The following is a 72,089-nucleotide window of genomic DNA, read 5'->3' as shown; positions in this document are numbered from 1 at the left end:
AAAGAATTATTCGTATTTGAGTTATGTGATAAGAAATTTTCTTAAAGGTAAAAAGATGTGAGGATATGTTAGTAGAACTCTTATGAAAGCTAGGAATATTGATGAGGGTTATGCTGCTTTAATAGATGTCTAGGAAGCAAACAATGCAAATATTATTACTTGAATGAACAATTATATTAAGCATTTCATAGGTACACAATTGATGAAGTATGAGATAACAAATGAGGTTTGAGATCATCTGCAAAAGTTATTTTTCTCCTTTTAAAAAGTTGTATGGGTATGCCCTCGATTATTCCTTCTTTAAAGTTTTAAGTTGTACTTGTTTTATTCTTTATTCTTATATAAAACACTATAATTTGTCCTTTTGATATGCTATTTGTGTCTTTTTTTTGTTACGGTAAAGGTAAAAAGGGGTATTGTTTTTTTGACCCAATAACTCAGAAACTTTATGTGTCTCGTCATATTGTTTTTCTCAAGCATATAATTTTATTTTCTATTTCATCCACTACTCATACTAGATCTGATCTTATTCATATAGATCTTTTTTTTTTTTCCTGACGATTCTGATAATTTATCATCCTAGGTTCCTAGTACTTCAAATACATCTTCTCATGTTTGACCAATTTGTAGTAATCATTCTGCATGTATTGACATTTTACTCTCCAGTACACTTGAAGCTCCCTTTTTTTTTTCTATAGTCCCTCAATCTCTTTTCGAGATTGTGAATCCACCTTTACATCAATCCATATTCATTTGTAAGTCCACAAAGTTACAAAATCTTTCCTATTCTTGTTATTCTTTATCTTTTACTTCCTTTTTAGTTTTTATTCATTGTCTCTTAGGGTCTTCTTTCTTTAAAAAGATAATTCTTGATCCTCTTTGACAACAAGATATAAATGAGGAACTTTCTGTTTTGTATAAAACAGACAGATACTTGAGATTTGGTTCATCTACCTCCTGGTAAGAGTGTTGTTGTTTGTTGTTAGTGTATAAGATCAAGACTAATTCTGATAGATCTATTGAGTAATACAAAGTTAGGTTGATTGTAAAAGGATACTTTCAATAGTATGATATGAATTATGATGAGATATTTACTCTTGTTGCAAAAATGAATACTATTCATACTTTTATTACAGTGGCTTCAATTCTTCGATGGCATATCTCTTAAGTTGATGTTAAAAATACCTTCTTGAATGGAGATCTTTAAGAAGAATTTTATATGGCACCCCATCTTGGTGTTTCACATTACTTTATGTATGTTTACAAGTTCAAGAAAGCGTTGAATGGTTTCAAATAAGCACCTCGTGCTTGATTTGAGAAATTTTATATTGTGATATCTACTATTGGATTTGTTTATAGTAGTCAATAATTCTTCTCTTTTTGTTAAATGCACTAATGCAGGTCGTATCATTATGTCTTTATATGTTGATGACATGATCATCACCAGTGATGTCATTGATATTATTTTATTTTTGAAGACAAAGTTAGATATATAGTTTGAAATAAAGGATTTGGGTTCTCTACAATATTTCTTAAGTATTAAGGTAACCTTCTCATTTAGAGGTTATCTTCTTTCTCAGTTGAAATATGTTGCAGATATTCTTGAGTGGGCTAGACTTACTGATAATAAGACTATAGATACCCCCATTGAGGTTAACACAAAGTATTTTTTTCTGATAGTTTACCTTTGTTTGATCCTACTTTGTACCGTACTATTATTAGGAGCTTGGTATATCTCACTATTACTCGTTCAGATATTGCATATGTTGTTCATGCTTCTCCTACTACTGTTTATTGGGCAGCTGTTCTTTGTATTTTACGATATCTTTAGGGAACAGTCTTTCAGAGTCCTTTTCTTCCATCCACCTCTTTTCTAGAGCTACGTGCATACTTTGATACTGATCATAACAGCGATTTCACAAATTGCAAGTCTGTTACTAGTTTCTATATCTTTTTAGGTAATTTTCTTATTTCTTAGAAGAGCAAGAAACAATTTATTGTTTCTCAATCTTCAACCAAAGAAAAATATTGTGCTTTGACATCTACTACCAAATAGATAGTTTGGTTACGTTAGTTACTTGTAGATATGAGAGTTTTCTTTTTTCATCACACTCTTATGTATTATGACAACCGAAATTCTATTCAGATTGCTCACAACTTAGTTTTTCATAAACGAACTAAAATTGTCATTTTACTCGTCATCATCTCAAGCATGACATTATTATTTTTCCTTTTGTTTCTTCTTCTTTGCATATTGTAAATTTCTTTACTAAGTCGCATTATATTTTTTATTTTTATTTTCTAGTTGGCAAACTCTCGATGCTTATAGCTGTCGCACCGTGAGTTTAAGGGGAGATGTTAAAGAAATATATGGTTATTTTGTTTTATTTATTAAGGGTAGAATAATATTTTTATTTTCTTTTCAGTTTAGCCTATATCTAATCTCTTTGTATTTAGATTAAACCTATTTTCCTTTAAATTATTGCAATTTGATTATGCAGTAACAATGAAACCCTAGCTTTCTCCTCTTTTATTTTTGTATTTCTCTTTATGTCTATAGATTGTTTAACATGTATGATACATAGGGCGAGAGTATTGCAACTACTTTTCATCATCTTTTAATTTTTATACATAATAGAATGGACAAAGTAAACGAGGAACATCTCGACTAGAATTTGAATGAAAAATTTAGAATAATCCAAGATTGTAAATGAAATAAAATTTGTTTTACTTTGTTTTATTTTTTAAAAATAATACGGTATATACTGGTTATTTTTGGTCAAAATATGACAAAATTAACAATCTTGGTTTCAACTACACCACTTTTACTACTAAAGAAAAAAAAACAAAAACAAGCCCACGGGCACTAGGGAGAGTGTAGGTTACAAAATATACTAGAAAATTTACATGAATGATATTGAAGATTAAAGCTATATTTATGATTGTGGTGTAAATTGTTTTTTTTTTTTAATTATTTTTTATTTTTTTAATTTTATTTTTAATATTAGTATTTCAAAATAATTTAATGATATAAAAAATTAATTTAAAACAAAACAAAACTTTAAAAACATCATTCAATTATTTCCAATACGGAATTAGAACCATCATCATCTCTTTGCTTTTTAACTTGGTGATCACAATAAATATAGTAAATTCAGGTTCTTTTGATGTGCAACCACATTACACAATATTATTCGTGCTTAGAATCTTGAAGAGCGTAGCTCAACTGGTCAAGTCACAGGTTTGCTCCTTAAAGGTCACCAGTTCGAGTTTCACAAATCTCAAGGGTCACTAAAGGTTTATATGGTTATTAATTTAAGGGCCCGTGAGATTAGTCGAGGTGCGTGCAAACTGACCCGGACACCAACATTACTAAAATTCATATATATATATATATATATATATAGCTTTATTCCCTAAAGGTCACCAGTTCGAGTCTTACAAACCTCAGGGCCATTGAAGACTTATATGGTCATTAACTTCAGGATTTATGAGAAACACATGTAAACTGGCTCGGACACAAACATTACTAATATATATACACACACATGCACGCGCACTTCTATCTCAGTTTTTTTTTTTCTATTCATCATGTTCTTTAAAAAAAAAATCAAGAGGAGAGAGGATGTGGAAAAAAGGAAATTGATTTGACATGCTTGTTTTTTTGGATAATTTGTTCACATTCAAGAAGAAAAATATTCATGAAATAAGATAAAAATGGACCAGCAGTTTTTGAATTTCCAAGTACATGTATCTTACGTCCATTGTTTCGCATTGAAAATCTGTCACCTTGCTTTTGTTTTGTCTGGGCCCCGTTTCCTTGTTTTCTATTCGGTACTACCAAATAAGATTTCTTTTCATTTAATTATATTGCACATTTGTATTTGTGCTCTTCTTTTTCCATGTAGCCCTCTGTTCAATATTGTGTTTTGTATGAGTTCGGTTAAATTTTAATTTTTTTATATTTTTAAATTATTATTATAAAATAATTTTAAAAAATAAAAAATATATTATTTAATATATTTTTAAATAAAAAATACTTTTAAAAAAAACAACTACTATATTTTTAAATATTCTAGTAGAAAAAATTCAAAACACAAAATCTTATTTGCATATGTTAGAAAATGGGCAAGACTTAATATATTTATATAAGCTTTTTTTTTTCTTTTGATAAAAAAGCAATTATTTTCACATTTTAGTATCACAATTCACATAGTTTCTTTTAAAGTCTGCAATATCAAAATATAAATGAATTGGAGTAAATTAACTACGCGATCGGGTATAAATTGATTTTTAAAATATTTTTTATATAAAAATATATAAAAATAATATTTTTTTTATGTTTTAAAATTAATTTTTAATATTACTACATCAAAACAATTTAAAAAACACAAAAAAATTAAATTAAAGCAAAAAAAAATAATCGAATTTTAATAATAATAAAAAAAACATGTTAAAACTCAATGAGCCACTAAACTCGAAACTAAATTCACTCTCACGCAATGATAAATGAAAAATTAAACCCCATGAAATTTGACTTGTACCAGAAAAAAGGAAAATTCACATCTTTTTCTTTCTTCCCTTTCTTTTTTCTTCTCAAGTTGGCGGTGAAGCACCTCTCTTTTTTTTTTCTTTTTTATTTATACGTGCAAAGCGAACGAGTCAACTCATATAATATGCTTTATTCCCACACATGCTCCCCTCTTACAGGCGTAAGTTTCTTGTGGTCCTAATCCACTTTAACTTTATTGTGCCTATATTTACAAGACATGTGCCAAGCCAAAAAGCAAAATCAATGACTAAAGTAATGCTCGAATTAATTCGGACGTATCAAGGTTAAATTTATCTATCTGATTTATTTTATTTTTTATTAAAAGTTTAGTTACATATATTTTTTAAAATATTTTTCACTTAAAAATATATTAAAATAATATTTTTTTTATTTTTTAAAAACCAACGTATTAAAAATGATCTAAAAACACAAAAAAATATTAATTTGAAGTAAAGAAAAAATTAAATAAAATTTAATTTTTTAAAAAAAATACTTTTAAAACGTAAAAACAAACAATACCTTAAAAATAAACCATATATTCTCATAATCTAATTTTAACCTCATTTAAAAGAAAAATGAGGCTAAAATTAGAAATTACAAGGGCATGAACTGATATTGGTCAAGGATGTGGCTTATGAACATTTGGAAAATTAGAGACTACAGTGCATGTTTCTCTTCTTGATATTCAATTAAAATAAATTTCAAGATATATTCAATCAATCCCTTTTAAATATTGATTTCAATTTAAAAGGGATGAATAAGTTTGTTTTTTGCAACGTATAAAACAGTGTCTCCACCTTTATTGTTTTCTAGATTTTTTGCTGGTCATTTTTCTGTAATTTTCTGCGAAGGTTAATTTCAAAACCCAATATATTAATTTATTGTGTGGATGGTTTGTAAATGTGAATGCTTTGATGTTTGTTTGATTAATATTGATATATATGGTAATTATAATTTATCGAGAGTTAGGTTTTTTATTTAAGCATGTTCTTTATGAGTGACTTGTACACACAGATTGATTGATTGATTGTTACACATGAGGGAATCACAAATTAATTATAATATGTGAATAATGTTTTGACAGATATGGTTAGATTCATGAACTGCCAATTTTTTATGAATATATTCTTTTTATTTGTGTTTGATTCTTAAAACAAAAATATGGTAGGAAAGTTTTTGATTTAGTGTTTGTGCATGTAAATGTTTATTTCTAATCCTTAATTAAAAAAAAAAAAAAAAAAAGCTAAGAATTCATGAGTTGATGGATGCCTATATCTTTACTTACTTTTTCCTATCAAATAGTGACCAATTATCCTAAAATTTGGAATCACCTTAAGATGATAATATTTTTTTAAAATTTAAAATAAAAGACAAACAAATATTATTATTATTATTATTATTATTATTATTATTATTATTATTATTATTTATGTTTTTATTTATTTTGATGATAATGCATGCTAGAATTGTTTTTAAATTTCAGAACATTTTCTTTTGTATCATATCAAGAGTTGATTTGGACTGGGTCAATATAACCCAAAAAAAATCTATTAAGAGCGAGTGATGGCCTTAGAGTCTAATTTTAGACATAAAAGAAAACGAACTCAAAAGTCCAATTCAATATTCACCATCTTTACGGGTCTAATGCTCATGATCCAAGAAGTGAGATTTGAACCTTTAGACTAGGCCCTGGTTCTAAATCATTTTCATGACAACCCATGTGAGTTTAGGTAAACAGTTAAGAAATGTTCAATAAATATATTATTATAATTTTAAAACATAAAAAACATTTTACTTTAGGTAAAATATTTTAGGGTAATGTGTGTTTCCCTTTAGCATAACTAGTTTCTTATCTAAGAATATCTGAAAACCAATTAAAATTTTTAGTTACCATAAATTAGGTGGTGACTCCTTTTCTAATTTTTTTTTTTTCTAATTTCATTATGATGTCAGATGCGATGAAATGACAACTCCATTGGTGATGATCTTGACTATTAAAGCTAAACTTCCTGTGTTTAATTTATTGGTGCATGTATCTTGCCTAATTTTATTTGTTTATTCTTTTGTGCTTAAATTTTGCCTTAGTTTTTTTTTTTTTTTACTCCCTTGTTCTTTATGTGCATGCATGCATGTTTTTATTTTATCTTATTTGAATTAATTTGTAGTGGATATGGACTTATGCTAGTGCATACTTTACACAACACTTTTATTTTGCACACATATTGCTTAAGGCTAAGATTGGAGAATTAGTAGTGTCCTGATGATCGTTAACCTAGACAACACTCGTGAAATAACTAGACTCTCATGGAGAGTCTACTTTGTCGAGATTAGCAAACTGATGGCTTTGCCATGATCAATTCTTTTTTGTTTTATAGGTCTCAGTTCATCCTATCAAGGCCTATTAATCGAGCAACAAGAGATCATTTTGAGACTAATTAGATAGTAAACTTACTCATTGATTAGTACTTAAAAGTGCATATTTATCAAGGTTTTATATCATCATTTTGCACTTAAAATATCAACAACTCCTTAACTAAAGCATGTTTTATAATAACAAGTCTAATACTATAAAATGCCTTAATATATGGTAAATGTTCATCTTAAATGCAGGCCTATCATATAAATCAAAGGATTGATTGATGAGTTCAAGTATGGAAATTGAAAGGACAAAGAGAGGGCCAAACTTAGAAAAGAGATGTTGGTGCAGTCCAAACTGGAACACTGTTCGGTAATTGGGTCATATCTCGAGTTCTAGATGTCAAAATGATCTTAAATTTTTACAAACATTCAGTAATACATAGGCCTACAACTTTCATGTTTTCATCAAGATCTAAGAAGGTCGTTTGCAAGTCCAAATTATAGCAACAACGGAGAAGTCCGAATCTGTCCTATAGCCCGAACACTGTTCAGTGTTTGGCCCATATCTAGAGTTCTAGAAGTCAAAATGACCTCTATTTTTTTTTTCTTGGAAAGCTGAGTCAATTTCCTACAATTTTCATGTTTTCTAGTGAACCCAGTTCGGATGGTAGCATTTTTGTTTTATTCAGACAAGAAGATAAGGATTTTCACCAAGTTAAAAGTTGGTCACCCACTCAACAATTAGTCATCGAATCAATTTGTCATCCCAGGTTCCTAGTACTTCAAATACATCTTCTCATGTTTGACCAATTTGTAGTAATCATTCTGCATGTATTGACATTTTACTCTCCAGTACACCTGAAGCTCCCTATTTTTCTATAGTCCCTCAATCTCTTTTCGAGATTGTGGATCCACCTTTACATCAATCCATATTCATTTGTAAGTCCACAAAGTTACAAAATCTTGCCTATTCTTGTTATTCTTTATCTTTTCTTTCCTTTTTAGTTTTTATTCATTGTCTCTTAGGGTCTTCTTTTTTAAAAAAGACAATTCTTGATCCTCTTTGGCAGCAAGATATGAATGAGGAACTTCTTGTTTTGTATAAAACAGACAGATACTTGAGATTTGGTTCATCTACCTCCTGGTAAGAATGTTGTTGTTTGTTGTTGAGTGTATAAGATCAAGACTAATTCTAATAGATCTATTGAGTAATACAAAGTTAGGTTGATTGCAAAAGGATACTTTTAATAGTATGGTATGAATTATGATGAGATATTTACTCTTGTTGCAAAAATGAATACTATTCATACTTTTATTGCAGTGGCTTCGATTCTTCGGTGGCATATCTCTTAAGTTGATGTTAAAAATACCTTCTTGAATGGAGATCTTTAAGAAGAATTTTATATGGGACCCCATCTTGGTGTTTCACATTACTTTATGTATATTTACAAGTTCAAGAAAGCGTTATATGGTCTCAAATAAGCACATCGTGCTTGATTTGAGAAATTTTCTATTGTGATATCTACTATTGGATTTGTTTATAGTAGTCAATAATTCTTTTCTTTTCGTTAAATGCACTGTCGTATCATTATGTCTTTATATGTTGATGACATGATCATCACCGGTGATGTCATTGATATTATTTTATTTTTGAAGACAAAGTTAGATAGATAATTTGAAATAAAGGATTTGGGTTCTCTATGATATTTCTTAAGTATTAAGGTAACCTTCTCATTTAGAGGTTATCTTCTTTCTCAGTTGAAATATGTTCCGATATTTTTAAGTGGGTTAGACTTACTGATAATAAGACTATAGATACTCCCATTGAGGTTAACACAAAGTATTTTTTTCTAATAGTTTACCTTTGTTTGATCCTACTTTGTACCGTACTATTATTAGAAGCTTGGTATATCTCATTATTACTCGTTCAGATATTGCATATGTTGTTCATGCTTCTCCTACTACTGTTCATTGGGCAACTGTTCTTTGTATTTTACGATATCTTTAGGGAACAGTCTTTCAGAGTCCTTTTCTTCCATCCACCTCTTTCCTAGAGCTACGTGCATACTCTGATACTGATCATAGCAGCGATTTCACAGATTGCAAGTCTATTACTAGTTTCTATATCTTTTTAAGTTATTTTCTTATTTCTTAGAAGAGCAAGAAACAATTTATTATTTCTCAATCTTCAACCAAAGAAGAATACTGTGCTTTGACATCTATTACCAAATAGATTGTTTGGTTACGTTAGTTACTTGTAGATATGAGAGTTTCCTTTTTTTCATCACACTCTTATGTATTATGATAACCGAAGTTCTATTCAGATTGCTCACAACTTAGTTTTTCATAAACGAACTAAAATTATCATTTTACTCGTCATCATCTCAAGCATGACATGATTATTTTTCCTTTTGTTTCTTCTTCTTTGCATATTGTAAATTTCTTTACTAAGAGGGTGTTTGAGAGTGTGGTTGTTATTGCTTTTCAAAATGTTTTTCACTTAGAAAAGCATGCCAATAATTTTTTTTATTTTTTAAAAATTATTTTTGAGATCAGCACATCAAAATGATTTGAAAACATCAAAAACATATTAATTTAAAGCAAAAAAAAAATTTTCAAATTTTTTCAGAAGTGCTTTTGAAAAGCACTCCCAAACAGGCAATAAGTCGTATTATATTTTTTATTTTTATTTTTTAGTTGGCAAACTCTCGATGCTTATAGCTGCCGCATCGTGAGTTTAAGGGAAGATGTTAAAGAAATATAGGGTTATTTTGTTTTATTTATTAAGGGTAGAATAATATTTTTATTTTCTTTTCAGTTTAGCCTATATATAATCTCTTTGTATTTAGATTAAACCTATTTTCCTTTAAATTATTGCGATTTGATTATGCAGTTACAATGAAACCCTAGTTTTCTCCTCTTTTATTTTTGTATTTCTCTTTATGTCTATAGATTGTTTAACATGTATGATACATAGGGCGAGAGTATTGCAACTACTTTTCATCATTTTTTAATTTTTATACATTATAGAATGGACAAAGTAAACGAGGAACATCTCGACTAGAATTTGAATGAAAAATTTAGAATAGTCCAAGATTGTAAATGAAATAAAATTTGTTTTTATTTTTTAAAAATAATACTGTATATACTGGTCATTTTGGTCAAAATATGACAGAATTAACAATCTTGGTTTCAACTACACCACTTTTACAACTAAAGAAAAAAGAAAGAAAAAAGAAAAGAAAACAAGCCCACGGGCACCAGGGAGAGTGTAGGTTACAAAATATACTAGAAAATTTACATGAATGATATTGAAGATTAAAGCTTATTTATGATTGTGGTGTAAATTGTTTTTTTTTTTAATTATTTTTTATTTTTTAAAATTTATTTTTAATATTAGTATTTCAAAATAATTTAATGATATAAAAAATTAATTTAAAACAAAACAAAATTTTAAAAACATCATTCAATTATTTCCAATACGGAATCAGAACCACCATCATCTCTCTACTTTTTAACTTGGTGATCACAATAAATATAGTAAATTCAGGTCCTTTTGATGTGCAACCACATTACACAATATTATTCGTGCTTAGAATCTTGAAGAGCGTAGCTCAACTGGTCAAGTCACAGGTTTGCTTCCTAAAAGTCACCAATTCGAGTTTCACAAATCTCAAGGGTCACTGGAGGCTTATATGGTTATTAACTTTAAGGCCCGTGAGATTAGTCGAGGTTCGTGCAAATTGACCCGGACACCAACATTACTAAAATTCATATATATATATATATATAGGTTTGTTCCCTAAAGGTCACCAGTTCGAGTCTTACAAACCTCAGGGCCACTGGAGACTTATATGGCCATTAACTTCAGGATCCATGAGAAACACATGTAAACTGGCTCAGACACAAACATTATATATAAACACACACGCAGCGCGCACTTCTATCTCAGTTTTTTGTTTTTCTATTCATCATGTTCTTTAAAAATAAAATTAAGAGGAGAGAGGATGTGGAAAAAAGGAAATTGATTTGACATGCTTGTTTTTTTGGTTAATTTGTTCACATTCAAGAAGAAAATATTCATGAAATAAGATAAAAATGGACCAGCAGTTTTTGAATTTCCAAGTACATGTATCTTACGTCCATTGTTTCGCATTGAAAATCTGTCACCTTGCTTTTGTTTTGTCTGGGCCCCGTTTCCTTGTTTTCTATTCGGTACTACCAAATAAGATTTCTTTTCATTTAATTATATTGCACATTTGTATTTGTGCTCTTCTTTTTCCATGTAGCCCTCTGTTCGATATTGTGTTTTGTATGAGGTCGGTTAAAATTTAATTTTTTTATATTTTTAAATTATTATTATAAAATAATTTTAAAAAATAAAAAATATATATTATTTTAATATATTTTTAAATAAAAAATACTTTAAAAAACAACAACTACTATATTTTTAAATATTCTAGTAGAAAAATTCAAAACACAAATCTTATTTCCATATGTTAGAAAATGGGCAAGACTTCATATATTTATATAAGCTTTTTTTTTTCTTTTGATAAAAAAGCAATTATTTTCACATTTTAGTATCACAATTCACATAGTTTCTTTTAAAGTCTGCAATATCAAAATATAAATGAATTGGAGTAAATTATCTACGACCTGGTATAAATTGATTTTTAAAATATTTTTTATGTTTTAAAATTAATTTTTAATATTACTACATCAAAACAATTTAAAAACACAAAAAAATTAAATTAAAGCAAAAAAAATAATCGAATTTTAATAATAATAAAAAAAAACATGTTAAAACTCAATGAGCCACTAAACTCGAAACTAAATTCACTCTCACGCAATGATAAATGAAAATTAAACCCCATGAAATTTGACTTGTACCAGAAAAAAGGAAAATTCACATCTTTTTCTTTCTTCCCTTTCTTTTTTCTTCTCAAGTTGGCGGTGAAGCACCTCTCTTTTTTTTTTTCTTTTTTATTTATACGTGCAAAGCGAACGAGTCAACTCATATAATATGCTTTATTCCCACACATGCTCCCCTCTTACAGGCGTAAGTTTCTTGTGGTCCTAATCCACTTTAACTTTATTGTGCCTATATTTACAAGACATGTGCCAAGCCAAAAAGCAAAATCAATGACTAAAGTAATGCTCGAATTAATTCGGACGTATCAAGGTTAAATTTATCTATCTGATTTATTTATTTTTTATTAAAAGTTTAGTTACATATATTTTTTAAAATATTTTTCACTTAAAAATATATTAAAATAATATTTTTTTATTTTTTAAAACCAACGTATTAAAATGATCTAAAAACACAAAAAAATATTAATTTGAAGTAAAGAAAAAATTAAATAAAATTTAATTTTTTTTAAAAATACTTTTAAAACGTAAAAATAAACAGTACCTTCAAAATAAACCATATTCTACATGCTGATTCTCATAATCTAATTTTAACCTTATTTAAAAAAAAAATGAGGCTAAAATTAGAAATTACAAGGGCATGAACTGATATTGGTCAAGGATGTGGCTTATAAATATTTGGAAAATTAGAGACTAAAGTGCATGTTTCTCTTCTTGATATTCAATTAAAATAAATTTCCAAGACATATTCAATCAATCCGTTTTAAACATTGATTTCAATTTAAAAGGGTTGAATAAGTTTGTTTTTTGCAATGTATAAAGCAGTGCCTCCACCTTTATTGTTTTCTAGATTTTTTGCTGATCATTTTTCTGTAATTTTCTGCGAAGGTTAATTTCAAAACCCAATATATTAATTTATTGTGTGGATGGTTTGTAAATGTGAATGCTTTGATGTTTGTTTGATTAATATTGATATATATGGTAATTATAATTTATCGAGAGTTAGGTTTTTTATTTAAGCATGTTCTTTATGAGTGACTTGTACACACAGATTGATTGATTGATTGTTACACATGAGGGAATCACAAATTAATTATAATATGTGAATAATGTTTTGACAGATATGGTTAGATTCATGAACTGCCAATTTTTTTATGAATATATTCTTTTTATTTGTGTTTGATTCTTAAAAGAAAAATATGGTAGGAAAGTTTTTGTTAAAAAAAGTTTTTGATTTCGTATTTGTGCATGTAACTGTTTATTTCTAATCCTTAATTAAAAAAAAAAACTGAGAATTCATGAGTTGATTGATACCTATATCTTTACTTACTTTTTCCTTTTTCCTATCAAATAGTGACCAATTATCCTAAAATTTGGAATCACTTTAAGATAATATTTTTTTAAAATTAAAATAAAAGACAAACAAATATGTAGCTTGTCCTTGTATTTTATATCCTATTATTATTATTATTATTATTATTATTATTATTATTATTATTATTATTTATGCTTTTATTTATTTTGATGATAATGCATGCTAGAATTGTTTTTAAGTTTCAGAACATTTTCTTTTGTATCATATCAAGAGTTGATTTGGACTGGATCAATATAACCCCAAAAAATCTATTAAGAGCGAGTGATGGCTTTAGAGTCTAATTTTAGACATAAAAGAAAAGGAGCTCAAAAGTCCAATTCAATATTCACCATCTTTACGGGTCTAATGCTCATGATCCAAGAAGTGAGATTTGAACCTTTAGACTAGGCCCTGGTTCTAAATCATTTTCATGACAGCCCATGTGAGTTTAGGTAAACAATTAAGAAATGTTCAATAAATATATTATCATAATTTTAAAACATAAAAAACATTTTACTTTAGGTAAAATATTTTAGGGTAATGTGTTTTTTCCTTTAGCATAACTAGTTTCTTATCTAAGAATATCTGAAAACCAATTAAAATTTTTAGTTACCATAAATTAGATGGTGACTCATTTTCTAATTTTTTTTATAATTTCATTATGATGTCAGATGCAATGAAATGACGACTCCATTGGTGATGATCTTGAATATTAAAGCTAAACTTCCTGTGTTTAATTTATTGGTGCATGTATCTTGCCTAGTTTTATTTGTTTATTCTTTTGTGCTTAAAATTTTGCCTTAGTTTTTTTTTTTTTTTTTAACTCCCTTGTTCTTTATGTGCATGCATGCATGTTTTTATTTTATCTTATTTGAATTAATTTGTAGTGGATATGGACTTATGCTAGTGCACACTCTACACAACACTTTTATTTTGCACACATATTGCTTAAGGCTAAGATTGGAGAATTAGTAGTGTCTTGATGATCGTTAACCTAGACAACACTCGTGAAATAACTAGACTCTCATGGAGAGTCTACTTTGTCGAGATTAGCAAACTGATGGCTTTGCCATGATCAATTCTTTTTTGTTTTATAGGTCTCAATTCATCCTATCAATGCCTGTTAATCGAGCAACAAGAGATCATTTTAAGACTAATTAGATAGTAAACTTACTCATTGATTAGTACTTAAAAGTGCATATTTATCAAGGTTTTATATTATCATTTTGCACTTAAAGTATCAATAACTCCTTAACTAAAGCATGTTTTATAATAACAAGTCTAATACTATAAAATGCCTTAATATATGGTAAATATTCATCTTAAATGCATGCCTATCATATAAATCAAAGGATTGATTGATGAGTTCAAGTATGGAAATTGAAAGGACAAAGAGAGGGCCAAACTTAGAAAAGAGATGTTGGTGCAGTCCAAACTGGAACACTGTTCGGTAATTGGGTCATATCTCGAGTTCTAGATGTCAAAATGATCTCAAATTTATACAAAAATTCAGTAAGACATAGGCCTACAACTTTCATGTTTTCATCAAGATCTAAGAAGGTCGTTTGCAAGTTCAAATTATAGCAACAACGGAGAAGTTCGAATCTGTCCTATAACCCGAACACTGTTCAGTGTTTGGCCCATATCTGGAGTTCTAGAAGTCCAAATGACCTCTATTTTTTTTTCTTGGAAAGATGAGTCAATTTCCTACAATTTTCATGTTTTCTAGTGGACCGATTTTGGATGGTAGCATTTTTGTTTTATTCAGACAAGAAGATAAGGATTTTCACCAAGTCAAAAGTTGGTCACCCACTCAACAATTAGTCATCAAATCAATAATTCTGAATTTTGGCCTATAAAAGGAGGCATTTGCCATGTATTTAGGGGCTTGGTTGTTCAGATCAAGTTCATGCTCTTTATTTCTCTCTTTATATTTTTTTTGTAATTCTTAAGTTTTGCTTTCATTAATATCTTGTTTATGCTTTTCATTTCCTTTCATTTCCTTAGTTAACTTGTATCTTATTTATGCTCTTATTTTATTTATTTATGTTTCTCTTCTTCATTATGTCAAGCTAAGTTTATAATGTCAAGCTAAGTTTATTATGTCAAGGTGAAAAGGTTACACTAATGGTGTAAGAACAAGTATGGTGTAAACTCAATATGGACCTTAGTGTTTAATATTAACATGTCTTATCTTTTTATCTTACTAATTCTTAATACCTTGCTTGTTAAATGGTTAATCTAGATTTGTATTGTATAATACTTGGTACAACAAATGATTGGCACTCTCATAGCCCAACCGTATGGTATTACCTATACCTGGGCTATGAAAGGAACTTGATTTGTTGTTAACATCATGAATTCCTAACAATATTTAAAATTTTAGTGTTATGTAAATAAGATAATTAATATGATCATGTTAATAATTTATAATGAGCTATTAATGAGAAATCATCCGATTGGAACCTCCTTTGTGTGTGGTTTCCAGTTGAATAATAAGAGTTTATACTATACTTGTTTGAAATACCATTGGTGGATCCTCTAACCTTGACATTTGTTTTTATCATTGTTTAATCCTTACATTAATCTTTCATCTCAAAGTTCTCATTAATTTCTTCATCTTCTTTTTTTACTACTACCACCACTACTACCACCACTACTACCACCACTACTACTACTACCACTACTACTACTACTACTACTACTATGTTTATATTATATAATATATCTCTTTGATCTTTTCATAAACTCAGTATATATGCTGAAAACCTGTGACCCAATCTTTTAGATCATTCTCAGGTATAACAACGCCACGTACTGAGTATTAATATTATTATTACTATTACTATTATTGTTGTTGTTGTTGTTGTTGTTGTCATCTTATTATTTATAATTTATACAATGAACCTCTCTGTGGTTCAACCCCGGTCTTGCCGGGTTATTTATTACTTCGACACTCCTGCACTTGGGAGAAGACATCAATCTTTTGGTCATGTCACTCATACATGTAATGGTTAAAATCTTTTCCTAGGTTGTCACCTTGTAATATCACAATGGACATGCCTTGCAAAAATGAAATCTTAACTCAAAATTATGAAATTTTCAAGAGGAAATGGATGACAAGTTGATAACATATACCCCATAATAATTTCAACAAGAGTTTGAAACCTTACATCAAATAAAAAGGGATTATCTGAGCTAAAAACTTGATACCAAGCTCTCTAATTTGAAAAATATAACTTGTTTTATCAATGAAATTGATAGGCTCCTTCAGTGTTTGAAGAGAAGTTAAGTAATCAAGATCGATATACTTTCACTAAGAGATATGAAAATTTGGTTACGATATTGAATATTCCTTTTAAAAAATAGCTATAAAAGCTCTCATACACTTATAAGACCTTTTTGTTTTTGTTTTTTTTCTTTTAGAGAGGTGGACATAGTGCCAACCATTAAAGAATATCAACTACTATTACATATACCCAAATCTATATATACAATTTATTCTCATAACTAGCATGATGAGATTGCACGATAGCTTACAAAACTTGTAAATGCTAAATACATGGTAAGTAAAATTGGAGAAAATATTAGTGTTAAGGGATGAACTTGAAAAACTTGGGAAAACATTGTCAACTAGAAAATATAAGACCCAAGTAGTAGTTTAAGCAAAATTAGGTTATTGGGTCTAGACGTCTTTTGGTTGATATTATTTCCTTCTGTAGTTGGTTTGTTTAGTTTAGAAGTGAAAAATGTGTTTCTAAAAATAAAAATACAAATGAGGTTAATCCAGTAGAAGCAATGGATTAGTATATGACAAGAAGCCACAATTAATGATGAAGCCTTTGATCATAGGTCCCATGGTTTAACATATGAGGCTCAATTTCCAAAGGTTTTAAATTCAGTTTTGGTGCTACCATAGACAAAGACAATGCCAACTCTGGAGAATGTTGAAGAAAAAAGTGATTAGGAAGAATTTATTGAAGAATTAGAGACTGGTAAGTTAATGGCAATTGAAAAGTGTTTAAAAGTTATTGAGGGCTTAAATTAATATGATTATGTAAGAACATCTAACATGTATTTAGTACCAAATGTTGCATCCCCGAAGAAATTCAAGATGCCAAAACTCACCAAATATACTGGAATTGAATGCCCAAGAACTCACATGAAGATCTATCATAGTAAAATGGTTAAAGCAATTACAAATGAGAAGTTGTTCATTCTTTGTTTCCATAAAAGTTTGATGCACTCACTAGGTATATGGATTTAGATAGAACTAAAATCAAGAAATAGAAATATTTGCATGATGTATTTATACACTAATACAAATTCAATATAAAAGTAGTATATGACAGAACAAGTTTACAATCCATGAAGATAAGAAATAAAGAGTCAATAAAATAGTATTCTCAATGATGGCAAGGAGAAGCTTTTCGTATTTAACCATATATTTTTTTAAAAGTCGGTTTCTCTTTTTATCAACACCTTTAAGAGTTCATATTACAAGTATCTATTGGGAAATGGTTATGCTAATTTTGTCAAAATTATGCTAGCAGCGGAACGAGTTGAACAAGCAAGGTAAGCATACTCAGTAAGACAATTAAGTTTAGCTATAAAAAAAAAAATAACTTTAATAAGAAAAATAAGCAGATGCACATCAAATGGAGAATTACCCAGAAAATTACAACAATCATATTAAGAAACCGCATCACCCCTATTTTACCTAAGATGACATGGCCAATTCATCATGCCTTCGACCTTGTCAAGCGTATTCCCCTTCAAGTAATTCAAACACCATAATCAGAATGTTTTCCCAAACACCACAATACTCGTTTATATCAATCTTTAAGCAATCCTCAAAATACCCAAACACAATATACACCATCTTTTAGCCAATTCCAACAACATCTTTATTATAAAAATACTCAACCATTATGTCAACAACGAACAATCAAGAACAATTACCTCCCTTTCTTATATCTCTTAAAGAACTATATCAATACATGCTTAAAATAGGAAAAAAAAATGTTCTTATTCCTTAAAATCCAGTTTAACAACCTTACCTTCATTGGTATAGACTTGATGAAAAATGTGATTATCATTTGGGGGTAATTGGTCATAATATTAAAACAAGTTTTGCTTTTAAATGACATGTTTGCTTTCTAATCAAACATAAGTTGGATAGCTTTTGAAAGTGATGCAAATGCTCCTAATATAAACATTAATCCTCTCCCTAATCACTGGGGTAAGAATGATGTAAATATGAATATGATGACATTTGAAGAACTGGTGGTGAAGCCAACAACCTTAAAGGTAATAATGAAGGTTTTATTTGATATGATGAAGAGTAATGGTTATATCAATAACTTAATGACGACATAATAAAAATTGTATGCATACTATTTTTGTGAGTTCTAACAAAGTTAGGGGGTATGATATAGATAATTGTGAAGAATTACACTAGAAAGTCGAGATCATGCTAACACTCAGCGGGCTTAAATTTTAAAACTATAAAGTTAAGCAAGATGTTGGTATGTGAATGGTGGGAGAAAATGATTCGGCAATATTCAAGTGCCAATTTAGTAATATTGGACCACTTAGATTAATCATGGAAAAAGCTATTGTTGTGGTAACTTCAAATAATCACTAAGAACAAACATATAATTATGGAACTAACTCTTACATAAGAAATACTTCTTATCTAAAATGAAAGAAGTGGATGGTTTATCCTGCAGTGGCAGATGTTATAACCCATATGAAATGCAAAGGGTTAAAAAGTTGGTAAACGGTAATAAAGCTGCAAAATTCCTAAAACTCATAAAGCACAATAAGTACAATATGGTTGTTAATTAAAGAAAACATCGACTAAAATCTTATTATTTTCTTTGATCTTGAGCTTAAAACCTCATCGTAAGACATTGTAGAAGGCGCTCAATGAATATCATATTCCTCAACAGATCACTTTTGAATCTATTAAACATTTGGCGAGAAAGATCTAAGCTAAAAATTCCTTGTATTTTACAGAAAAGGAGTTGGGTCCAAGAAAAAAAAAAATAGGCATAACAAACCTTGGCATATCACAGTTAAATGTAAAGATCATATAATTGCTAAAGTTCTGGTTGATAATGCCTCCGCCCTTAATGTCCTTCCAAAATACATACTTAAACATTTATCAGTAGATATGTCTTATAGACATTCAAACAAAATGATGGCTTGAGCATATAATGGGACATCAAAATAAATTATCAGTGATATTAATATCATTTTAGAGATTAAGCCACATCCGTTCCAAGTTACTTCACAAGTGCTAGATATTCAACCCATTTATAGCATGCTCCTACAAAACCCTTAAGTGAAAAGGAGTTGTAGCCTTCTCACTACATTAGAGGCTCAAATACATTGCTGATAGAGGATTAGTCATTATAAAGGTAGAAAAAGTCTTGACGATGATGAAAAATGAGACAACACCTTATATAGAATAAGAGAATATGAAGGATGGAAATCTATGCTTTTGAGATTGTGAAAACCAATTTAATTCCTAAATATACAGTGTAAAAGGCACAAATTATCTAGTTCTGTTAAAATGGTTTTGAAGTTCTTGATTAGTAATGATTTGCTGCTAATTTCATAGAATAGACAACAAGATCTAATAAACTATAGGGATCAATAATTTGACTAAGGCTTTAAACTTAGTTGAAAGGATTATCAGAGGGGAATGATGATGGAAAGAGAAAAGAGAATGGCCCAAATGGAATAAAGAGAGCCTAATGAAGAGAAAATGGATATTCTGTATATTCATAGTACCTTCCCCAAACTCCTTATATCATTAATTCATTGGAACCATATTAGGGTCTGAACTAGTTGTTTTATATTAGGACAATGAATACACTAGAGGAAGTTAATTTAGAAAATATAATGTTCCTGAACCAACCAAAACTCTAGCTCTTCCAGTTGACTATTGGCATATTGATGAAGACACTGACTCTGAGTAACTAGTAAGAAAATGTGGGGAGATAAGATAAAAAAATCTCGATAATTGGCTTAACAAATAAATTACAATTGTTTTTAAGATTAAGTAATTCTCATTTCCCTCTATTTTCATATTCTAGCCTATATTGATGAGAAAGTTTGTTCTGAACTCGTTTGTTTGTTTAATGTTAGTAAGATGTTACATAGTTCATTTTCTTTGCTTCATATTTTTTTTTCTTTTTATTTGCACCCCTGCCTTATAGAAATATAAAAAATAATCATCATCCTGAAATACAAAACAATCAATTTGACATTATTTGGCTTAATTTCAATGAAAATTTAATTACAATGGATAATGAAGAGTGGGGAGATAATGAGGTAAATGAATTTGTTAAGCTATTTGAATCATCTAAACAACATAAAAATTCAAATTAAGAGGAATTGGGATCAGTAAATGTGGGCACCAAAAAATATGAGAAGAAACTGAAAATTGAAACCTCCATCTCTAAGGATGAAAGAATTCGTCTCATTTCTTTATTAAAGAAATATGCTAATATATTTGTATGGTCCTATTTAGACATGCTAGGGTTGGATATTGATATCATGATACATAGGCTTCCATTCATTTTGAATTGCAAGCCAATAAAACAAGAATTAAGAAGAATGAAATTAGAAATCCTGATAAAAGTTTAAAAAAAAAAGTGCATAAATAGTATGAAGCTAGATTTTTAAGAGTAGTTGAATACCCCCAATGGGTGTCAAATATTGTTGTAGTTTCAAATAAAGGTGAAAAGGTTAAGGTATGTATGGATTTCAGGGACTTGAATGGAGCAAGCCTAAAAAATGATTTTTTATTACCACATATCAATATACTTGTGGACAATGCTGCCAAAAACTCTACATGTTCTTTCATGTAGGAGTTTTTGAGGTACAACCAAATTAAAATGGTGAAAAAAGATAAGCACAAAACCACATTCATCACTCATTAAGGTATTTAATGTTACAAGGTTATGCCATTTAGGTTGAAGAATGCAGGAGCAACATATTAACAAGCTATTGTGATATTATTTCATGATATAATGCACAAGGAGATTGAAGTATATGTATATGATATGATTGCTAAATCATAAACAGAAGAAAACCATATCCAAATACTAAGAAAGCTCTTTAAAAGATCAAGGAAACATAGGCTCAAATTGAATCCAATACATTACACTTTTAGGGTGAGATATGAAAAAAAAAAAAAATTGGGATTTGTGGTTAGTGATAAGGACATTAAAGTAGATATTGATAAAGTCAAGGCTATACAATAAATTTTTTATCCCAAAAAAAAAAAAAATGAAGCTTCTTACGGCATTTGAATTACATTGCCTGATTTATTTCTCAACTGACAACTACATATGAGTTTGTTTTTTAGCTACTTTGTAAGAAAAACCCAGAAGTATGGAATGAGGATTGTTAGATGGCTTTCGAAAAAATAAAACAATATCTATAGAATCCATCACTCTTGATTCCACTTATAAAAAGAAGACCATTGATTTTATATTTGACAATAAAGGAGACCATTATAGGTGGTGTTCTAGGTCAACATAAAGATTCAAGAAGGAAAGAACATGCTTTTTATTATTTGAGCAAGAAGTCCACTGAATGTGAATTCGGATACAACTTCATAGAGAATATTTGATGTGGCCTAGTATGAGGTGATTAAAGACTTAAACATCATATTTTATATTACATCACTTGGTTGATATCTAAAATTGATGCAATTAAGTATATCTTCAAAAACCCTATTTGTCAATCAGGATCGCATAGTGGAAAATCTGTTAGCATAATATTATATTATTTACATGACTTGAAAGTCAATAAAATGAAGCATCATAACTAATCATTTGATGGGCAACATAATTAATAATTATGAGCCTCTGCAATTCAAGTTCCTATAAGAAACATTGTCGTTGTTGAAAAAAAGGATAAAGATAGGGATAGATGGACCTTATACTTTGACAAAACAATGAATGTATCAAGTAATGGCTTGGGGGAAATTATCATTTCACCATCAAAAGAAAAATATTTGGTAGCCATCATATTATAGTTTGAATGCACCAATAACATAACAGAATATGAAGCATGTATCTATGGACTCGAAGCAGCTTTGAAAAGAAAAGTTAAAAAGCTAGATGTGTTTATAGATTCCTTGTTGATAATTTGTCGAGTAAAGGAAGAATGACAAACAAAAGACGAGAAGCTAAAACCATATAAAAAATACCTTCTCAATCTAGCAAATCAATTTGAAAAAAAAATTGAGTTTACTTACATAAGTAAAGTTAAGAATCAGTTTGCAGATGCACTAACTATCTTGAAATTAATGATCTAAATCAACTATAATGAAAAAGTATAGCCTATGTGCATCAAAATAATAATAAAAATATTTATGCTTATTGTTTCTTAGTTAAAGAGGAAATAAATGAAAAGTCATGATTCCATGATATTAGGTAACTCATTAAAATCAAATAATATCCATTTGGTGAAAACCAAGTAGATAAGAATACACTAAGAAGGCTGGTTATAAACTATTTTCATGGATGAAAAGGTCTTTACAAGAGAGGTTTTGATAAGATTCAACTCATATGTTTAAATAAAGAAGAAACCAAAACAACTATGAAAAAAATGTATGAAGATATTTGTGCTACCCATGCCAACAAACACATGATGGCATGAAAAATATAGAGAAGTATGTACGTCTAGACCATAATGAAAAAGGATTGTATTAAATATATGAGAAGATATCACAAATGTTATATTTTTGCTAATAAATTAAATGCACCACATGTTACTCTTCATAACATGTCATCACCTAGTCATTCATGATATGGAGAATGGATGTGATTGGCCTAATAAATCTGAAAGCAAGTAATGGTCATCGATTCATTTTGGTGTGATTGATCATTTTACAAAGTAGATTGAAGCAACATCTTATACCCATGTTACCCAAAAGGTTGTTCAAATATTCATTGAAAAAGACATTGTTTGCCGATATGGATTGCCAAGAGTAATAGTCATTGATAGTACCTATAACTTTAATGAAAACACGATTCAAGATTTATGTTAGAAGTGGAAAATCAAGTATCTTAATATTTTTGCCTTATCGTCTTAAAATGAAGAGTGCAATAAAGGCAAGAAACAAGAATATAAAGAAGATTATGTAGAAGATGATTATCATATACAAAGACTGACATGGAATGCTTTCATATGCATTAAATGGATATCAAACTTCTATAAGAACATCAAGAGGAGTAACTCCTTACTCTTTAATTTACAGAATAAAAATAGTTTATCCCCTCAAAGTGGAGATACTCTATTTAAAAATGCTAGAAAAAGCTAAGTTAGAAGAATAAGAATTGGACATAATATGATTTGAGCAATTAAAATAATACAAAAGTGATTGTGAATGGTTAATTTCAAAACCTAATATGTTAATTGATTGTGAATGGTTTGTTCCTATGAATACTTTGATATGAGTTTGATGATTGGTATATCCCTAGATTAATATTAATGTATATGGTCATGATAATTTGCTGAGAGTTGCTTAGTTTTTTTCATTCAAACATATGTTTTATGAGTGGGTTAGTGTACACATGTTGAATGATCGTTACATATGGGGGGATTACAAATTAATTGTCATGTGTGAATATTTTTTTGACATATATGGTTAGATTCATGAGCTGCTAATTTTTATGAATATATTCTTTCTATTTGTTTTTTATTCTTCAAAAAAAATGGTAGGGAAGTTTTCATCGAAAAAAAAAAGAGTTTTTGATTTCGTGTTTGTGCTTGTAATGGTTTAATTCTAATCCTTAATAAGAAAATGAAAAACAAATTCTAAGAAGTAATTGTTTATTTCTTTTATAACATATCCTAAATTGATTTGGATCAAGTCAACGTGACCCTAGAAAACCTATTAAAAATAAGTGACGGTCTCATATTCTAATTTGAGATATATAATGAAATAGGCTCAGAAATTCAGTTCAATATTCAACTTTTTCATGAGTCCAATGCCCACAATCCAAGAAGTGAGGTTTGGGCTTGAGACCAAGCCATGATCCCAAATTACTTTTATGACAACCCATGTGAGTTTAGGTTGATGATTATAAAGGATTTAATAGATATATTGTTATAAATTTAAACATAGATAAAGATTTTTTAGGGTGATATATTATTCCCTTTAGTATAATCAATTTATAATCTAAAATTCTCTAAAAATCAATTAAGATTTTTAGTTATCATAAACTAAATGATGATTTTTTTTTTAATAATTTTATCATGATGTCAAGTGCGACATTAATAATAATGATGATCAAGCAGTTTATACGAATTATATGATCTAGATTTAATCTTATATATATATATATATATATATATATATATATATTATATAACGTGGATGTCTGGGCCAGTTTGCGCGCATTCTGACTAATTTCACGGACCCTGAAGTTAACGACTATATAAGCCTCTAGTGGTCATAATATTAGTAACCACGGGGCTCAAACTTGAAACAATAAAATAAATAAACTTTTTAATTCTAAATTTTTATTACTAAAACTTATATTATATGTTCATCTAGATTTAAATCTTAATCCCTGGGAATCTTGCCCTTGAATACCATTCCAGTACAATAAATGTTTATTTATCAATCCCCTGCATCTCTCAGATTGACAGGTGCGGCGCGTGAAATGCAGAGACCAATTTTATCGTTTGAAGTAGTGAGATTATAGAGGAAGCAGAAAGTAATTAGCCCTCGCTTTCTCTGTAAAGTGGGTTTTGCTTAGCTTGGAATAGCATCTTTTTTCTTTTCCACTAATTGCTCGTTCCTAGATTTGCCGTCTTCTCCTTTTTAAGACCAGACCAAAGCTAACTGGGGATGTTGTCGTCTAGCGTGTTTCACACGAGTCCACGTGGATTTCCATTTTCCACGTTAGGCCAATTCAAAAGGCTTCGAAATTCTTATTTAACAGAAACTGATTGATGAGGAAAATCATTTTCTGTTTTCATAAAGTGCGACAATACTTTTTCTTTCTTTACTTTCCTTTTCTTTTTAGAAAAAAATATCATGTTTATAACTAATTTTAATTTATTTTTTTATAAAATTATTCTAATCTCTGGATTTAGTTTATAATTTTTATGAATTAATCTCGTTGACTCGAGCTTTTTAAGCTTTTTCTGTAATTAATTTTTTTTATAATTTTTTCCTTCAACAATAGATTAATTAAGAATTGGAGTTCATTTTGTTTTTCTATTGAATTATTCCAGTTTTATGATTAAAAATTTGATAAGTTAATCCAAGTTGCTCAGGTTATTTTTTGTTTCTTTTTAATTGGCTTCCTTTTTTTAATTTCATTTTAACATTGGGTTGAGATTCAAAATGTTTTCTAACTTGCTTTTTATAAGATTGTCATAGTCTCATAGTTTAGATCGTGGATTTTATATGTTAACCCGAGTAGATTCAATATATTATCATCTCAATATTTAAAAAATATATATATCATCTTAAATTTTTTAAAAAATATATCTTAAATTTTACATATTTTTTTTACTTATTAAATTGATTAGTTTATATTAAATCAATTTTTATATAATTTTTTTTTATGTCTAAAATATTTTTAATGCTAGTCAACTTGTAGTATAGTGCGGGTAAACAGTAAGTATACATTATTATATATAAAAGGAGTGGTAAAACACTGACAATGTAAAATGCGTTTCTTTGCCGTGTGGGGCATTGCAAAGTCGCAATGAATGCTTATCTTGACCAAAAGTTATAGGCCCGTTAGTTTTTGTTTTTTAAATTTAAAAAAATAATAATAATTTTTTATTTTTTTACTTTAAATTAATAATTTTTTTATATTTTTAAATTATTTTAATATGCTGATATTAAAAATAATATTTAAAAAATAAAAAATATATTATTTTAATATTTTTCCATTAAAAAATAATTAAAACTATGTTTCCATACCTGCTCAGCCTTAACCTATATAGTTGTAAAATTTACTTGTGCAGCTGGCCGTTTATTCTTGTTTTTATTTATTATTATTTTTTAATTTTTTATGAGGTTGATCCTTTTTCCGGAATCTAGTAGCTAGTGTGATCCAATCAGAATATATATTGCTTCAAATATTTTGGATGTGATAGGGGAGGATTGTCATCGTCCTCCTCCACAGTTGAGAGAGGCAATAATTCACATAAGCCGTGGAAGTAGAAGCCATGGCTTTGGTCGACGATAAGATGCCACGCTTTGGACCTTGATGTGACACCATTTCCTTTTCTAAACTCAAGTGGGGGAGATAAGATGTCCGAGAGGAAAATAGGTCGGTGTTTCGTGGGGATACAACTGTCATTTTGTTAAAATTGCTTTTACTTAAAGAGAGAGAGGCATCTTATTTATCCCAGACTATTTATAAAATACACTGTTCTTTTTCAAATTATTTTTTTGGGTGTATTATTAGTATTAGAAAAATTGGTTAATAGGAAGTGTTTTTCTGTCAAAAAAAATTTGATTTCAAAAAAGGTTTTTATATATTTTAAGTGGAAAATACATTTTAAAGAGTTTTGAAGAATTAAAAATATATTTTATTATTTATTAATTAAATCAAATATGGCTGTAATTTTTTTATTGTTATATATTTTTTTCCTGAATCTTTTTTTTAATTTTATTATTTAGAATTTGACTTAATTTAACTTTATATCAACTTTGATATTTATTGTTTTTATTATTATTTATTTTTTTTCTTATTATTTTCTTAATTGAAACTTTTTATTTATCAGATTTGGTTTCTATTTTTTTATTGTTATTTATTTTATTGAAAATAATTTATGAAATAACATTTTTTTTCTCGATTTCATAATCTTTTAATTTTTTTTATCTATTAGATTTGATATCTATTTATTTAATTGCTATTTGTTTAATTTGAAATAATTTAAGAAATTGATTTTTTTTAATTTCATTATTCTTCAATTTTTTTATATATTAGATCTAATTATCATTTTTTTTTAATAAACTTGAAAAATAAAATATTAATAAGTTATTTTTCAACTCATTTTTCATAACATGGTCAAACATTAAAAAATATTTTTCAACTTATTTTTCATGATGCTACTAGACATAAAAAAAATAATCCACTTTTCAAGAATTCACTTTTCAAAATAAAAATTACTTTTTAGCAAATAAATGTGACCTTAATGTGTGTTTGATATTATAATGTAAAGTAATTTTTAAAAAATACTTTTTATCATTAAAAAAAAACTAAAAAAATAACTTGATATTTTTTAAAAGTAAAACATACTAGAAAAAGCTATCAAAATTTTAAACATTCATTTAATATAGCACTAGCATAAATTCTTTTCGAAGAGGTGATTTTCAGATCCTTATATGAAAGTATAATAATAGAATAACTTCTTATAAAATATCATATATGAAGTGTCTTCAATAAGTTACAATGCTAATAAGATGCTTTTTGGGAATGCACTTGAAATGATATTTTTTAAAAAATTTGAATTTTATTTTGTTTAATATTAGTTTTTTATGTTTTTGAATCATTTTAATATACTGATATTAAAAATAATATTTAAAAAATAAAAAAATATATTATTTTAATGTATTCTAAAAAAAAAAAACTTTAAAAAGTAATCGTTACCACATTATGAAACACTTCTAAATCCAAATTTAGTCTTGCTTTATAAAGTAAAGAAGTGTGTAAGATTCTCTATAAGCATATTATAAATACCTTAAAAAGAGTAATTTTCATGTCTTAAAGTCTGTTTGTTTTACCTGAAAAAACTCTCATCTCTCTTCCTTATACAATGAAAATATTTTAACCTTTTCATTATTTCATTCTAGGAGGTTGTTAAAAATTACATTCCAAATAGTATCTCTAAAAAATTTATAATTTTTTATGATATTTTTGGATTGATTTGGTGTGATTTTGTCAAAAATAATTTTTTAAAATGTAAAAAAAATATTATTTTGATACATTTCCGAGTAAAAAACATTTTAAAAAGTAACTGTTATCACACTATTAAACACCCCCGATATCCATACTTTTATTATCTTTTCATTACTTTCAATCAAAACACTTAAAATAAAATATGTTAAACCTATAGTTTAATTATTATTTTCTCCGATCCATTAACTTACCTATTGTATTATTAAGTGATTTAATTAAATCTCGTAGTATCTGATTGTAGTTAACTAAAGATCAATTGAGCCAATTGGTAAGATTTTGAAATTTAGATATTAATTTATTAACGAACATATAGATAGAGATTGTCCATCATGATTGATTTTTTAATAGTGATATATTTAGAAATGTAGTTGTAATTATTTTTTAAAATATTTTTTATGTTAAAATATATTAAAATAATGTTTTTTATTTTTATTTTTTTAAAAATTATTTTTATGATCATCGCAACAAAACGATCCAAAATATAAAAAAAAATTAATATTTTAAAAACACGGGTAAAACTATATTTTCAAATGTTATTTACAAAAAAAATTAAATAGACAAATGAGGAACATCTACGCTGCCTTCATTAATTTTAACTTCAAATTTAAATACGTTTATGACATGCATAAGAAAAAATATCATGATTCCAATAGTGTATGTGCATATATATATATATATATATATATATATATAATATTATATATATTTTTTATTATGGTGATAATAATTATTTTTTATTTAAAAATATATTAAAATAATTTATTATTTTATTTGATAATATGTTCTCATTCAAATCTATTCTTAACAATCACGCCACTAACTTTTTTAAAAAAACCTTTTTTTAATTAAAATAATATTTTTTATTGATCCTTCTAATTGGACTATGTCCCGAGTAAGGTTTATTTCATAAAATTATTTTAATTTACTAAAGTACTCAGATTTTGATAAATTTTGTGTAGTAACTTTGAAAAAGTTTGCCGCTATGTAAAAGCCGAGATTGAATGTCAAGAGGCTGTCTCTTTTTTTTAGAAAAAAAAAAAAAAAAAACCAAATCATCCAAAAATTAAAACTGCTTTCCTCTTAACAATGTCGTGGTCATTGTAACAAAGAACTCAATTGTTTCAAGAAACACTTACAAGAATCCTGCCAAGCTCACAGCAAATTCTAAAGATAAAAGGCTTAGAAATCCGGTGACCTAACAGACACTTGACCTGGCTAGTTCATGCACACGCGAGCCAGTATCAGCTAAAATCTGCAATGAGCAAGGAAGTACACAATTGTTTCAAGAAACTGAATACTGTACATGGAAGAATTGTTCGACACATTTGGCATTCATGTTGCCTTTCAAACCCAAGTAAATGATGGCTATTTTAAGAGATTTCTGGTTCAAACTGGTCCTGCTTTTAGCTTTTTCAAGATTTATGCCAGGAGTTCATTTTCATCTTGGTTCGGTATTATGTATACTGAGAGGAGGAAGACATACAGGCTGGTTAGCCAGCCGGCCACCACCCTTCTATGCATATAAGAAGAGAACGTGTAAAGCTTTTTGAGAGACGACCATTAGAATACCTTCCAACAATACCATCAAGTATACCAATTTTAAGGGACCACATGCCACTCTTGTATTATTCCCATATCGTGCTCTCAGCTTTCTTTCTTTTTCTGTGGCTCTCTCTCCCAATGAAGAGGAAAAACCAGGGGCCTCTACTCTTATTCAACCTCCAGCTTTCAAATGACAGTCAAGCTTTCCTATCTCTCCACAATCCTTTTCGTGGCTATCACCCCCTCATTGCTCCATGTTGCTGTGGTCAAAAGTCTTGGCACTGCCTCCACCATTGCCATCACGTATAGTACTCCTACTGCCTGTGGTATCGTCGCCGGGGAACCAACCCAACGAGTTCAGTGCTACCAAAATGGTCAGGCCATTTCCTTGCAACCGAATATTTCTTTTGAAGCTATTTCTGGAGGCCTGAACTTCTTGTGTGGCCTCAGGTCTGGAGGCCTGGCAGTTCTATGTTGGGAGACTGCCGCTATATCTCATTTTTCAAGCTTGCAACCAAAGCGCATATACTACAGCAACACTGTCAGATTGACTGATCTAACAGTTGGAGATGTCCAGGTTTGTGCTAGAGAGGTCAACTCTGGCATGGTTAAGTGCTGGAGAGGAGTTGGGAGAGGTAAGTCTTCTTTTCCATCACCTGGGGTGGCTTTAAAATTTAGTACAATCACATCTGGTAGTGGTTTTACCTGTGGGATTTTGATGAATAATAGTAGAGTTCACTGTTGGGGTAATAGTGATGTGGGAACTGAGATTGAGAGACAGTTTGGCAATTTGACTATGTTAAACTTGGTTGCTGGAGAGTCTCATGCTTGTGGATTGGCTAGGAGTGGAGTTTTGGTCTGTAAAGGGAGCAATGGTTCAGGACAATTGGATGCTCCTTTTAATTCAGCTTTTGAATTTTCAGCACTTGCACTAGGAGCAAATTTTACTTGTTCTATTGAGCAAAGAAATGGACTGGTAAAATGCTGGGGAGAAGCTAATAAATTTCAACTGGATAGTTACATATCAGAGAATGATTCACTAGATTTGATTGTTGCTGGTTTGAATTTCATATGTGGGCTTACAACAAGGAATTTATCGATGATTTGTTGGGGAATGGGATGGTCTAATGGTCTTAGTCATGGAGATGATCTTCCATTAGGAACAATAATTCCAGGTTCCTGTGTTCAGTCTTCATGCAGCACTTGTGGTATGTATCCGAATTCTGAGACTTTATGCGGTGGCTCTGGGAGTATCTGCAAATCATGCCAGATTGAACGGCCACTTGCATTGCCATTGCCACCGATAACACGACCTCCATCCGAAGAACCGCAACCAGTCCTTCAAGTGAAGTCAAGAAACAAGATTTCTTTGCCTTTTCTGATCGTCGGTTCTGTTGGTGCTTTAGCAGGGATTGGCACTATTGTTTATTTCTTAAGCATATTTTTACATAAAAGATATAGCAATACTGTGCAACCGTCAACTACTGATGTAAATTTGAATATTGGTGCTTCAGTGAACAGGGATTCTACTGCCCCACCTTTAAGATTATTTTCCATCAGGAGTTATGGCTCACGAAGGTTAGGACAGCAGAGAAACGGGTCCTCTTCCAGGCGTACAGAAAAGACAGAGAGCTTTTCCCTATCAGAGCTTCTTGCTGCTACCAACAATTTCTCATCGGAAAACAAGATTGGTTCCGGGAGCTTTGGCACTGTTTACAAAGGCAAACTTCCTGATGGTCGTGAAGTGGCCATTAAAAGAGGAGAAACTGGTATGAAGACGAGGAAACTCCAGGAGAAAGAAATTGCATTTGATTCCGAACTAGCACTTTTATCCCGGCTTCACCATAAGCATCTACTGGAGCTTATAGGTTTCTGTGAAGAAAATGATGAAAGGCTTTTGGTCTACGAGTACATGAGCAACAGGTCTCTCCATGATCATTTGCATAGCAAGGAAAATACTGAAAAGAGTAGCAGCATTTTGAATTCCTGGAAAATGAGGATCAAGATTGCATTAGACGCGGCTAGAGGAATTGAGTATCTGCACAACTATGCAGTGCCACCTATTATTCATAGAGACATCAAGTCCTCCAACATTCTGCTCGATGCAAATTGGACAGCTAAAGTATCTGATTTTGGATTATCACTAATGGAGCCAGAATCTGATCAAGAATTCATGTCAACCAGGGCAGCTGGGACAGTAGGATATATTGATCCTGAGTATTATGTATTGAATGTGTTAACAGCAAAAAGTGATGTTTATGGTTTAGGAGTGGTATTATTAGAACTTCTGACGGGAAAGAGGGCTGTGTTCAAGAACGATGAAGACGGTGTGGTCCCAATGGGACTTGTAGAGTACGCAACGCCATTGATAGCGAAAGGGATGCTGCAGAATGTGCTGGATAAAAGGGTGGGGCTACCGGAGATGCAAGAGACTGAAGCAGTGGAGCTTATGGCCTATACTGCAATGCATTCTGTAAATTTGGAGGGAAAGCAGAGGCCTAATATTATTGACATAGTTGCTAATTTGGAAAGAGCAGTGGCTCTCTGTGAAGAGGTCTGCACTAGTTGCTGTACGGCCGCATTCTCCATTCCTTCAGATTGAATTGAAGCATCCATGCCAAAAGAAAATCCAAGCATTTTTTGTCGAGTTCCTTTCAAACTTTGGTATTCCACTTCCCTATCTGGTTGACATAATACCCTCCAAAGTTTTATTCTTTCTCCAAGTGCACACAGAACTACTAAAGTAAGTCATCACTAACATGGAAGGCACTTTCCTGGTAGTTTTTTTGTTCCTTTTCTTCTGGCTTGAATCTTGAGGTTTCTTCTGCTATCACCTCACTTGGTTTTTCTCGTTACACTTTAAAGCAATCAGGACTTTAATTAGTCAACATTCAACAAAAGTTAGTTGGTCTGGGAGACATGGGGGGGCTTCAGTGGAGATTCCAAGCAAAATGATTCCACCAAGCTAGTGGGATCTGAATCACATGGGAGCAAGTAGTGGCTGATTTTCAATTGATCAACCTCTGCTGTGACCTCTATTATTACAACTGGTCAAGATCTCCCCTTGGTCTTCACGCATTTTTATGGAGGATTCCTAAAAGATGGAAGAGATACGTGGGGTCAATCACAGCCAAAGAAATTTCTGCCGAAAAAAGAGTCTGGCAAGAACTGAAATCATTTAGCAAGAAATGCAAGTTTTGGGTGTCTGCCAGGCTACCAGCTTGTTAATTTATAGTCGATAAAATTACTGAATGCATTCTAAGGGACCAGAAATAGAATCCCAGTCCTCTTTAGGATAAGCAAGGTAAAAACTTGAGAGAGGAGAGGCTTACCCCTGTTGTGTGGTTTAGGATGTAATCAACAATGGGCATCAAGTGCTGAAGTTTATAAAAATGGCGTCCTTTTCCCTGTGTCCATATCTTATAAAATTATTTATATTAATTCAATCAACAGTTGGGTTTTTAATGTAGGATGGGCTGTTTAATCATATATATCTTGGGTTTATTAAGGGCAACGCTGGAGTGGTATCTTAAGGACATCTCATCTATGTATTTTAAGCATCAGAATATATATATATATATATATATATATATATATATATATATATATATATATATATATATATATATATATATATATCATAAAACAAATTATATAAAGATTTCATAGCATTTCAACGTCCTTCAAAATACTATATTCTTCACACTAATAAAATCAAATAACACTTCAAAAATTCTAAAGCAAAACAAATAATTCATAATATTTATAATATTATCAAAATCCGAATTGAATTAAAACAATATAATAATAGAATATCTAAAATATAGAATAAAAAACTAAAAGGAAAGCATCGCTAAACAAGCAATACATATCACTAAAACTAAAAAAGCATAAACACTCAACAAAGTCTACTTACTAACAAGAATTAAAAATATGAAATAATATTAAGAAAATAGTAATAACATTTAACATACATTTTAGATATTAATAGTTTGCAAATTGATATATCTTGATGTAAATATAAATGTTAAGCATATTAATATAAAGTAATGAAATACATGTCAAATACCATATAACACCTAAAGGTGACCAGATGACACCCTAAAGTGATCACTATGGGAGGATTAATCGTCATATGTTGATGCCTCTCTTATCAGTTAAGTATACAAAATACTATGTGAACATGGATGAACTACGCTCCGTTTGTATAAAGTTATTGACAAGTCTTATATCAAGACATATTACGTGTTCATATAATTATCAAAGCAAATGAATATTATATCAACTAGAATTTAATTTAACAAAATACAAGTGTAAATTCAAAAATGGATAAGTACTCGGATAATAAAGCAACATATATAAATATTCAAGAATTAATTAATTGTACTCATCGTATAATCAATATACATGCATATTAAAAACTATCTCATTCACCTAAAAAATAGAAGCAAAAGATAAATGAAAGCAAATCAGAGACTATCAACGATTGTTAGAAGGAACATCAGCATAACCTATAACGAATATGAAAAATACTAAAAAACAACTGAAGTAAAGTATCATAAAAGATTAAAAACTCTAAGTTTAGAGACCAAAATTTAAATATAAAGCAAACTATTTCACTCGATCAATCCCGACCATAACCTTAATTGATTGAACTTAACAGACCCGATAAAACTCTATTACTAAGTCAACCAATCGACTACTATCACAGGCCAACTAGTTGGCTTGTGTAGACCAACCGGCAACACAAACCAATCGGTCAGTTGGTTTAGAACAATAAATCAACTAGCAGCAACTTGTCAGTTGGTTGGCTGGTTCAACCAACTGGTTGATCGGTTGATCGAGATTCTAAAATTTTTATTTGTCAGTTTTAGAATCTGCAAATTTTACAACAACACAATCTATTTTTTATTAACTCATAATTCCAAACATCGAATCATTTCATTTAAGGCCAACTAATACTCTAAAACATCAATTAAATCTCTTAAATCATTCTATCATCAAATCAAAATAAAAACCCTAAACTCTTTTGTAATCCTTCCACAATCAATGTTTTAATTGAAAATAACAATAGAGGGAGATACTTACTTGTTTCTTCAACATTTCTTGAATCAAAACTTAAGTTTAAAACCAAGGAGAAAGTTATGGTACGGAAGAGAAAGAGGAGAAGAGGAAAAACAATTTCTTTGGTAACCTTCTCTTTAAATACCTAGGTTAGTTTGAGTTGGGTTTGAGTTTAAGTTTCGGCTTCAGTTTGATGGGCCAAGAATACGAGTTTCACAGGATCCTTTTCCCTGTGTCCATATCATATGATATATCACAGGCTGATCGATTTTTGAAAGCAATATGAAAGTCTAAATGATCTGGTGAAAGTGGGATTTCAGCATTATTCCTTGCTTTCAGAGTAAAGCATGTGGTTTGGTTTGCTTCAGGATAAATATTTAAATAGAAGTCAACAAAATATAAAATTCTTTAGATTGATTCAATCAACAGTTGGGTTTTTAATGTAGGATGAGCCGTTTAATCACATATATCTGTGGATTGAATTTAGCATAAACAAGTAATAATCTATTATGATTTGTTGATAAATCGTGTCATGAATCTGCGTTAGGTGCTCAGTAGTCAGAAGGTGTGTCTCCAACAGAGATTTTAAGCTAATTATGTAGTTTCCGTGACCAATCCAAATGTGCTTCCAATTTTCTTTGAATCTTTAGAAAATTCAGAATGCGAATATCAGAATATTATCTGTATGAACTCAGCACAGATATCTTCAATTTCCTTTAAGAATATGGCAGCTTTAATTTCTCAAAACTATGCATCAGGTGACTGATAGCTGTGGTGTGAATTGTTCAGACTCATTTATGCGCAACAGAATCATGTAGTAGGAAATTCTTTTTGCTTTTGGTTTTGTTTACCCTATTAACAATATCTGTAATCCGACACGGTTACAACAGAATATGTACACCAGCTTAGGCTTATGAGCTCAAGATTTTGATCTTCAGACTGTTTATATAAATCTATACTGCAGTTTACCAATCTCCTCCAACCCAAAAACATGCCGACATTCATGATTTTGCTTTCACATAAAATCAGATGTGTTTTCTTAATATCAGATTTTGCAATGTTTTCCAGTAAAAACTTCGCAATACATAATAGGAGTAGAATCTGCAATAAAATGATAGGTAAACAATACATGTCAACAGCATTGTAAAATCTGATTGGTGTACTGGTGCATCCTGTATATGTGATCAATTAAGTTCAAATTGCACGAGAAGTTTTGTGTTCTTGTACTTATCTCCTCTACGATCATGTAATGGGATTGCTCGAATCCCGGTTCTCAGCTCTGATATAGGTAAACATGTTTGGCCTCCGAAGTCATGCTGTCCAGAAGTGTCGTACTCGAGGACTGTAATTCTAAGCACGGCCAATTCAGGAACAGTAAGTTTGAACTCAAATTTCTCATTCCACACTGGTAGCCAGTCATCTTCAATTGCTTTTGTTTTATGCATAGCTTTATCCGCAGGGACTCCCGCAATTCCAACCTGCAAATCAATTAATCAGTCCCCACAAAACATTTTAGTCCATGTTCAGATTCATGAAGGTAGACTCATTTCGGAGAGAAATATAGAGCAGAATCAGGGCAAGGAGCAGTGTGACTGTTGTGCAAATTAAGATTAGTAGAAAACACTTGAAAGTTGAAAGAACTTATTTGGCGTCTCCAAGGTTAGCGCAAGTTTACTATGCTGTCAGTAAAACAGCCAGAAAACTTGCGACTTAAAATTCCTGCAAACACACGTTTTGATTATTTTTTCTTCACAATAAAGAATGTATTTTTACTTGCTTGTTGATTAAATCTGCAATAAACAGAGAGCCATAAGTCGCCTTACTTTTACAAAGAAGTCTGGTGGAGAATACATATCAAAATGCGTGCGCCGAAAATCCAAATCCCAACCTTCCCCCATGTAAATTGTCACCTGTAAAGAAAAAGGTAAAATCCAGATTGTTCAATATCAAAGAGATGAAAAGTGGAAATTTAGAACATTTACAGCTCCCACCTATGTCCGCCTACCTTCAGAATTTTCTTAACCGGTAATCGCACACTAGGATCGAAAACCTCGTTACTCAATAAAAAATCAGGTTTTTTTACATAACCACAGCCTCCATTGGCTTTAAACATCCCTTGCATAACCCACAGGTGCTTCCCATAGCCCTGTCAGGGAAACAAGAGAAGTAGTCAGGAAATCCACAATACAGTGAAAGAAAATTACTGGAGAAAAAAAAGAAGAGCAGAAGGCATATGTAATTGTTTCTCTGAGGTATAAGTCTACAGCCATGTTGCATCAGAATATATGAACATGAACAATCTTTAGATAACTGTCAAGCACTAATTTAGTACTCATTCAGACTTCTGAAGGAGACTTACCTGCATATTAAATGCAACCATTTGAGCTCCATGCGCCCACCCAACAAAAGGATTGTAATTGGAAGAAGTAATGCGTGTACCTTTGGGGTACACTCTCAACAAATTACGCTGTGTGAACCTAGATGAAGAAATCATTGGACTTGATAATTAGACCTGATAGTTATGATGGGGAAGTAAAGACATCGGAGGTTGTTACAAGCACCAAAACTAATTTAGACAGGCGTGTCCTGTCTCATGAATGAGAGGAAGATCCGAGGTGTTAAGACATTCTGGACTACAATGTTGTCCCTGACTTGACAACATAGCTTCGTGTATAAAGGAAGCATAAAACCCTTGTTGATGAACCAAAATGGTCGCCAAAGCCAATGATTTTCTTCTTGGGGCCCCGTATGAGCATTTGCAGACCATAACGCATTTAAAAGACTTGCTTTTATAAATTTATTTTGAATATGATATTATTTACCTGACAATGTCAGCTCCATGTCTTCTCGTAGCATTTTCAAGTTCTTGTTCACTCAGGCTTAGACGTCTTACTTTTTTCTCATCTATGCTCAGCCAGTTTTGTAATGCACCTTTCGGCTTCCCTGCGTTAATGGAAATTAAATGCCTGTATTCAGAAACTGTCATCTCCTCATCTTCTTCTTGAAGACTTTCTCCCTCGTCTACCTCATCCTGCTCAGTGAAATACATGAATACGTAAATTAAAAAAAGGTTAATTCTTGAAGCATTGAAAATTAGACCAGAATGAGTAAATTCCGGATTCACCTCATCACAAGTTTCGGTATCACTTTTGGAAGCTGTCTCACCATTCCATTGTTCTTTCTTTGATGATATTTTTGACTCTTTTGGTGGTTTAGTTGAAATCATAACCTTTTTCTTCAATGACTCTGGTGATGGAAATTCCCGTAATTGATCTGTCTCGGGACGGTACAGCATGTCTTCAAATGTTTTAGTGACCATCTACAGATAAACAGATTTTGGTCACACAAGAGTACAATCAAAACCATGTTCATCATAAAAATCCAGGACATAAGTTCACTCTCACCTCTGCAACCTGTTCCTGAAGATTTGCAGGTAGGTGGTCTTCAAAGGTTATCACAACTGGATATTCAGATGCCTGAAAAGCATTGTCCTTGATGGCATTCAAGCAATTGAGGAGGTCCACTGGATTAGTGAGTGTCCTACAGACCGAAAAAACAAAAAGAAATTCGGTTGTTTGAGGAATTATTTATGTTGTCAGGCTATGAAACTCTTGGAGCAGAAATAGACTATAGGAATATAGGATCTTAACCAACATTCAACGAAAGTTAGGGGACCAAAATCTGCGTCTACTTTGTTGCTTAGTAAAAACCAACACCAGCATCTCTATTTTTAATGAAAAAAAAATACTCGGTGGAGTAGGATATCTGTGAAGAGAAAATGAAGCAAGAATGATCCAATGCCCAAGGTTTTAGGTTGCAAAAGCAACAATAAAGAATATGATTCAATCTGGAGTTGTTTCTGATATAAAGCCCATATTGTTTTATTTTAAAATGGATGAAATGTTACTGATTTCATCATGAGAAACCAAAGCCCAGCACAAAAATGTAAACCCCCAGCTAGTGGATAAAATACAGAAAGAAGGAAAGCAGTTTACGATTCACATGCACAATTTATGATTCCAAAAATGAATAGTGTTTAATTCACATGCACAACACAAGCTAGACTACAAGAAATATCTAATATTTCTCCATTTACAATTTCAATGAACATCATAAATTAGGCGAGCATAAGCAACATTACAGCACAACGTCAGAATTTGAAATAATTGAAAATAAACCCCTTACCCTCCATGGCGAACCTCCACCTCGTCTTTCTTGGAACCTGGCCACAAATCTAGTTCAATTACCCTTACACCTCTCCTCAAAGCCTTTATAATAGGTTCAACACTGCTATCGCTGCTTAGTTGATTTCCAGTCAAGTAGGAGTTATGGCCGGTGTACAGGAAATAATGAGCCAGTGGTTGAGTCATGTCATGATGCACCTGGATTCAAATACATTTCTCAAGCTATTACAGTCAAGACTTTTCATTTGATTATCAGGATTAAATGATTTTGAGATATCACAGATGGTCATGTAGAAGATGTTTAGTATGATTCTGAAGCTGAAAAGGAAAAAAGGCTGGTGAACAAATATAAGATTTAGTTGACTGTCAGAAAAAAGAAAACAAGATTACCACCCTAGATGGAGAGAGAGGTCCGTTAAGGTCTCCAAGAAGATATCGGAAGAAGGCTTCAAGATGGAGGCCCCTTCTTGAGAAGATGTTGAGATGCTTCAGACTATTGAAGATAGCCTGAGCATCATCTCTGGTGGCATTGTACTCTCCTTGAAACTCAACCAAGAAACCGCGTAGATTATCAAGAGACATGGTTCCATTCTGCGAGTATTGGTCAAAAAGGATCTTGACGTCTTCAGGAGGCTCAAGCACCCTGAGCTTGAATATTCTCCTGAAACAGAAGCAGACTTTGAAAGACTGCCTAGACATTTGTTACAGAGAAAGAGATGAAATCCTTGAGTTGCTGTTGTTGTTTATGAGTGAATGTATATTTTCTGATTAAAAAGCTAATTTGGAGAAAGAGGAGAATGTCTTCACATGGCAGCAGCACATTCTCAAGAGTAGCGTCTCAGCTAAGTGAGAATCTGTCTCCGGGTAGTGTTTGTATTTTTGTTTCCGGTAAAAACTTGCGGTGTGAAGCACATTGTCGTAGCTTTTCTAAGACCAGCGAGAATTTTCTTGAAATAAAGGAAAGAGATTGCTTGTCATCGGTTTGAGCTGTAAAGCAAGAAATAATCGACAAAAGAAAGGAGTCGTGGGGCAGAGAATTGGATACCTACCACCCATTCTTCTTTCGTGGAAGTCTACATATTTGGGATGAGAATTTTGTCCACTTGCACGCGCAAACTGCTTGGCACTCAAGTTGTGAATGTCACTCTTCAGCAATTTTGATGCCTCGTTTATACATCCCCTCCCCCTACTTTTAGCATTCTAATCCACGGGAGACATTTACCCCTTAGATTTTTAATGATTTAGTTAATCTAATCAAATTTGATTTAAATTCAATAGGGTCAACATGAAACTTTTTTAAGAACAAAACAACATTGTCTTAACAAAAATAATTGATCAAAATTAACTTGACTTGGTAACTTATGGGATGACCTAATGATCCATGCCCTTTTCCCGGTCAATTCCTTAACCAAATATGAGAGCCATGCATGTTTTTCTTTTTTCTTTCTTTGTCATGTCTTTGTATTTTACTTTGGTTATTAGCTTTTCAGTCTTTTCAATATACTCTTGATAATTATCCAAAAATCATAAAGATAAACAATCTCATGATTTTTGTCACTCAAAACATTATTTGGAGTCTAAAAGGTTACATTTCATAAGAATCCTTGTATTCTTATATTTCTCTCCTCTACGATCATACAAATGGAACATCTCGAATCCCAGTTCTCAAATATGATGTTTTAATATTTTGAAATGAAAAAAGAGATTTTAGTAGGAAAAGGAAACAATCATCTTGGAGGAGTAAATATTAGGTATAAATGAATGAGGATGTATTCAGGTAATTGCACAAAGAGTTAATAAATATAAATAGAAAAAAGATAAAAAGAAAAGAAAAGAAAAGAAGGGATAAAAAATCTAGAGAGAAAACTGGGAGAGGAAAAGAAGCAGAAGAAAGGAGAGGGAAAGATAAAGGAAGAGAAGGAAATTAGAAGAGATAAGCCTTTAAGGTGAGCATTACACTTTGGTTAAGTATAATTGTTGTAATTAGCTTTGATTTTAAAATTGGTATGGTTTTTATGGTTTTGAAGCTTATGTTCTGAGTGTAGTTAATAAATTGATTAAATTGTGATAAGTCAATTAAATTGTTATGGTTTTATGAGGTTTAGGTTAGAAAAGTTAAGATCTACCATTTTAGAGGAGACTAGTGAATCGAGAATCTGGAATTTCAATCAAACGGTCAACTAGTTTATCAATTTTGGTGATTGGTTGTCCTGTATAGATATTTGAATTTTTAATATGAAATGGATCATGCTTCTTGGTAAATTATATTTTATTCATTATCTCTTACTTATGATAAAGCATGAACACTTATTGAAATTGATTTCTTGATATAAGATACTATGTACATTTGAATTGATAGTTTCTTATTGGATTAATCATATGAGTTAAGCATTTAAAAAATGATTCTATTTTGTTTTATTATGACATTGAGGTATATTAGTCAAAATACTCATGCTAACAAGATAGTATTAGTTTTTGTGCACATCGTAGTTCTAAACCTTAGCTGGTTGGGAAAGTCATCATCATGTGGTGACTGATCATTCTACAGTTTGGAACAGCATGCTCATTGTATTTTGATTTTCTAACAAGTTTTACCTTATGATATTTCTCGTCATGGCTTGCTTATGAAACTCTCATGTAAAAACTCTCATGAGCAGAACACTTGTGCATATCACACACACTAACGGACTTGTATATACCCTTTGTTGACGAGATTAATAAAGGTTGGGAGTGTTTTCCTATAATAACTTGTGTGTTTGGTTCTATGCATCGTCACTTGTGTATTCCGATTGCCTATGTAATGAGAGAGAGTGTGGGAAATCCTTTGGTAAAGGAAACACTTAGTTGCTAGGCAAACATGAGTGAATCGATGAGAGAAAGGTTGAGTCTAGCGAGACTAGATCGCAATGCAAGGTCTATTTTCAGGGGAAAAAATTGACCTCGTGATATAAAAATTGACCACTCGATGAAAAACCAGGTTTTTTCACAAAGCCACAGCCACCGTTGGCTCTAAACATTCCCTGCATAATCCAAATGTGCTTGTCATTGCCCTGACAAGGATATAAAGAGGAAAGGGTCAAGGAAACCCACAAGGCCTCAACACAGAAAATTGACATTCTGCCCCAACAAGCAATTGAAATGGAGCTCAAACAGTTCGAAATTCTCTTCCTGCTTAAGTCAGTTGGTCAAGCATGAAAATGGAATGTTATCAGAAAAAACCATGCAACATAACTGGAGCTGCTAAGAAATTCGAACACCTAATTTAGCTTAAAGACAGTTTGATGATAGTGTTGTTGGATCTGCAGTCGCATACACTTCTGGTTTTTTTTTTTTTTTATCAGTGTTGTGGCTAGATAATCATTGTTCTCTTCTTGGAAGAAGCTACCTGGACTTGAATTATAGTGATACGACTTTTCCTTCCACGTATACTACACTACAGAAAAACTTGTTTTAAAGCAAGCTGGGCGATATTATTATGCAGCTTGAACTCTACCCTGTTACATAGAGGAGCTAGATCTTAAAGCAAAATGACCATATATTTCTAAGCGTTCTTGAAATTTACTCAGAAATCTCCAAATTGTCGCCAGTGATCAGTCAAAGCACTAGCGATTTCGATATGGGACTCGATTTACCTCAACAATGATAGGTTTGTTTTTTTTTTATCTTTTTTTTTGTCATGGACTTGTATTCCTATTCTCTTTTGATGAAGAAAATGCTTTGAGCCAACACAAGAACAGGAAAGTCATAAACTACTTTTCTTGCATGCTTAAGCACATCACAAGATCCTGAAATTGGATTGAGACCTGCTTTGTTAGATGCACATTTGTACTGTTGAAAACAACAGTTTTGCAACTTAAAATAACTTTGGAAATAAAGTTCTGTCGAGTAAAGTAGTTCATCGGAGGTGTCTTGTTCGGTCTTATGTCCTATAGAGAGCGATCGGTGACATAAATGGAGAATAAAAGTATCAGTACTCATTCTGTCAGCATAAGAAGGAGACAAACCTGCATTTTAAATGCAGCCATTTGAGCTCCTTGCATCCATCCAACAAAAGGATCGTAATTAGATGAAGTCATCCAGGTACTTTTAGGGTATACCCTCAACAAATTATGCCGGGTAAACCTAGAGGAGAAATCATTAGACTTGATTTTGAGATCTGATAATCAAGATGTATCGGAGGTTATACTCGGTACCAAAACAAAATTAGACAAGCATGTCCTGCCTCATGAAGAAGCAGAAAATCCGAGGTGTTGGAGACATTCTAGACTTCATGTTGTCCCTGACTTGACAACACAAGACTTCGTTTGAGAAATTTATGATCCTACTTTCTAATATCCTCATCAGTGAAGGGAATACTGAGTTATTAAGTTATAATTTAGGTTGTCACTCAGCTTTTAGAACTGATTTGCTACTACGTTTTTTTTTTTGTTTTTTCATTTTAGATTACAATCATATTATTCTAACTTAAGTTATCTGTAATATCAAGAGCGAGACTGCTTTTATAATGGCTTTGTATTTTCTCCTGGACAAATTTACTTCCCTCACCTCGCCAGAATGAATTTGAGATTTTCTAATACTCAATAAGTCAAAAGATAAATACTAATATTTCTCACTATAGTTTCGAACCCAACCCGACATGACAGATTGACTTGAGATCCAAGACTTTGACTACATTTAAAGCGTGTTTGGCAGTGTGGTAGTGGTTGCTTTTTAAATAGCTTTTCGTGTCAAAATACATGTCAATGATTTTTTTTATTTTTTAAATATCATTTTTAACATCAGCACATCAAAACGATCTAAAAAGTACAAACCACACTCAATTTTAATAAAAAAAAAAATTAAATTTGATGAAACACTATTTAAAACGCAATAACAAACGGTGTCTTAAGCAAGAAGGAAATCGAGGTTGCAGTTGGCTTGTGAAGACTTAGACATACCGCTGCAACCCAGCTTCTTTTTTTTCAATAAACAAACAAATCAATTTTCAAAAACCTATATGGTAAGATAAAAGATAAGCACGTGGGAGAGGAGGTAATGGGAGGTTTTTTTCTTGCTAAGTCTAATCCTATACACGTTTGTATAAACATTAGAAAAAAAATTTATTTTTTTAATATAACATTAAAAATCAGTAGTGTATATATTCTATATTCATTAAAAAAATTATGTTTTTTATAATGTAAGATAAAAAAAAAATTGTTTTAGTACTTCATTTAAAATAAAAATATAGTATCTTTTTAATGTAAAATAAAAAAAATTAAAATAATCTTTTAAGTGTTATTATTTATAACTTATATAACCTACTACATCTACGTGAATAGTTCTTAGTTTTTAGATATTAAAATTTTAATATTTTTTTTTAATTTTTCTAAATTAATACAAAACTAGAATAACTATGATTCTCACATTATTTCATAAGGTATTAACCGAGCACAGCCTCTAGCTGCCAAACTTGCAATCACTTGTTTTATTCCCATCGATATATTTTAAGAGCTTTCTACGCCAGTAACTACTTGAAGTTACAGCTCAAGCACTTGGTGCAATCAAATGCAGATAATTTTGAAGCCTGAGAAACTATCCCTGGTTTCCTTTTAAGCCCCCCGTCGACTAGGCTCATACATGCGGTCTATTCCTTTATTCAAATATAATTATTGTTATTTTTTAAATAATTTTTTGTATTAAAATATATATTAATAATATTTTTTTAATTTTTAAAAATTATTTTTAATATCAAAATATTAAAATAATTTAAAATCACTAAAAACATATTAATTTAAAATTAATAAAAAAAATTTAATTTTTTTAAAAATACTTTAAAAAAAAAAAAAAAAAAAAAAACAACCCCAGCAAAAAGCTCATGCAAGCAAGCAAAGAACTTGGATCGTGTCGAAATTCAGAATGTCTTGCAGAAATCATCATGCCTTCTGCGTAGCATAAAACATTCTACCAAGCGCTTAGACTGTATGCGCAGAGAGTAGCTACTGTTGTCTTATGTGAATGTGCATAAAAATTGCCAGAAAACTAAATTCCAAGGAAAAAACGGGAAACAGTTTTTTTTTTTTTCCCAGTATGCGTGTAAAAGACCTTAGAATTACTTGCCGAGGAAAACCACCTCTTGTGATAAACAAGTACATAAATCTTAGTCGTTAAAAGGAAGAAAATACAGATCATGATTAGTTCACAACAGTTTTGAAGAACACATACATGGCAATAGCATGAATGCAAAACCGTGGATGAAAGAACTCAACTGAAATATATACATGGAATGAAAACTTGATGAGGTCAATCTTGGAGAAACTCAAAGCGCATGAGAAGCCTCGATGAATTTAATTTCTCTCCCTTGCGATCAAAAAGGGGTACTGCACGGATTCCGGATCTCAGTTCAGAGACAGGCAAACATGTCTGTCCAGCAAAATCATCCTTCTCAGACATGTCATACTCATGAACTTCAATTCGTAGTAAAGCTAGTTCAGGAACAGTCAACAGAAATATGAATTCCTCATCCCAAACAGGTGTCCAGTTGTCCTCTTTTATTTTTGTTTTCTTCATGATAGCATCGCCTGGCACTCCTGCAATGCCGACCTGAAACACAATTTAGCTGTAAATTCATGCATTGATGGGGAAATGAACTTCATTGCTCCGGTAAAATCCGCTTTACAGAACAAAAGCATGTCCAACTTACCCTGGTATAGAAATCTGGTGGGGAATACGAGTCAAAATGAGTCTGTTTGAAATCCAAGTGCCATCCATCACCCATGTATACTTTCACCTGTCAAATCACATTGCACGCTTTTAGAGCCTCCAGGAAAGAAAGAGTAGAGGAAGGTGGTAGGTGCACTCACCTTTAAACTTTTCTTTACTGGGAATTTCGTTTTAGGATTAAAAACTTCACCATGCGGACCCTCTTTCATCAAGAAATCCGGTTTCTTCACAAAACCACATCCCCCGTTTGACCTAAACATCCCATTCATCAGCCAAAGATATCTACCATAACCCTGAATGTGGGAGAGACAATATTGAGCCTCGGAACTAGAAAGTCATGAAAAACCATAGCTCATAGTTCTTGAAATTCAATTATAGTAGGAAAATAAGAAAAGAACACTGTCAAAGTTAAATAAAAAGTCGCATCTAAGGACACACTACAAATTCTAAACCACTTGTCCCTTTTCTTTTTCCATTTTCAGCCTCTTCTTCTATTAGACTAGGTTGCAACTAGCTTAATATTAACTAACTGAATAACAAAAGAACGACAATTGCATCCTATTCATAGTGTCATTAACAAGTACAAATTTGGTACTTCTGCCCAAGCAACTTAATTATTTTTTCTGTTTGCTTTAGTTGATGCATTGGCTCAACTCTTACAGCCAAAAAGAGCATTTTAACTTTTAATCAAACTTGAGAAAGGAAACAATGCCAACGAACTTAAATGATCAAGATAATTAATGGGTCTTCCCCCTCTCACAATGGAATGCTTGATAACTCAATGTCAATGACCTTAGTACAGTAAAAAATCTGAAGTATTGCTATTGAAATGCAATTAAAGACTTCAGGTTCATGCTGAAAGTCACAAAACCATAATCCAGCTGAATCATTTATAACCATTTCAAGAGAGGGATCTAGAGGAGTACGGTGGCAATGAGTGAAGATTAACATGATCTACATATCACTAAATAATGTTTCAGCTTCTCAACCAGGAGAAAGAACACTGAATCATACCTGCATATTGAAGGCAACCATTTGAGCTCCATGTGTCCAACCAATTAGTGGCTTGTAGTTGGAAGAATTAAAACGAGTACCTTTAGGATACACCCGTAAGACATTTTTCTGGGTAAACCTGTGCAGAGAGATTGCAAGCCCCAGGCTTAGTTGGTGGTATAGTAAACCAATTAGAATAATAGGAAAACACAAGCAAGCTCAGAATATATATTCCTACATCAAATGTCTTGCACCAGAAGCTGGATATCAACAATTACCTAATAACATCGGTTCCATGATTTTCACTAGCCTTTTCAAGAGCTTGCTCACTCAAACTAAGGCGTCTAACTTTATTGGGATCTACCTTCAGTGCCTCTTTTAATCCACCCTTGGGTTTCCCAGCATGAATGGCAATTAGACGCTTGTATGCTGATACCCCTGGCTGTTGTGACTCACCGTCACTATCTTCACTTGTATCAGTATCGCTCTGCAAGTAAACAAGGCAACATGAACAGAAATTATCACCTCGGAAACTAGCTATTCATTTAACATGTAGTTGGGAGTGGAAAGCAGAAAGTTTCATTCCTCAACATACCACATCACCATCTTCTTGGTCAGATACAAGATCCAATGGCTCCTTCCCCCATGTATCGTCATCAGAGTCCTTATCCTTTCGAGACTTATTCCCCTTGTCCTTGCCACCTTCAGCTTTAAGATACTCCTTGGGAGGTTTTGTTGAAATAATTATCCGATACTTCAACTCTTCTGGAGAAGGAAACTCCTCTAAACATTCACATTCAGGACAGTACAGCATGCCTCCAAATGTTTCGGTGATCATCTAAACACACAATTCTTTTGTAGTCAATACATTTACAGTTCCAAGGGAAAAAAATGTAGGCTCAAATCAATCCACCGCAACAGGAAAAGGAAATACCACCTGAGCTACTTTGACTTGAAGATCTGGGGTGAGGTGATCTTCAAGAGTTATTATGACTGGATATGGGGAGGATGAGAAGGCATATTCTTTTATGGATTTTAAACATCTAATGAGTTCCACCGGAGCAGTCAGAGTCCTGCATTTAAGTGCACACGCATCTATGAATCAGCAAAAGTCCAAGAAAGAGAAGGATAGCTGGAGTCATCAAAGTTTCCATCAACCATTATTGGAAGAAAAAAAAAAGACCAATAATGGAAGAATATTGATCTTAAAAGGGCTTTAAACATCTACAAATTTGAGGAATCTCCAAGATCAGAGAATCAACTATAACCACCCATATTGTTCACTAATCATAAGATATCTAGAGAACATCTAATGGAATGATCAATATCACGATAACATCAGTCTAATATCTTTGTTAAAAGCATAACTTGGAGCTGAATTCAACCAAGCATAGTATTGTAAGGTGCAGTTAAGGACATATCCAATCAGAAGAAAAACTGTGTTCACCCATAATTTTGTTTTGCCTCTTTTTTTTTGCCCCTGTTCTTTTTTTTAACCAATATGATGCCTCACGTAATTTATTGCCAACTCCAGAATTTAGCAATTTAAGAATCCATCTAAAATGCATTAGGCACTGAACCTAAGTGCTAAATCTAAAAAACTCAGCAAAAGAAAGATCGAATTAACACACCTTCCATGTAGAACATCAACATTATCTTTAGTGGAATTTGGCCATATGTCAAGCTCTATCACTCTTACACCTCTCTTTAATGCCTTTATGATTGGGACATCACTGCAATCACTACTGAGTTGGTTTCCTGTTAGGTAGGAATTGTGGCCAGTATATATGAAATAATGGGACAATGGTTTTGTCATATCCTGATGAACCTGAAAGGAGAGCACAGATGAGTATCAAAACACCAATGACTCTTTCAAATAGTATGAAAGCTTTGCAGAATTGACTCTTTCAAATAGTTTCTTAATCATTGAAGCCACTTTATACATTTAAAAATAAAATTTACTTTGATAAGCAATGCAATGCCTGACTTGAATCTAAAAAGACTATGGTTTTACACTGATGGTGAGATTTGCTTCTGGGCATTGCTGGAATTACTCCTTTCTTCCAAAATTTGATAAGACAAACAAACAAATTGGGGAAAAAAGAAAGACAGAAAAGAAAACCCAATTACCTGATCTCCTATAGGGGGGTTGAGATCAGCAGAGAACAAATAATGGTGAAAATCATCAAGAGTGAGGGTACGCCTAGTAAACTTCGCAATATGATGCATCTTTTGCAAAACCTGGTCCACTATCTTCTCGGCGTCAGCAGTGGACACGCCACCATCTCCCTGAACTTCCACCAAGAACCGCCGCAGCTGCTCCGCCGACATGTGGGTGCCGCCATCGGTGTACTTGAAGAAAGCTTCGTTGACATCGTGAGGCGGGCCAGCCTTTGTGACTTTGAACTTCCTAGTGAAACACATACACATTCTATAACTCCCAGCCATGATCTCGGATCACCAAAAAGGATTTGCGTTGAGTTGAGTTGTGTTTTGTTGTTTAGATTCAAGAAATATGATCAAGGACAAGACAGAACTTATGTCTCTGTAGATTTGGGAGTTCAAGAACTCTCAAACTATGCGACTTCTTGGTGTCTTTCTTTTATATTATTTTTGGACAAGTTACTTTGAGCTTGATTTATGGACAGATTAGGACGTCTTCTCTCCCTCTCCATTAATCTCTCGGCTTCTGCTCAACGCTTTACCTTCCCGCCTTTTTTTTAGTATTTTTATTAAATACTTTTCTTATATTTAAAAAGACTTTTAAGATTATAATATACAACAGCATAAGTGGTATAAATTTATACCTCAACTAATCCCATAATTTCTAAAATTAACAACTATAGTATTATTTTTTTAATATAAATATTCAAATATATATATATATATATATATATATTTTTTTGATGGATCTCATAAGCTATACCATTAACAATTATAAAGAACTCCAGTTAAATCAAAAGTACTAAAAATCATAACAATTGAAAAGGAATCCCAAAGCTGAAAACATTTGTTAGGTGAAGTGGTGCCTTTCTTTTTTGGTCTCGAGAAAATAATCAAAGAAGGACGGGTGAGAAGTCAAGAAATAGTGTACATCGAGATAAGAGCTGATGAATCCAAGGACTATATATATATAAAAGAAGAGAGAAGAAAATCTTTCACACCTTTAGCAAAGAAAAGCTTGCATATTATATACGGATCAGGATTGAGTGGCCTTAAATCTAAAATTATATATATCTAGTTTAAACTCTAGCTTGATAAAGACCTTTCATTTATAAAAAAAAATGTCCTCTAGCTTGATAGGTCACCTTAGAGATTGGCTAAGTTAGATTACAAAAAAACTAAATAAAAATTGACCCTTTTAAATCTAACTAATATAGTTTAAACTTAATTTGATTTTATTTGACAAATAAATTATAATAATATTATCTTAATTAACTTGAATCAACAACACGTATTGATATGTGAAACCATAACTCACTTTTTAGTCTGGTGATGGACTTGGCTCGTTTTATAATGTGTTTGTCTTTTGGGTTTAAAAAGCGCTTTTGAAGATTCTTGAATTTTATTTTTTTGCTTCAAGTTAATTATTTTTTTATGATTTTGAATCGTTTTGATGTGCTGATGTCAAAAATAAATTTAAAAAAACAAAAAAATATTTTATTATATTTCTAAGTAAAAACCATTTTTAAAAACAATCAATATCACAATTCCAAAACCACCTAATAAATATGGTAGAGAGCTAGACTAGAACCCACGTCACGCCGCAAGGCGATTGTGTTTTGAAAGAAGTAAGAAGAACTTGATATTTGGATCATTAACTTGACTATATCCATCAAGAATGGTTAATTAATAATCTATTTTAAATCAAAGGCAACAACAAAAAACGAATAGTAAAACAACACTTGTCAATAATAAATAAATAATGAGATATCAATATCATATCTGTAAAGAAAAGAAAGAAAAAAATTATTTAAAACTCGTCATCACTTGACTGTAGACATTACTTACAATCAAAAAAGCTTGTTGGGTTGGTTTAAACTCAATTGCAAAAGGATGTAAGACAACATTGAAAGAAGTTGCATGGTTTGCTAAAGTAATGCCCTATAAAAACAAACTGTACAAAACATAATAAAATGAATATCTATCTATATTTAATCAATCAATTTTATTTAATTAAATAAAAAAATATTTTAAGAAAATATATCTAAAAAGGGACAAAATATAAAAGACCCCATACCCCAATCCCCCAAAAAATAAACAAATGATGTAAAAAGCATATAAAAAACCAAAGAGCTTAATCTCCAATAAAATAAAAATTAAATGAAAAAATCTAAAAATAATAATTTAAAAGAACAATAAATAGAAAAGGCAATCCCCAACGAACATCTTTAAGCTAAGTTAATTTTCTAAATTGGAATCCATGAAATTTTAAAATGAGATTAACCAAAAAACAAAAATCAAAATCAATTTAATATTGAATGATGTAATTAAGTGTTTAAAAAAAAACTAAAAAATTTAGCAAAGCAAAAAAAAATCAAAAGAATAAGAATAAAATATGATAAGAAAAAAAATGATCGATTGTGAAATCACCAAAAACATTACACTATAAAAACTATCTTAGATGACATAGATAACAATTAAAATAACATGGACTAAATAAAACAAATTAAAAAAAAATAAATGATGATGAAATTAAAAAATATTTCAATTTTTATAAGTTATTTTAAATAAAAGAAATCTTAACCAAAAAATAAAGGACTAAATAAAAAATTAAAGAGAAGTAAAAATAAATCAAATAATGATGAAATTGAAGTGAATTTCAATTTTCATAAGTTATTTGAAATAAAAAAAAGTATCAACCAAAAGATCATGGACAAAATAAAAAACAAAGAGAAGTTAAGGAGCTGATTTTAAAAATTACAGGGTATGGTGAAAGAAAGAAATGTCTATTGAAGTCAAATCAAGACTCCATTTCCTACATGCACCACCTTAACATGGAGAAGATACTGAGATGAATTTAATAACATTTGTAATTGCTAGAATCAATCGCATGTAATGTCCAAAGACCACAAATCAGTTGATGCGCAAATGCATGCTTAACATGTGCCAATGTCTTTTTAAATCCCTTTAATTTATTTAAGGATAAAAGCAACTCTTACTTTACCAATAACAATAAAAAAATCCAATAGCACAATAATAAAAATACAATCAAATTTAAAATATAAAAAACTAATTCAAAGGACAATAAAATATTTTTAGGATGCAAATATAAAGGATAAGATGCGAACACCTTATCCTCAAGGGCAAAGGTTTTTTTTAATTATTTATAAGACTAGGTCGATAATTTTATTATGCATCCTATAAATAATAAAAAAACAAATCTATCCTTAAATGACACCAAATAATATATTAACTTTAAGAATATTTATGATATTTTATAGTGTAATTTTAAAGGCAAATATCTATCTTACCTCAGGTTCAATTTAAAATATCAAAATACCTCCATTGAATAGACAATCGTCCTCTTATCCTCAAAGCAAAAGGTTTTTATCTTTTTTTTAAGGGGTAAAAAAGGGAATTCCCCATCTTTTTAGTTTTATTTATAATAACACGCGGAGCGTGAGCATAACATCCTTCGATTATCTCAAATAAATACACTATCCCTTTGGTATTCTTACGGTGGAAAACACGTGGCGGTCCTGCCTCCGTCAAATTCCTAAAACTGTCCCATTTAGTATTTTAAAGTAGTAGTATTGTGATTTCTGTAAGGATTTTAACATGTGCCATAAAACATTAATTTCCGTGATATTAATTGTTTCCACGCTTCTTCTGTTTTAGTTTATTTTATTTTATTTAAATAGCTCCATGGTGGAGGGCACTTTCTTCTAGTGGCAGGAGGGTCAAATGCACGTTACCATTGAAAATTTATATATTTAGTTATTTACCACGATTTTCTAGCCATTCAAATGTCAAAAAAAAATTTATTTTTAAAAATATGTTTTAAAAAAATTTATTTATTTATTTATTTTAAATTAATTATTTTTAAGTTTTTTTAAATTAATTTAATATGCTGATATTAAAAATAATTTTTTTTAATATAAAAAAAAACACTTTTTAAAACTTTTGATTCTTCCACTTGCTGACACATTAGAATCTGACATGTGAGGTTTAGCAGTTCAAACTAATGGATTGCCTCAATTCACCTACTCATGATCACACCTAATTCTCCTAAATAAACAATAATAATAATTATTGTGAATAAACCTTACCTAGCAGAGATGGTAGTATTTTACATTATATTAGCAGTTACCTTCTAAAATATATACTTTTAAATATATTAAAATTAAATTAAAATTTGACAAGCAAGTTGCCAGCAGAGTTGTCAAACGCTCTCCAAATCCAAGTGGCATTGCCAGATTGGATGAATAGCCTAATCCCCACCTCGGTCTCAAAAAAAAATAAAATCACCTAACATATATATATATATATATATATATATATATATATATATATATATATATATATATATTACCTGAGTGGCATTGCCTGGTTGGAATGAGCAGGGGACATTCAACTTGACTCGAACATGGAATGACAAATTGTATATAAAAATAAAAATGATCTTCATTAATGATTTTTGCAGGCTTTGAGCACTACCTGCCAGCTGGCTGCCCAACAGGTAAATGTAGAAAGAATCCCCAAGACACCACATCTTGATTGACAATGTGATAATTATTTTTTAAATAATTTTTTTTATGTTAAAATACATATTAATAATATTTTTTTATTTTTTAAAAATTATTTTTAATATTAGAATATTAAAATAATTTAAAAATATTAAAAAAAATAAAAAATAAAAAAATTTTAATTACTTTTAAAATTATTTTTAAAACATAAAAATATATAGACTCCGGCGCTCCCCGGTATGCTAGCTAGAGAAATAAAAGTCAAATGAAACGAATTGCTGGACAACGACAGACTTGCTGGAAACCCATCGACGAGGACGATCGAATCTTTATTTATAACATGCCGAGAATATATAACAATCAAAGACAATTAACTAAAGTTGGTTGAGCCCACCTACCTGAAGTCTACCTCGTCAATCAGTTTGAGTTTTGGCACCATATGACTCTTATTTTGGCGGTGATGACTTTTCTTCTTAATATTTTGAAGTTACAAGATACTTGATGGTGTGAAAGTGATTTTATTTTAAAAAATTATTTTTAATATTAATATATTAAAATAATAAAAAGATATTTTTAAAATATAAAAGAAATTTCTCACACAAACAGTGTTTGGCACTTAGTCGAAAAGCACTTTTTAAAAAAAAATTAATTTTTTTTTACTTTAAATTTATATATTTTCGATGTTTTTATATATTTTGATATATTACTATTAAATATAATTTTTTTTTTTAAAAAAATATTATTTTAATATGTTTTAAAATAAAAAACAACACAAACATTACCACACTCAGGGACATCCTCTACAAACAATAAAATGCAACGCGTCATGTTATTGATCTGTGATGACGTGTTTGCATGGACACTTGTCACTTCATTTTGGGACGGCATATAAATTCGTCCGAGACACTAGGAATGCCAAACATAGATCACATCCGGGCCCAGGAGCTTCGACCCAGTCTCAGATCGAACTTATTTTTAGGCCCATATAGTTCAATACAACTAGATACCCCCAGCCCAGTGATATTTTCCCCAAGCCCAATAGAGAGGAATAGAATTGTTTTCCAAGCCCATATGCAAGCTTTCGAACATTTGAAAGAATCTTAAATGTGAACGTCAAACATTTGCCGAAGATTTGTGAAAATCAGCAAAAGAAATATTCCGACTTATCAGCTGAGAGGCTACTACTTCTCATGTTCTGTTGACGATGTAGCATCTGAACCTCTGCTGTTGACACACAGTCATGAGTTCTCCTGAACTTTAAGTTCATCAAGGAATACTTGGATTCCAGCGGGTTAATAGTGCGGAAGCGAAAGTGGTAACTCTTGATTTCATATGGAAACAAAACACAAACTATAAGCAACTCCAAACCTGCAAAAAATGGTTCTAGTTTACAAGCTTGATGGTGTAATCCTGTCCTTAATTGTCTTCTCTCTTCAAGTTTTTAACTCCATTTCTCTCACATTTGTGATTGTTCTCTGTTTCTGTTGCATCCATCTCTTGATGAAATCAATATTGGCAGGTTGAAGAGTGCATGGGGGACTTGGTGAAGGGAAGGCAGTAGCTCTTTCAAAGAACTGCTTTTGTTTCTCATCAGCAAAGCAAGTCAGGGAATCCACACACACTTCAAGTGCAGAAGATGGTGGGACAGGCTTGAAGTCCTGAAGCTTGGAGTACTCCGATATGAGGTGGAACATGTAATCATAAACTCGATCCATACTCAAGCTTTCCATAAGATCCTGTCCTGCTTTTCCTATTTTCTGTGCCTGTCAGTGTTATTGAAAAAAGTTGTGATTTATTCTTAAATCAACTAGGAAAATGTTATTGTTCATGCAAAAACATGAAGAGCAAAATTTGGTTTTTGGCAGCAAAAAAATGACAAATATGGATCTACATTTCTATATTATCGTCTTTGGTGCGCTGAAATGAGACAACCAACTACTTCTTGTCCCAGCAATGTAGTTATAGACCACAGTTATACCATTAAATAAAATAACCAAAGAGCAGATCCCAGTAGTGGTAACTAACAACTATTATCACCACTACTTCCACTATTAAAGCAATCGGATAACCTGGAAACCTGATCATTCCAGATGAGATCAAAATCAGAATGCAAAATGTAGTAATTAAACTTGAATATGACAGTACTGATCTTTAGTGAGAAAGTGTGTTGAATGACAGGAAAAACGTGAAAGGTAAGTCGAAGTTGAACTATACCTCTGTGGGGTTTGTATTACCCCAGTCAACTGCAAACTTTATGGACTGGCATAACCCATCAGAAGAGACAGGCCAATAGTTTTTCTCAGGAATGAGGCCACGACTGAAGAAATCTTCATACTGTGGGGAAATTATCAGTGCAAGAGAACCGCAGGATATAATATATTTCAAGCTCACAGACCACGCAAAGCCTTCAGCATAGATTTTGTACCTGAATAGAGAGGATGAAGTGGAAAAACACAACAAATGATCAGTTGTATGATGAGTGCAGTTACCTAGTCAAAAGAAAAGAGGTCTGTATAATACATAAAACTTAAAGTTGTACTACACCTTAAAAGCTACGCAATGCAACTCCTGTTGAGCCCCAACAGAGGGCATTTAAGCTTATTCACAACTTAAGCTTATTCATCCTTAATTGAGTCGGTTTGACCAATCCTATTCCATTTTAAAAGAAAAACAATTTTACAAATGGACAGACGACATAGTTAACACGGACAAGGTGCATTCAAGGGTAATCATTTGAAACTGCAGTCTAGTTTATACGTGTATGTGTCCAAAATGCTCTTTAAGCATTTATATAGATCATGCTTACACAAAATTATACATCACAGCATCTAGCAGATAAAGAATATTTCTTTTACTCACCGATAATCACACTGATGTGATAGTTTCGAGCTCACATAACCACCTTTTGCTTCTTCTTCCCAATCCTGGGATCCAACAAAGAAACAACATCAAAGACAATTCATTTTTGGAAGTACACATTTACATCCATAAGAAAAACAACTTCAGCCTATAAGTCAAATAGGACCTGACGCATAATTTGTGCCCCCCACTTCTTAGTGTGATTACATTCCAGCAGCGAAGTACGAACAGGAGAACCAACATCTGGATTCCCTTTCCAGTAAGCTCGAGGCCATTTCTTTGGCCAACTTCGAGCTTGGGAACCTCGTTTAATGTCTCGAAACTCCTCATCCCACGGTCTTATATTTACCTCTGGCCTGTACCAGAGTCATTTATAATTCAGATATCAAACTACACAATTAAAAAAAAAAAGAAAAAAGGAAGGAACAATTAAAATCAAATTAAACAATTAGCACTCACTCTATTCATGTGGAAACGATTGCCCAAATTTATAAAAGAACACCAAGAAGCACCAAAAGATAGCTTAAATTGATAAAGAAACTTACCAACCCCAGAAAGACCAATCAGGAAATGGAATATCAAAGTGATCCTTGGTAGTGCAATACCGAAAGAGCGGCAAAGGGAAGGAATCATGTTCAGTTTTGTTAATCCTAGGCTTATCCATGCAATCAAACATAATATCGACATCAGGTACCATCCCAGGATACCTTTTTAACAATTGCAAAAATCCCCATACTGTAAACATCATTCGGCTTTGAACACACGCATAATAAGGATCCAAATACAATCTCCCCTTATAAATGACAACACGAAAGGACGCATAATTTTTGGCCCCCATTATGTGATCCACGGTTATCCGTGATTGGGCCCATGGCTCCAGATCATGGTGGATAAACATGAAAAATCTAGGGCATTTGGGGCTCGATGAGGGGGAGTTGAATCCGTGACCTTTCGAAACGGTAGTGTTGGAATACGGGCATGTTAGGTATGAACAATGTAGAATTTGGTAAGCTCGAGCATGACGGGATTGATCGTCGAAGTTTTTGGGAGGAAACAAATGCCATGGTGTCGGTGGTAAGTTGTGACCCGCTACCGTTTTTGTTTGTAATGCCAAATTATCTACCTGTTTGGATGCCAATGAACAAAAATAAATAATATTCAAAGACAAAATTATGATCAAGCTCAGAATTTGAATGGTTCTGTTAATCTCTTCAATGTTACCTTGTAAAGAAAAAAAATGGTGAGGGAGGCCAAGGCAATGATCCAAAGGAGGGGAGAGGAAGATAAGCGAGCTGGAGCCTTGTTTCTTGAAAGAGGAGCAGCCATTACTGAAAAAGATTTGAATTTGTTGCAGTAGTAGCGGACCTGCTGTTGTTTTTTGATGATTGCTTGCTTGCTTTCATTATTGCATTTGCGGGCACTCTGCTTTTTGTGTCTTGTCTGTCGTCTGTCTGTCTCTCTCTCTCTCTCTCTCTCTCTCTCTCCTTTGATTGTTGAGTTTTCTGTCTTTCTTTGTTTGTTTTGAAACAATCCCTGATAACGGTAAAGCTAACGGCTGATGTGGTTATTTTCTCGTCCCGCTTTTTCTCTCTTGAGTGGTTCTGGCTAGAGATCTCGCGGCTTGTAAACAGAGGAAGATTGCGATGTGACGAGAGATGGGCCAAGCAACCAATCACTGCCAGTAAAGCAAAGCAGAAATGAACAAGAAGGTTATTTTTGGTAGGCATGTAATATTACATTATATTAATATTTCATTTTGTAAAAAAAAAAACACCTCCCAAAATTCTATTCCAAGTACTATTTATTATTATTTTTTTAATTTTAACATTTAATATTTAATTTATTAAATATTTAATTTTATAATTTGTTACAAATTTATTTTTTATATGATTATTTTAGTATTATGACTCGTGGCTAACTATATTTGATTAGGAGTTTTTTTTAAAAAATATATTATTTTAGTTATTGTTTTTTTAATTTTTGGGTTATTCTAGTTTTCTTATTTGAAAGGAATAGTTTTTCTATTTTTCTATTTCTTTAATCAATATTAATAGGATTTTCTACACACACACAAAACTAAACGGAGTGGTGTTTTTATCGTTGAAGATGCACTATTAACTCTTTCATAAATTATTGTGGTTTGAAATAATATATATTGTTTTAAAATTTTCAATTTGGTCCTGAATTGTTTTTGCATAAATGAGCTTTTTTAAGCCCAAATTAATATCTTAGTGCATATTTTTTTTTTTAAGAGAGTAATGGATTGAAAGAAAGAGAGCCAAAGTGAAAAGGGCAGGTAACTTTGAATTTCATATGCAAAAATTATTTTAGTCCCTTATTTTTTTGGGTTTACATATAATCGGTCACTTTAGTTGTTAGAAATTCAATTTTGGTATCAAAGTTCATTTCCCTTAATTTTTACTTGTTTTTTTTTGTTAGAGGGAAGAGAGATGACCACTAGATTTCAATGTAGAGAGAGAAAAAAGTCATTGATGGCGATTCCAACCACAAAAATGGTTGAAATCGATGTCCGGATTCTATTTCATGAGGAGAGTTTTACTTAAGTGTTTTTTTTTTCTTTTTCTTGCTTGAGGAGGAAGATCTAACCATGAGATTATTTTAGGTTCAGGTTGATTCTGGTTTTTTAACCTGTTTTTTAGGTTTTTTGAGGCCATATATACGTTTATCAGATCTTTATGATGTTTTCTAAGTGTTTTGGTTAAAAAACAGAAGTTAGAAAAGAGTTTTTAACCAAAAAAAATCAAGGCAATGTTTTTCTTGTGACCCTTAGTTGCCAACTTCTGCATAAAATAGATTGCACGTTGTCTGTTATTTTTTTTAAATAAATTAGGGTGGGCGACCAAGAAATTAAAAAAATTACAGACAAGCCTAGGCACATAGATTAGGCTGGAAGGCCCACATATCTTGAATGTTTTTTTTTTTTTCTATTACCTAGGCATGTTAGGCCATTAGGTCCATACACCTTGGCTCTTTTTAGTCTTTATTATTATTATTATTATTATTATTATTATTATTATTATTATAATATTTGGGTTAACAAAATTGATAAAAAATCATTGAACTCAATTGAGTTTATGAGCCAGAACATAGGTTTAACGGGTTAATCCTTAACATCTAGGCTATTATTTTTTTTTTGTTTAATGATTTTTTTTCCTCTCAATATAAATAAAACTAAAATTTTATTTTTTTGTTATCGATAATCTATTTTTTTTAATTCAATTGTAAAATAATGCAATTTCACTAATTGTTATTAATGATCTACTTTTGCTATCTAGTCCCATGTACCTATCATGTTTTTTTGTTTTTGTTTTTACTTTAAAAAATGCTTCATGCAAAAAAAATTATCATGCGTTTTAACATCATATAATTAAATGAAAAATAATATCTAGAATAAAAAATTTATTAAAGCTGATGACTAGCATGACTTGCATCGCGAGTTTGTTTAATTGACTTGAGTTCACTGAAGTCTTTTTTAATTAAATGTTGTTTCTTATTGATTATGTCCTTCAACATTGAGTTAATTCGGGATTGAGTTTTATAATTTATTTTTTTTCAATAATATCCCCGTGAATTTCACAGATTAACATAGATAGATCAATTTTGTTTTCCATCTCAATATCGTATTTATGGTTTAAACCATTTTTTTAGGAGACATGTCACCACTGCCTTGATATTTTTTATTTATGCTTAAATTTATTTTTTCTTGGAATTGCTAAGAAGTGTAGGCCAATGGGTTAACATACACAAAGGATTGTGATTGTAATAGCCTTTTGACAAGTAAGACTTGGATAAATAAAAATTAAGTAGTTTAAGAGTCTTTTTGTAATTATGGTGCTTTTAGTTTTTGAGAGTTTTAACTTATAACGAACCTTAATATTATCATCAATTTAATATGGATTTTCTTGGATATAGTTGGGTCAAGTTTAAGTCTATAATTATGTCCAACCTAACTTTTGATGTTTTTCAAATTGTAAATCCGACCTATTTGATTTTTTTGGACCCTAGTTAGTTAAATATATCAAGTTAGGGTAGATGTTTTTATGGATATTACAAATATACATAGGTTGGGCTTATATTGTTAATCTTCACATGTCTGCATTTAAAGATGGACATACAACATGGATTGTAAGTGTCATGACATCCCTAATATTAGATCTAATTTCATACCTTGCACCGTCATTAAATTATAGTTACACTCTCCCACCCTCTAGCGAAAAGATAAGCTTTTATTTTTGTTATGTTAAAATAATCTAATAGGAAACATATTAACAAGAACTTTGGTGTCTAAACATTTTCAAATAAAATAAAACCAAATGCTCATTTCATACACTATCAAATATAAAGAGAAAAATGAATATAAGGTATATAAGTTGGGTGAGGTTGATCGAGTTCCAAAAATTTTGACTCATCACCCGACCTGTGATATCTATTTATTAGGTTTTTGATCCACTATCATTAATATCCACATAATCTAAATTTAATGGATTAAGTCAAGTTAAATAATGTAAATATTACAGATAAACTAATTTTTTTGAAGATCTCTACATTCCAACTCAGCTTGTACCAAGATTTTTTTTTTTTGGATAAATATTTTTATCAGTTTGAGAGGTTTATTTTTTTTTCTCTTTCTCTTTTTATTTTTTGTTATTAAGTTTTTCTATATAAAATGTAGTAATTATTTTTTTACAAGTGAGACTTAAATGAATAAAAACTAAATATTATAAGAGTCTCCTTCTAATTATAATGTTCTTGATCATTGAGAGTTTTGACTTATAACAAAATCAATTATATTTTGTTACCGATTGTGTCAGTATATGAGATGGAAGTTTTTCTGTGAAAATAAATATATTTTTTAGTTATTTTTAATTCTTATTTTTTTGGCTTAGGTTTTTTTTTTTTCCTACTTTTTCCTTTTGTATTATTATCTTTAACTTCTAGTTTTATTTATTTATTTGAAGTGAATAGGTTTTTTTTTTTAATTAGTATTTATAGGGCTTTTTAATTTTATCAGTTGTAAAATATTTTTGACAAGCAAGATTTAAATGAATAAAAATTAAATATTTTATTCACCTTTAAGGGTTTTAATTTATTCGTTATATATCGTTACCGGCTGGCGTTAACATTAGCAAAATTGATGTAACCTCGTCCATTTTGATAATTCCTAATATCGCAATTTACATAATTTTAATCTCAACTATATACAAATGTGCGAAATTCATAGTCAAGTTTCAAATAGCCCACGAAGTTCCATCAATATTGCTGCTGATAAAAAGAAAGAAGAAATCTCAAAGCAAATATAATCACAAATAAGAAGAAAAAAAGAATACATAATCTGATAAGAACCCTTTAATCTTTTATCTGATCGATCGTTGGATTGAGTTTACATTTGGCCAGAAAGTTCCAGCGATTCAGTTCTATAAGAGACCGCTTGATTTAATTTTGAACGCATGGGGAAATGCAGGCTATACGCCACGTTAGTTGGAAAGTTCGCATAATGTTCGATGATGATCAACGCATAATCTGATTGTCAAATCATCATTATTTCCAGCAATTTTCTTACACAATCCTACATGGAACTATCTGTTTTTACAAGAGCTGTATGAATTGAATCCACGAAATAGAAAAAAAAATGTATTCAGTGGATCGTAGAAAAGGTTTCCGTTGACAGAGAGAGTCTGCAGGTAATGCTCATACTGCTCAAACTGTAAATATCTTCCTCACTTTCTTCAGGCTCCGACGACATATGGGGCAAGCGCCAACCTCTTCAGCTATCCTGCAGTGTAAAAAATATACTCCGTATCAGATTCCTCTAATTCCAAAGAAATTGCATTCAAATATGTGCAGTAAAGATACTCCAGATTTTTCGTCTTTCCCTTATCCTTGACGGGTCAGTACAGGAATGTTTGAAGTCATGACAGTGAAATTTAAATGAAACCCATCTGTTCTTGATTCCCATCACCAACAACTAAGGCAGTTTATGAGTACCTTGTTCCACAGGTAAAACAAGCAGCACAGTGGCCACATGGAAGAAAGAAGCAGTCCCTCGGGGCATCGAAGCAAATGACACAAAGCCGGCGCAGATTTTCCCCTTCTGCCATTGATTTTCCTTCTATACAATTTACTGCAAGCCACTTTTCCAGATCCTCCTCTTCATGTGAATTGGAATCATAAGATGAACCCCAGCTTGAGCTGTCATCGTCTTTTTGAGAAAGCAACGGAGTTCGTTCAGATGCTATTTCTCCTGCTTGATATCCATCTCTGCCGCGAGGTCGGTACATATTACACAATCTCAAGGCTAACAAGAGTAGGACAGTCATCACACCTGCGTGTGGAGTGCCAGCTGATGTAAAGATGGGGATTTTCTTTAATTTTCAGTTGTATGGAAATGATATGCATGGCCATTAAAATAACCTGATCCAATAATATATATGATCCATCTTGGTCCATAAGACAACTTGACATACCAGTCTTCATCTGAAGCATCCTGAAAGAGCAGTCATTTGTTGTTCATGGATGGAAAACAAAGCTTTATAATCCATGTATTGCTATATGGGGATGGAGCAATGGAAGAAGTAGTGTCTATATATGGAACATACATAATGAATACAATTACAGATTACTTATGGAAACATTAAAGACAATAGTTCAGGTTCAGTGATCTATTGATCACACTGTTCCCTTCGAATGCCAGAAAGGCAGGCAAAACTGCAGATATCCATACTCCTTCCAAGATCTATGGGGGATGTTCTGATTACATAAGAATATGAGAAGCACAAGAGAGAAAGGAAGAAACAGTATGTTAGCCTTGTACCTCAGCAGGGCCCGGAGACGTAAGGACAGCAGCAGTTGTCCCGAAGAGAAACAGCTGTAAACTGCATAAATGATTACTGAGGGGGCAACTGTAATATGCCTGACTTATGTCATAGATTAAAGATTTCACAATGAACTTCAGCTCCACCTGTATAATGCCGAACCAATGGATATAGATCATCTAATGTTGTTGTTTATATTGTTCTAAAAAAATAATAATTTGGTGGACATGTTTATACGAAGTATAGTGTTACGTGAGGCAAAAAAACAAAAAGAAGAGAATGACACACCGATTATTAGGAAAATGCCAGACGCCGCCGAAAAAAAAAAACAAAAACAAAAACAAAAGAACTTAACTCTCACAGCTGATTTGACAAGCTCAAAAAATCGATATACGCAAATCTACTTTGAACAAAAAGGACTTGCATAATTAGTCCATCATGATCTTTAGATCTTAAAAAAGCACCAGACCTTCGCTTCCTCGGAGTTCAAATTTTCCACAGCAATATAATAAGAAGATGATGTTGGAATTTCCTGTTGGATGTTACCACTTCCTGTAAAGATGACAATATCAGAACCACCTATTCCATGGAAATAAATTTTTTTCTAGAAGAGAGACAACTTCAAGTATTAATACTACCATGTATGATATTCCAAGACAAAGTTGTGTTAGGGTATGATGGATCATCTATCCACTCAATAAGGCTTTCTGTACCTGCAGGTTTGGACAACAAGAAAAGGTAACAAATAGATAAATGAACTAAAGACATAAGTTTTCAATGTTTAGTTGTGCATATAAATTTATTGAAAAACTACAATTGATCATAGCAGTACACAGAAAATGTTGATGATAGGCCCGCGACTCTAAGCAAGACGACAATAGAACAGGAACAGTTAATGGCATGACAGAAGCTTATATGATACTGGAAAAAGAAAAGATTTTAAGAGATTCCGATGCCTGTGATTAAGGCATGTGCAGTGTGAAGAGTAGGGGAGACAGTGATACTCTTGCTCCCACAAGTATCAGATATAAATGTGCTGTGATGGTCCATAGCAAACCAGAACAAACAATAAGCTATTCCAACATGATGGTTCCTGGTCTTCCAGACACAATTGAAGAGTTTACAAACTCCAAAAGAATTTGCTACTCATAATATAACAGGAAACCACGAACAAAGAATCTCTTTTTTCAATTTAAAGAAGAGAGAAAAAATGTATTGACCATCAAATTCTATGGCCATAAGCAGCAGGAAAAAGACCTTGGGCAATCACAAGGGACAAAGGAGAGGCGCCAAGGGATTTAATACTGTAAGAGATGTCCACTGTAGACCCTTTGTTCAGAAAGAGCATCCACTCCTGCTGATAACAGTTCATAGTCAGTGGAGTATAGTTTAAAATAGTTGTAATTAGTTAGCAAATGAAAGCAAGGTGCATGAATGCTTCACAAGGAAGGTTTATAGAAAGAGGGAAAGATTTGCCTTGTGAAAATCCTTTGGTACAACTGCATCATGTTTTTGCGTCCAGGTGATTTCAACATCCAAAGGCGGAGGCTTGTAAAATCCATATAATATCGGTCCAGGTTTTGGCTTACCTAACTCCCCTGCCTGTTCAACAAATCAAATGAGATTGGCACTACCAATAATAGCAGCAGTAAAATCAAACAAAAACCCAAAAAAAAAAGGGTTACTTTAAGAGACTGAACAAATAATGGGTTAGGTTGTACAAGGCGTGAGCAATTCGGTCCCAATTCCAAGCTCACAGATCCATAGTATCCAAGAATGATGGTCAAGGAAGCTGCCGATGATGAAACAATATAGCATAATCACGGAGACGATAACAGTACTTGTCAAAGCAATTCACATTAATTAAATTAAATCCTTGACAGATATTTAACAGTTTAGATTAAAGTTAAAAAATGGAAAAGCAATTTAGAAGGAGAAGAAACGAACCAAAGAACCAGAAAGCAATGAGAACAGCAAAGCATGACCAAACATCATCTCTCATCTGATTAGCTGCTGCGTTGGACATGGATATATTTAAACGATTAGACACAGCAGAAGAAGGTTGCTCTCTTTCTTGTTCTTGGTCGTGGTGATGACCACCAGAGTTACCCTCGATGTTTACTGACTCGTCATTCTCTTGTTGATTTTCTTCGACGACGAGATGAGAAGCAGAAACTGATGACGTAGAGGGATCATCAACGGAAGTTGATGCAAAAGAAGACGTTGCTACAGGTACGAGCTGATGCTGTTCGTTACGTTGTGGTTCTTCCATTGATCCGTGACAAATTAATTTACGAGCGCTCAAAACGTGAGAGCATATAGCAGCATACCATAGAGAATTCCCAAAAAGAAAATGAACAAGCAAGTAGATAATTCTACTCTGTTTCTTCTGTAACTGGAGTGGGAAATTGGAAGGTCGGTAGATGCATTGGCGACGTAACGGCGGTTGTGGGATTGGGAGAACGCACTTCGGATCGTCTCACCTAGCAGCCTTCTCTTCTTCTCCTCGAGAATGGTAGTTAGTAGTTATGTCCTGTCGCCATTGACAGTTTGTTGAATTCCTTGCCCGGCTGTCAACATCAGCAAATGTCACGTAATAGAGGTAACTTTGTGTCACTCTTTTTCTTTGTTTAGGTAACTCCTGTAGTTGGTTTGCAAATTTAGATCTGTTCTTGTATGAAAACAGTTGATTTTCGTCTCCCGAAGTGGCGCGCACCAACTCAAACAGCGACCGGTAGTTAAAGTCAGAATGTTGATGTTTGGTAACACGTTTCAATCTCGATTTTCAAAATGGTTTTGAAAGTTTTTTTTTTTTAAAATATTAAATTAATATTTTTTAATATTTTTAATAATTTGTTAATATAAAAAATTATTTTGATATATTTTTAATTAAAGAATTTACACACCAATTTATTTGCTTAATGCATTTATTAAACTTGTAATTTGTTAATTTTCAAAGAGAAACACATTTTAAAATGGGTACTAGTAATGTTTCTAATTTTTGAACTTCTTTAAACACAATCATCAATTATATAACCTATGTATTTATGAATAGCAACAAATTATTAAGTTTTTTAACTTGTGGGTTATAAGTAACTTCAAGTTGTCAAAAAATACAAAGATTATTTGATAATGAGATTTTTTTTTTTTAAAAAAAAATTTGTTTGTTAAAGCTTGGTTGGGTCATGACCAAACCAAGCTATCCTCTTTTATCTTTCATTCCTTTCTCTTTTTATCTTTTGGTTAGGCTCAATCAAGCTTCATGAAACTCGACTAGGTCGAGGCACAAATAAGCTTCGTGAAGCTTTGTTAGGCCAGGGCCTAATTGAGCTCAATCTCCAGTTTGACCAAGTTATTTTTATTTAACATTGGTTTATTATTTATGAATGGTACTTTTTACATATATTTCTCCGAATATTTTTCAAAATTATATATTTTCAAGTTTTGAGAAAGAAAAGAGGTTGATTCATCTAAACAAAATAGCATAAAGAACATTTTTAACAAAACAGAGAATACATATCCATTCTCCACAAAAAAAAAAAAAATTTATTTTCTTAAATTTTTACTTAAGAAAAAGCTTAAACACTAACTTAGCCATTTGAGTATCCTTTGTTCACAAGAGACTTGTTTTACAAATACAACCCAGGCCCAAAACCCATAAACTAGGAAAAGTTAATATTTCTCTAAGAAGTTTTTCCTTGACTTCATAAATGACGTTGTCTGTGGGGACCTAAACAAAGATCTTGTTCATTCCCTTTTAACTTCTATAAACCATGGTTGATAAGACTCTAGTACATGAGAGAGTAACTATTCTCCCTACAAGGACTCTAATTCCCCTATATATCCAACAACTATTCCAACAAGTGTAAATATTTAATAACGTTGTTTTGGCTATACAGGAACAACTTAGTTCTTTTCAATACAACCAATAAAAAAATCAACCCATAACATTAGATACACAAAGACAACCCTATATTTAGAAAGAAATTGCACAAAACAACATACCATGCAGACACCATACTCTAACTTCCTAAATGAGTCAACACTTCTAAAAAAATCCAAGCCGCAAACATGATTATATCCATAAACCTAATTCTAAGTCTCGGTCTTCTCTTTTATATGCTCCTCATCATAAAAAACCTAGGCATTATGTGCACGAGACAACACCAATCCTAACTCTTCCATACCATTTTCACTAAGCTGAAGAGCCTTCACTTTATCATAGAGAGTTACACACTCCCCTCACCAAGAATTATGTCATTATTAAAGCTAACTTTGACAACTATGATGACCTTACATACCTTGGAGAGCACATACAAATGTCATAAACATCTTGGAGCTAGTGACAACAGACAGTGATGCCATGTGTAAGATTTCCCTTATGATTTTTTATGTGGATATGTTAGAGTGTGGTATCAAAGCCTTAAACTTCTCTCCATCCTAGGTCTTTATGATCTATGTGTGAAGCTCATATTTCACTTTAGCACTAGTTTTATTGTAAACAAAAAAAGCATTACATAGTTTTTTTTTCCATCACACAATGAGATGATGAAAACACAAGGGAATTTCTTTAGATATTCAACGAGGAAATGCTAAGAACGGAGGATTTGCTTGAACCCATCACTATTAAAGTCCTAATCAATAGAGTTTGTAACTATTCCTTATAGGAAATGTTATACACACTCTTTAACAAAAATCTTCTTAGTGTCAAATACACGATAGAAAATTACATTAAGGTGGAAGAAGTTAGCATGGCCATACAGGGCCACCCATGTTTTCACACACAAGAAGAGTTTACACCGCGCCATTAATCTCCAACAAAAGCGTAAAAAAAAAAAAAGCATCCAAGTACATTCATGATTATCTGACATTCCTTGAGCTTATGACCATACCTCTCACAATGAAACATGTTGATGTGTTGGCTTTCATAAAAAAAAAAAAAAAAAACTTCTTACAATACCCACCTCCAATTAAAAAGTGATTCAAACATAAGAAACCTTAACAAGTTTTGTCTTTTTCACCATGATCATAGGCATGGCACAAAAAGTACTTGCATTCATAAAAGAGATAGAAAGATTGATTTTCAAATAGTACCTTCAAGAATTTATGAAAAAGAAGATACAATATGAACAAACATTAAACAATCCTCGTGATGTAGTACCTCGTATTAGATAAATCTTATAAATTATATCTTTATCATCTTTTAAATTAAAATAAAAAATCATGCACGTCTCTAAATACAAAGGGTCTCCATGAAACTCACTTGTAGAAATCTCTATTATATCGCTAGGTTTTTGTGACCAACTTGTCTTCAAGTCTTAGTGACCGCTCTTTCTAGGTCTATGTGACAACTATCTCCAGGTCCCCGTGAATAACTATCTTCAAGTCCTTATGAACAACTATTTCCAAAAAGATCATGGATCTTTTCCATAAAAGATTGATAAAAATCTCCAATAAATTCAAAAAATAGACAAACATTCAAATACATGCCTATACATGTAATATTTTTATTCAAGCATACACTGGAAGTATTTTCTCCACTTTTTAGCTCATTAAAGTCTTCCAAACATATATGTTTAGAAGAATTTGAGGGGAAAATGATAATCCAATACAATATAAAAAAGGAAGTTTGTTGAAGCTCGATTGACATCCTAACCAAGCTTTAAATGAAGCTTGGTTAGATGGCTAAACCAAGCTTTTTTTGGCTTAGTTGAGCCATAATCCAACCAAGTTACCCCTTTTCTCTCTTCTCCCTATGCTTTTGGTTAGGCTCAACTGAGCTTTGCAAAGCTTGGTTAGGACGAGGCATAACCAAGCTCTACAAAGCTTGGTTAGGCCAAGGCTCAATCGAACTCCAACTCCGGTCTGTCCAAGCTCTAACTCTAGTTTTTTCAAGCTCGATCTTCGGTCTGACCAAGCTATTTTTAGCTCACCTTAGTTTATTATTCATGAATAATACTTTTTTACATGTATTTCTCTATATATTTTTCAAATATTTCCCAATACTATATATTCTCAGGTTTTGAGAAAGAAAAAAAGGATGATTCATCTTAACAACATGACACAGAGAACATTCTCAACAAAACAAAGAATACATATCCTTTCTCTACACAAAAAAATAAAATACCATTTTCATCTTCTAGAGTTTTTACTTGAGAAATAGCTTGAATACTAACTTAAGTATCAGAATGTCTCTAGTTCCATTAGAAACTTGTTCTACGGGTACAACTTAGGCTCATAACCCATCAACCAGGAAAAGTCAATATTTTTCTATGAAGTTTTCCACAACTTCATCGTAATTATTTATACATTCATTGAAATAAAGATTGTAGGAAATTTTGATATGATGAGTTTTGAATGATGAAAAGTGTCGGGCATAGTTTAAAAATATTGATAATAAATAAGAGATTAAATAGTAGAGTTATTTTGATTATACGTTTTAGTATTTTTCATTATAACTTCTATAAATGTTAGGAGTATTAAAATATCCTTATGTTTTTTGTATTTTCATAGATTTGTTATCATTTTTTTATTATGAAAATTTTAATTGTCGCATAGATTATTTTATTTATCTAACCTTTATAAAAAATTTATTAAGAGGCCCCCCCACCCTCTTTATGCTAGATTTTTAGTTTAGCCTTGCTCACATCCCATCATATTCTTCAAAAGATAGTTTTATCATAAATCATTTATGGATTATTCCCTAAATTCACCTTTTTTCTTTTCAAAATAAAAATAAAAATAAAAATAATAATAGAAAGAAGACTAGCATTTTGGCAAAAACAAGTTGGGAGGATTTCAAATGTAGAAAAAATTAACCTATAATTTTGGATGGAATTGGGAGCCTAATTGTATCCCTTTGTACCTAAAACTAAAGAGACAATGCGGATTCTAGATCAAATTAAATGATTTTTAGATGAATCTGTATAGAAATTAAGCCCATGACCAATTTGATTTAATCATGAGACAAATTGAGAATTTAATTATGTTTAAGAATTAAGTTAGGTCCAATTAAAGAATTTAATTAGGTGCAAGAACTTAATTATACTTCAAATGAGTCAAATTAATTTTAGTAGGGGCTTAATTGGTGAAAAATTAAGTTTGGAAACCTAATTTGAGCTTAATTGAGAAGATTTGAATTTGACTTAATGGATTGAACTATGGGGACTCAATGGATTGAGATTAGGGTGAAATTGAAGAAAATTAAAAGTTTAATGATCAATTGAAGATCAAATTGCGTAAATCTAAGACCAAAGATCAAAATAAAAAAGACGCTGAAATCTAGAGCTAGCATTGAAGTTTGGCAGGGGTAAAATTACATAAAATAAAAAAGTTTAATATCAATTAGAGGTGCATTTGAAAGAAATTAATAGCTGGAGGACCGAATTAAACTTTGACCAAATCCTTAAATTAAACCCTGAAAGCTAAAATGACGTCGTTTTATTTTAATGAAATGACATGTTTGGATCAAAACAACATCATTTTTATCCCATCACAAAAAAAGAAAGAAAGAGAGAATAAACTAGATGACACGTTGTTTGGAACTGTTTATCTTCATCATCATTAAAAGCTACTTGGGTGGCTTCCTTTATAAGGCATTTACTGTTTCATCTCTCCACCAAATTTATCATGCAAATGATGGTCTGATATTTGATCATAAGCTAGTATGGTCCTTTATAGCCAATTGACACCATAACGTCCTTGACACCGCCTTAGAGTGGCCATCTTGACCAGCCTTTTTGCATCAACTTTTTAAGACCATGATGACAAATTTAAACTAATAGTTGGGATCTTTTTTATTTGAATCAAGAGTTAAGATTTGACACTATAAAAGACAACATGTCCTTTTCCTATCCTTATAAATAGGGGTGGATTTCATGCCTTGAGGAGGAACAAATTAGAGGTAAAAGTTAAAACAAAATCACCAGCCTCCTCTGATCCCAGCCACCATGATCTCAATGTTGTTTGGAAGAAATTAGAGGTAAAAGTTGAAACAAAATCACCAGCCTCCTCTGATCCCAGCCACCATGATCTCAATGTTGTTTGGAAGAAATTAGAGGTAAAAGTTGAAATAAAATCACCAGCCTCCTCTGATCCCAGCCACCATGATCTCAACGTTGTTTGGAACTGTTCATCTTCTTCATCATTGAAAGTTGCTTTGGTTGCTTCCTTTATAAGGCATTTAATGTTTCATCTCTCCACCAAGTTTAACTTGCAAACGATGGCCTAATATCTGATGACAATCTAGTATGGTCATTTCTGGTCGATTGACACCATAGCGGCCTCGGTGCCACCTCAAAATGGCTAACCCAACCAGCCTTTTTGAAAATTTTTTAGACCATGATGACAACTTTTAACTAACAATTAAGATCTTTTTCATTTGAATTAAGAGTTAAGATTTGGCATCATAAAAGACAACATGTTCTTTTTCCACCCCTATAAATATAGGTGGATTCCATGCCCTAGGGAGGAAGAAATCAGAGGTAAAAGTTGAAAAAAAAAAAAACCAACCTCCTCTGATCTTAGCCACTCCAACCTCACCCGTGTCATGACCAATGATGGCCTAACCTCCTCCGCCAACCCATCTCCCCGCTGATGACAGAAACCACCAGCGCCAATCTATCTTTTTTCCTCTCAGCCATAGTCTTCTTCTCTTCCAACAACTGATGCAAGCTGCCAACTCCTCCTAGTAGCGGTGCCAACATCAACCTCACGACAGTCCTCCTTGCACGACCAACCAGTTACTTCTCCCTACATCAGGTAACTTTTCTTGTCCTTCCTGCAATGAAAATCAATCACTACATGCAAAATGAAAATTCATTCTGCATGCAAAAGTTAATTATAATTAACATGGTCACTAGGCCGGGCTAGTGACCATGTAAGGTATGGGTTGGACTTGTTTCAGCCTAGTCTATATGGTTGGGCTGGGTTTAGCCCACCCCTAAAAAAGGGTTTGTTGGGCCGCTAGTCGGCCTAACTTGACTGAGTCATTTCCAAATATTTATGATTTTCTTGCATGTTTTTCCAATAATTTTGCATAACATTGGGCCATATATTTACACTATAAGATACAGATCAAATACTAAAATACCCGGTTTTCTTCGAAACTTTTCAAAAGAAATTGAAATTTTTT

The 72,089-nt window shown here is 31.6% G+C and overlaps 5 protein-coding genes across 11 annotated transcripts; 1 reads left to right on the top strand and 4 right to left on the bottom strand.

Annotated features, from left to right (window-relative positions):
* The first annotated feature begins 29,367 nt into the window (after positions 1 to 29,367).
* On the top strand, positions 29,368 to 33,104 carry LOC118032980 (putative serine/threonine-protein kinase-like protein CCR3). The gene has a single exon (XM_035037792.2). It carries the CDS (start codon positions 29,826 to 29,828, stop codon positions 32,235 to 32,237), a length of 2,412 nt encoding a protein of 803 aa, XP_034893683.1. The 5' UTR covers positions 29,368 to 29,825; the 3' UTR covers positions 32,238 to 33,104.
* A 2,602-nt stretch (positions 33,105 to 35,706) lies between these two features.
* Positions 35,707 to 39,843, bottom strand: LOC118032981 (phosphoinositide phospholipase C 2). Of its 4 annotated transcripts, none has more exons than XM_035037795.2 (9): positions 39,277 to 39,836; positions 38,885 to 39,081; positions 38,104 to 38,239; positions 37,824 to 38,018; positions 37,522 to 37,730; positions 37,059 to 37,176; positions 36,705 to 36,845; positions 36,523 to 36,609; positions 35,707 to 36,177 (listed from the first exon to the last, which is right to left on the bottom strand). In XM_035037795.2, the coding sequence occupies exons 1-9, from the start codon at positions 39,580 to 39,582 to the stop codon at positions 35,884 to 35,886; spliced, it is 1,683 nt and encodes a 560-aa protein (XP_034893686.1). In that variant the 5' UTR covers positions 39,583 to 39,836; the 3' UTR covers positions 35,707 to 35,883. The 4 variants fall into 4 exon arrangements, with proteins under 4 accessions (XP_034893686.1, XP_034893685.1, XP_073266296.1 ...); XM_035037794.2 differs by having other exon boundaries at positions 39,274 to 39,834; XM_035037796.2 differs by lacking the exon at positions 35,707 to 36,177 and adding an exon at positions 36,186 to 36,418 and having other exon boundaries at positions 39,274 to 39,837.
* A 5,132-nt stretch (positions 39,844 to 44,975) lies between these two features.
* LOC118032982 (phosphoinositide phospholipase C 4) lies at positions 44,976 to 49,291 on the bottom strand. Of its 2 annotated transcripts, none has more exons than XM_035037797.2 (9): positions 48,706 to 49,288; positions 48,207 to 48,403; positions 47,513 to 47,648; positions 47,171 to 47,413; positions 46,854 to 47,062; positions 46,597 to 46,714; positions 45,723 to 45,875; positions 45,563 to 45,649; positions 44,976 to 45,462 (listed from the first exon to the last, which is right to left on the bottom strand). In XM_035037797.2, exons 1-9 carry the CDS (start codon positions 49,021 to 49,023, stop codon positions 45,163 to 45,165), a joined length of 1,761 nt encoding a protein of 586 aa, XP_034893688.1. In that variant the 5' UTR covers positions 49,024 to 49,288; the 3' UTR covers positions 44,976 to 45,162. The 2 variants fall into 2 exon arrangements, with proteins under 2 accessions (XP_034893688.1, XP_073264831.1); XM_073408730.1 differs by having other exon boundaries at positions 45,281 to 45,449; positions 48,706 to 49,291.
* A 5,276-nt stretch (positions 49,292 to 54,567) lies between these two features.
* On the bottom strand, positions 54,568 to 57,774 carry LOC118032983 (uncharacterized). Its single transcript, XM_035037798.2, has 6 exons — positions 57,345 to 57,774; positions 56,669 to 57,246; positions 56,290 to 56,479; positions 56,124 to 56,188; positions 55,479 to 55,689; positions 54,568 to 55,027 (listed from the first exon to the last, which is right to left on the bottom strand). Exons 1-6 carry the CDS (start codon positions 57,447 to 57,449, stop codon positions 54,698 to 54,700), a joined length of 1,479 nt encoding a protein of 492 aa, XP_034893689.1. The 5' UTR covers positions 57,450 to 57,774; the 3' UTR covers positions 54,568 to 54,697.
* A 3,891-nt stretch (positions 57,775 to 61,665) lies between these two features.
* Positions 61,666 to 65,547, bottom strand: LOC118032984 (E3 ubiquitin-protein ligase APD2). 3 transcript variants are annotated; one of them, XM_035037800.2, is made up of 10 exons: positions 64,904 to 65,547; positions 64,678 to 64,748; positions 64,433 to 64,558; positions 64,214 to 64,310; positions 63,595 to 63,669; positions 63,426 to 63,508; positions 62,956 to 63,102; positions 62,556 to 62,628; positions 62,130 to 62,466; positions 61,666 to 61,917 (listed from the first exon to the last, which is right to left on the bottom strand). In XM_035037800.2, exons 1-10 carry the CDS (start codon positions 65,226 to 65,228, stop codon positions 61,842 to 61,844), a joined length of 1,410 nt encoding a protein of 469 aa, XP_034893691.1. In that variant the 5' UTR covers positions 65,229 to 65,547; the 3' UTR covers positions 61,666 to 61,841. The 3 variants fall into 3 exon arrangements, with proteins under 3 accessions (XP_034893691.1, XP_034893690.1, XP_034893692.1); XM_035037799.2 differs by having other exon boundaries at positions 64,642 to 64,748; positions 64,904 to 65,541; XM_035037801.2 differs by lacking the exon at positions 64,678 to 64,748 and having other exon boundaries at positions 64,904 to 65,088.
* Positions 65,548 to 72,089: the final 6,542 nt, after the last annotated feature.

This window comes from Populus alba, chromosome 1 (genome assembly GCF_005239225.2).
Source record: "Populus alba chromosome 1, ASM523922v2, whole genome shotgun sequence".
Taxonomy (NCBI): domain Eukaryota; kingdom Viridiplantae; phylum Streptophyta; class Magnoliopsida; order Malpighiales; family Salicaceae; genus Populus; species Populus alba.
Note: the sequence above shows the minus strand (reverse complement) of the source record. Positions and strands in the feature narration are given on the sequence as shown.

Bases quoted from the DNA above. Each gene is read 5' to 3' on its own strand.
- LOC118032980 (XM_035037792.2), top strand. From the start codon at position 29,826: ATGACAGTCAAGCTTTCCTATCTCTCCACAATCCTTTTCGTGGCTATC.
- LOC118032983 (XM_035037798.2), bottom strand. From the start codon at position 57,449: ATGGCTGCTCCTCTTTCAAGAAACAAGGCTCCAGCTCGCTTATCTTCC. The intron at 57,247-57,344 runs GTAACATTGAAG...GCATCCAAACAG, and splicing joins CCATTTTTTTTCTTTACAAG to GTAGATAATTTGGCATTACA. The intron at 56,189-56,289 runs GTCCTATTTGAC...GTTGGATCCCAG, and splicing joins GGGCACAAATTATGCGTCAG to GATTGGGAAGAAGAAGCAAA.
- LOC118032981 (XM_073410195.1), bottom strand. From the start codon at position 39,582: ATGTCTAGGCAGTCTTTCAAAGTCTGCTTCTGTTTCAGGAGAATATTC. The intron at 37,177-37,521 runs GTAAATAATATC...TTCTTCATCTAG, and splicing joins CATGGAGCTGACATTGTCAG to GTTCACACAGCGTAATTTGT. The intron at 36,178-36,522 runs GTAAGGCGACTT...ATTGATTTGCAG, and splicing joins CACCAGACTTCTTTGTAAAA to GTTGGAATTGCGGGAGTCCC.
- LOC118032984 (XM_035037799.2), bottom strand. From the start codon at position 65,228: ATGGAAGAACCACAACGTAACGAACAGCATCAGCTCGTACCTGTAGCA. The intron at 64,559-64,641 runs GTAACCCTTTTT...TTTGTTGAACAG, and splicing joins TATTTGTTCAGTCTCTTAAA to GCAGGGGAGTTAGGTAAGCC. The intron at 62,629-62,955 runs GTACAAGGCTAA...CTGCTCTTTCAG, and splicing joins CGTCTCCGGGCCCTGCTGAG to GATGCTTCAGATGAAGACTG.
- LOC118032982 (XM_035037797.2), bottom strand. From the start codon at position 49,023: ATGGCTGGGAGTTATAGAATGTGTATGTGTTTCACTAGGAAGTTCAAA. The intron at 45,876-46,596 runs GTATGATTCAGT...TCCCACATTCAG, and splicing joins TGGTTGCCTTCAATATGCAG to GGTTATGGTAGATATCTTTG. The intron at 45,650-45,722 runs GTGAGTGCACCT...GTGATTTGACAG, and splicing joins CAGTAAAGAAAAGTTTAAAG to GTGAAAGTATACATGGGTGA.